This window comes from Lactuca sativa, chromosome 7 (assembly GCF_002870075.4).
Source record: "Lactuca sativa cultivar Salinas chromosome 7, Lsat_Salinas_v11, whole genome shotgun sequence".
NCBI classification, from domain to species: domain Eukaryota; kingdom Viridiplantae; phylum Streptophyta; class Magnoliopsida; order Asterales; family Asteraceae; genus Lactuca; species Lactuca sativa.
In genome coordinates, this window is record NC_056629.2 from 2,303,018 (window position 1) to 2,375,106 (window position 72,089).

Below are 72,089 nucleotides of genomic sequence, written 5' to 3' on the forward strand. Positions count from 1 at the left end.
TATCATTATACACTCCTTACCTCCATGTTATGATTAGTTCCGCATGACCTATCATATGAACACGGAGGAGGTTACACATAACAAACTTCAAGGGCTTTTGAGGACTGCTGAAAGTGGTCTCAAAGGTAAATCGGTTGTTAGTACTCCTATCACCGCCTTTGTTCTGGCAATTGGACAAAGGAAAGGGTAGAAGAGGAAGACTCCCTCCAAGAGCCGCAAGGGAAAGTCTCTTGATGTATCCTCTTCAAGTGAGACCAAGGCTGGTTCTGCTGCTCCCTCTTCCATTCCTAAGGAAGCAGAGTGTTTCTACTATCACGAGAAAGAGCTCTGGAAGCGAAGCTGCCCCAAATACTTGCAGGATGTTAAAGATAGGAAGGTTAAGGCCACCCATGCATGTATTTATACTATTCTATCTAATAACTCATCACATTCTTGTTCTTGGGTCCTTGATACAGGTTGTGGAATTCACATTTGTTCTGATTTGCAGGGCCTAAAAAGAAGTAAGGATGTGGAGCACGGGAAGATAAACTTGATCATGGGGAATAGGAAGGTTTCACCTGTCACCAAGATTGGAGTTTACTCTTTATTGCTTAGTAGTGGGTTAGAGTTAGATTTGAATAATTGTTGCAACTCATATGAAATGGCAAGAAATGTCATTTCCTTTCATGGTTTGTACAAACAAGGTTTTAGTTTTTCATTTGATAATGAAATTGGTGCTAATAATGCTTATTATAATGGTGTTTTTTATTTTAAAGCATTACCTTGTAATGATGTATATGAAACTGTGAATGTTGTAGACAACTTAGGAAATAATGTGTTGCATATCGATTCTTCCAATGAATTGGATAAGGCATGCTTGTGGTAGTGTCGTCTTGGACATGTCAGCAAGAAGTGCATAGGCCAACTCCAAAAGGCTGGAGTTTTAGAATCATTCGACTTAAGGTCGAATGACACTTACGGATCTTGCTTACTTGGAAAGATGACCAAGTCACCCTTCACTGGTACTTATGAAAGGGGTGAAGGTTTGTTGGATCTCATACACACCGATGTGTGGGGGCCCTTCAGAACCACCACAAGGGATGCTAACTGCTTCTATGTGACTTTTACTGATGATTACAGTAGACATAGTTATGTCTACTTAATCAAACATAGGTTAGAAACTTTTGAGAAATTCAAAGAGTTTAAATAAGAAGTGGAGAATCAGTTGGACATGAAGATAAAGATGCTCTGATCCGATCGGGGTGGTGAGTATCTTAGTATCGATTTTCTTGACTATATTAAGGAATGTGGAATTGTTTCACAGTTGACGCCACCTAGGACACCACAACTTAATGGTGTGGCTGAGAGGCACAATCGAACCTTGTTGGACATGGTTCGTTCCATGATGAGTCGGACTTTGTTACCAATCTCATTTTGGGGGTATGCCTTGGAAACTGCCACCCATATCCTTAATCTAGTCCCTACCAAAAAGTTTGCCAAAACACCTCACGAGATGTGGACTGCGAAGGTTCCCACATTATACCACATCAAGGTTTGGGGTTGCAAGGATTTCGTGAGAGACGATACTCACGACAAGCTCGAACCTCAGAGTGAGCAGTGTATTTTCATCGGCTACTCACAGAAATCCTCTGGTTATCTATTATACAGACCGAGTGACAATGTTGTCTTCGTTGCGAGGAGGGGAGTCTTTCGCGAGAGAGAGATCATAGGACAAGGAGACAGTGGGAGGCAAATTGACCTTAAAGAACTTCGAGAGTCAAGCGGTGAACGAACCTCAAACACTAGCGACCAACCTAAGGAGGAAACTCCTGTTGAGCCGATTGACAAGTATGTACCTCTAAGGCATTCCGGTAGAGGTAGTGTTCCACCTGAGTTTTATGGTTTCCATATTATTGCAGAAGGTGATACATGTATCAGTGATAGCACACTGGTAAATTTGGATTAACCTAAAAACTACAAGGAAGCCATGGCAGGCCCCGAGTCTACTAAATGGAAACGGGCTATGGACAGCGAGATTCAGTCCATGTGTGACAATCAAGTTTGGAACTTGGTTGATGTAACGCCCGTAGATCCGGGCTAGTCAATTTAGAGACGATAAGCATCAAAAATGACTTCTTTATGGAAGATTATTTAGAAGGATTAATATTAACCAAGTTGTAGTATATGTCACAAGGTTTCCGTGTATATAAAGAACGCCAAAATCCGAGTTATAACGAAGAAGTTATGACCTGTCGAAGTTTCGCGACAGAAGCGGCACGACCCAGCGCGACCCAGCGTGACGTAAATAGTGAATTTAAGGTAGATAGATATATATCCTTAGTGATCTAAATGAAAATTGAAGATCTCATCGATAGTAGTGCAACGACGGAAAGACGGACGGAAACGGAGTTCAGATGAAGGAGTTATGAATTTCGAACGGAGTTTTCCTGTCCCGGCCTACTAAAGACAATATATAAGTAATATATTAAAAATATATTAAAAATAAATTCATAATTAGCCAATGGAGTCTAAACGAGAGTTGTAGAGCATAATCTCACCTTCGCGTCGATATAAAGAACGTCGAAAACGGAGTTCGTATGCGAAAGTTATGAATTTCTGAAGTTCGGGGCGCGAAACCCCAAAACTGTCAGAGACCATGACGTGGCAAGCAGTGCCACGACGTGGCAAGTCCTCTGATACCTCCGGGAGTCCCCCAGATGCAACTTGCGATGACGCATGCAGTGACGACCAAGCCCACGACGTGGAAAAAGGTTGCCACGACGTGGCAAGGGCCAATTTTGCCCTATAAATAGATTTGAAGGGCCAACCGTTTAGGGTTGTTATTTTCTCTTCTCTTCTCTCTCTCTCTCTCCCGTTTTACCTCGATTTGCGTGCAATAAATATCCCGAAGCCTCGGTATCAACCCTGAGACCCAAAGCAAGTCCCGAAGCACCGAAGATCCCGAGAAGAAAAGAGTTTCCGAGCTGAAGCTCTACACGCGAGAAGTCCGGTGTGTGAAGAGATCACAGTTTCACCGAAGGATACTACTTCTACAAGTCGTAGTGCTGCCCGATCATCTTCTGATCAGGTGAGTGTGTGGTCACTTTCTTCTAACACATAAATATTAAGTATTTGCTATGAAATACGTGCTATGTGTATAATATATTGTTGTTTATTTGAGATGATTGTGGAATGGATGAATTATATAAGTTTTAATGAGTTAAACTATATATGTATTTTGTATCTAAAAATATGTTGGGTAGAACATGAGTAGATGAGGTTGTTGGTAGGTGATAAAAGGTGGGTTGGACCATGAGATAAAAGGATAAAGAGATAAACTAGTTTTAGATCCGAGAGTATGGATCAGAGCAGAGGTTAGTTTTAGATCCAAGGGTATGGATCAGATCAAGAGGTTAGTTTTAGGTCCAGGAATATGGATTAGGTAATGAGGAAAATTTAAGATCCGGGAGTACGGATTATGTATTTTAGAACTACGTATTCATTCGATAAGGTATCATGTGTATAGTCCCTTTTAGGAATCGTGATTTTAAATACGAGTATTGATTATAATATGAAATATACATATGTATGTGAAGTATTTATCATTGCCCGGAATACATGTTAGATATATTTGATAATATACAACGTGCGAATCAGGTATGGTTCAATATGTGTTAAGATGTGTATATATGATACTATTACTTAAAAACCTTGTGTTAAGTATACACTAGTTAGCGTTTCCTAAACGAAGATAGTATCAAAAAAATTGATTATAAACATTATAGGTTTGCCTAGTGATGGGTTAAGACTTAAATGGGATGTTTAGTTCAATTAGGATTGGGATTTGGGTAGTATCTTATTAAGAGTACGTATGGGGTGAGATTGATGATCTGTGGAGTACGTCCTACGTACAGAAGTACATTTTATGTTCGAAGTATTTTTCAAAGCTCTGTGTCTTGGGTGCTGCTTGTGCCAAGGTAATATTATGTTCTCAGGTGCGATTGTTTCGCATACCAGAGTACTATAATGTGCAAGAAGTTCTATCTTGTACAAAGTCTTTTTGACAATTTTGTGTGTCGGTTACGGGAGCATACAAGAATACTCTATTCGTATTTCCCCGTACTTTTATTTTGAGAGAGCTTTGAAGTCAGCGTTTCTTTTATGAAGTGATCGACCGAGCTTCATATGTCAGCATATTCTTTCACGAAGTAATTAAGGGAACTTCGTAGGCTACCTAATAAAGTGCGTTGGTAATAGATCACTGCTAGGTATGTCTGGTGTTATATTGTTGGGATAGGTAGAGTCTGGGGGTATAATACCTCATGATAGTCGGACCACACTTAGGCATTGTTATCTAGATAACTACCCCTGACTTAAAATGTCTTGTGGTTCTTTCTTTTGCGAATGGGGGTTCATGGTGAAACTTATTCCATTCCCCTCATTTGATGTCTTTATTGATCCTCGTTTGCTACCAGGGAATTTCCGAAGCAGCTTCGTCAGTTGTTATTCATATCGAATCCTTAGGCTAGATCTTGTAAGATCATTGTATAGGGTCAGTATGTGGGGATCGACGGGATGGGATATGTTGTTTTAGAAATATAATATGTGTTCATGATATCAGTGGTTTTGCAGGATCGAGATATACTTTATTATCACGTTGTTTGAATTAAGAGCTTTCATACTCTATGTTCCTTAGATAATTATGTAACAATGTAAATTTTCAAACAAATTTTTCATTTCAAAATAAAGTATTTTCATTCAAAACAAGGCATAAACATTCCAAGTGTCATGTCAGAATACAAATCATATGAATCCCAAGATCACAAAACATCTATCAGTGTGTACAGATCACGCCGGCGCCTTCCCACAGTCCTCGCTAGTACCTGAAACACATACACAACAACTGTAAGCATAAATGCTTAGTGAGTTCCCCAAAATACAACTTACGCACATACGCCTTTCCAGGCCCTGACCTTCCGGTCCATGTGTCTCAGGGGACTTCCGTCCATGCTGGGTAAACCTTCCGGTCCTACCCACGCCAACCTTACGGTCCACATTACACGCCTTCCGGCCCATAACATAATGCCTTCCGGCCCACATAAACATACATAGCACGCATAACAATTAACTTATCACATATAGCACATATATCACATATCATATCCGACCTTCCGGTCACACAGTCAAACCCTTCCGGGTACGGTATAGTGAGAAGACTCACCTCGTGAATATCGAAAGCTAGCAAATCCCGAAGTCACTCGTGCTCGATCCGCCGAGCTACAATCTCCCTATAACATCATACATCTCTTATTAACACTTTTATCTTCTAAGTTTGACTATCCCTAAGAAGTCAAAAATAGGTCAACTCTGGTCAACGGTCAACTTGACCGGACTCGGCGAGTGCACAAGGGCAACTCGGCGAGTCTAGACGTATCCGCCGACTCCATAGGATTCCCTTCTTACTCGTCGAGTGCTTCCCCTGACTCGACGAGTTCCACCTGGGAGAGTCGTGGGGCCACCCCGACTCAACTCGCCAAGTCTCAAGAACAACTCGGCGAGTCCCAACTCGACTCAGACCACCTGTCGACTCTCTCTAACTCGTCCTGACCCACTGAGTCAACCCGTGACTCGACTGGATCACTCACTGTCCGATCCAAGGCAATCTTCAAGCTACTCGCCGAGTCTACTCATCGGACTCGGCGAGTCCATGCCATGAAATTACTCAAACTCGCTTCTAAGGTCAGATCTGTTCCATCAATTCATAGATCTAGCCTTTCAAGACTGATTCACCACGTAAAGTCCCTATCTTGGTGTCCATAACACACCCCAAGGCTTATAATGAACATTTTGATCTAAAGCATAAAGGTTCCAACCCAAAACTTCCATTGATTCCCAAAAGCTTGGGCAAAGGGACACTCTGGACCTTTAGGGGTCCAGATCTATAGTCTAAATCTCTTAGGGGTCCAAGGGAGCACAAGATCTAGCCACAAAAGGGTTCAATAAACCCTAAATCAATGAAAACACCAACATAGAAGAGAATAGCTCGAAATATTGCCCCAATAGAGATGCTCTGGACTCCAAATCCTTAGAAGATGGCTCCTCTTGCTTTCCCCTTGGCTGATTTCCTCTTTCCTTGCAAAATGACACCTCCAAGATCAATAATAGCCTCCTTCTATGCTCCAAACGCTCACACTCGATTAGGGTTTCACTCAAGGGACTGGTGAGCACAAATGACGGCCATAAGGCCCTTTAAATAGGTCCCAAACCCGAGAAATTAGGGTTTCATTAAACAGCGCAGACTCGCCGAGTCCATATCCTGGACTCGCCGAGTCCAAACGAATCCCGCGTCCAGAATCGCGACCCTACTCGGCGAGTCTGAGCTCCAACTCGCCGAGTCCCCTCTCAAAACACAAAATAAACAAATCAATAAAGATACTTGGAATTCCGGGCTGTTACAAATTAGGTTCATTGGGTAATATTGGAACTAAATGTTCTTTAGGTGTTCTTAAACTAGGTGTCCATTAATTATTGTGAATTGCGGGTTCACCAGAGGTGATCCAAGAACCATGTCAACACTAGACTTTGTGCCAATTCCTTAGGGCAATCCTTAGGAATGAATGGAAGAAGGCTAATCGGTTCTTAGGATAAATATTTAAGAAATAAATGGAGATAAAGTGGGTGGATAGTTGGATTGATTATTTGATAATTAAATATAATAATTATATTATTGTGGGTTGAAAACCCTATATGCTCACCAGGCTCCCAAGCCTGACCCACTCAGTTTAATTGTATCACAGGTATCGATACGAAGCTGCTTTGCACTGAGAGATTAAAGGAGATGTAAATCACTAGAGTAAATGAATGTATGTTCTGTTTATGCTTCTGTGTCTGTATCAGAACATGACATCCTGAGGTTTTATTATTTAATGAAAATACATTCTCTTTGAGAAATGTTTTGATAAGTTTTTATCATATCTTGTTTTGGGAACAAATTCCACAACTCTTTTAATCAAAGGATTACTCTGATTTTAAAATAAAGCATAAACAAACCGGTCTTTTCTGGCCGTGAAATTTGGGGATGTCACAGTTGACAATGTACTGGGTCATAAGACAGTCGGGTGCAAATGGATCTTCAAGAAGAAGACCGACATGGATGGGAAATTACACACATATAAGGCGCGACTGTTAGATAAGGGCATTACTCAAACTCCGAGAGTTGATTATGATGAGACCTTCTCTCCAGTAGCGAAGATTAAGTCTATTAGGGTTATGCTAGCCATTGCTGCATTTCATGACTACGAAATATGGCAAATGGATGTCAAAACCGCTTTCCTTAATGGAAAGTTAGTTGAGGATGTTTACATTAGTCGCCCAGAGGGTTTTATCAGTGTAGAGTACCCCGATAGAGTGTCTAAGCTTGAGAAATCCATTTATGGATTGAAATAAGCATCTCGCAGATGGAGTCTTTGTTTTGATTAGAAAGTCAAAGAGTTTGGCGTTTCGAGAAGTGAGGATGAGTCTTGTGTATATGTCAAAGTTAGTAGGAGTACAGTTAGCTTTCTATTATTGTGTGTGGATGACATACTACTCATATGAAATCACATTCCAGCCTTGCAGGAGGTTAAGTCCTGGCTTGGGAAGTGTTTCAGGACCTTGGAGAAGCTGCTTACATCCTAGGGATAAGGATATTGAGAGACAGGAGTAAGAGACTAATCGTACTTAGTCAAATTACCTACTTGGATAAGGTGCTGAAAAGATTAAGCAAGCAAGATTCCAAGAAAGGTGACTTACCGATCCATAGCAATGCCAAACTGAGTAAAGCTTAGAGTTCGAGTACAAAGCCTGAGATAGCTGAGATGAGTCGAATACCATATTCTTCCGATGTTGGCTCGATCATGTATGTTATGACTTGTACTTGCCCTGATGTGGCCTTTTCTTTGAGCATGGTCGGCATATATCAAGGGAATTCGGGCAAGGCTCACTGGACTGCGATAAAGAACATTCTCAAGTGCTTGCGGAGGACTAAGGACTGGGTCCTTACCCTGGGTGGGAGTGATGACTTGAGAGTGGTGAGGTATAGTGACGCTAGCTTTCAAATTGACAGGGATAATTTCCGCTCTCAGTTGGGTTGGGTCTTTGATGGGTTTTATACAAACAATCCTATATGTGCATGCAACCCTAGAGTTGGATCTATGTTTTCACTATTAGTTATACAACTTTATGAACACAAAAAGAAACCTGGCATGCTACTACTATTTTCTAAATCCACATAAAAGAATATAATACATACCTTTTGTTATTATATAGTAATAACAACTAGTTCCTTGAATTTCCTTAGCTCTTGAAAGCAAGTACCACAAGTATAGTACCTCTAATGGCACACAAACACACTTTGGGTGAGAGGATGAATATGAGAGAGATGAAGGAAGGCAAGAGGCTCTAAAATTCGACCTTAGTAGGGTTTCTCCAAGGGTTAGTCGAATTTAGTGCCTTAGGGTGCTATTTATACTTAAGGCTAACTAGGGTTTCAAGGTGGAAACCCTAATCCCTTAGCTTAAGGCCTAAGCAAGTCCATGAACTCCTTTCCTTAAGCCCTTGGACGAAAACTCCTAGATCCTTCTAGGATTTTCGTTCAAGCCTTAATAAAGGTGATCCAATAGCCCAAAGTCTCCACTATCAAATAATTACAAAACAGCCCCTATACTTTTAATTAATTCCTTTAATCCCGAAATTAATTCCTAATTAATTTCTGATTAAATACTAATTAATAATATGATTTCAAATTAATATATTATTCATATAATATATTAAAAAAATCATATTTATACCCCAATTTATTATTCTTAACAATAAACCAGCCTCTCTCCTCAACAATCATCCTGTCTGGTCACCAGTGTGAAGGTAACCCAAAATGACCATGCTCACAATCGGGTCAAGTACATACCAAAATAGTTATTGACTTAGACACTAATCTAACAGTCTTTACCCTGATTGGAGGAGCAATAACTTGGAAAAGTTCCAAGCAGGGGACAGTAGTTGATTCAACTTACGAATCAGAGTACATAGCAACAAGCAAGACGACAAAGGAGGCAATATGGTTAAAGAACTTCATTGGAGACCTTGGAGTTGTATCAGCTAAAAAGGAGCATATGGAGATTTTATGTGACCGTGAGAGTGTAGTTGCCTTAGCCAAGGAACTAATGGATCATGGCAGATCCAGGCACATTGACAGAAAATACCACTTCATTAGACATCGAATAGAAGAAGGACTCCTCGTGGCAAAGAGGGTATCATCAAATGAGAACCCAACAGATCCCCTCACGAAGGGACTGAGTAGGGTTAAGCATTTATAGCATGCAAGGCACATTAGGTTGAAGGATGATATTAGCTTTAATGATTAGACAGCTTTCGAAAAAGGTAATAGTTAAAATGCAATTGACATTTGATGCTTAAACAAAAGGTGTTTTTTAGTATGGTACTGTCTTGTGTCAATCATTTACTATTGTTTCACTTTGCATGTTTTAACTTTCAGAATAGTTACATTATTCAAACTATCCACAGTCGATCATACGTTGGAAGTAGGTATTGAAGCAAGACTGTCATGAATTTGGCTTGTAAATTTGTCAGAATTGTGTTAGACATAACAAAGTTTGCTGCAACATTCACGAGTGCTCATAAGGTCTGAGTTTTGGATTAAACCCGCACTCACTTATATCACTTCATGGAATTTATCTCGAGTGATCATGAGACGATAATATCATATAAGTCTTCAAACCAATAGATATGAGTTATTGACTATGAGCATTGATAGTATGAAACCGCTTCAGTAACTAAAAGCTAAAAAACGTGCTATTGTGTACAATTTGATGAGTAGTTAGTACAAACATATGAGTCGAAGTTTATCTGTTCCTTTTAGTCCTTGGAGTATTAAAAGCGATATCTTGGGCCTCTCGATGATTTTGTTTTGACTTATGTGTCGGGCCCGTTTAGAACTAAATTGATGTGTTCGATTAAGTTCTATGTCAAACAAATCGGAGATCGATAAACAAACTGCTGGACAATAAGTATGACGTTGTTCCATGTATTTCTCCGGCTGATATCTTGAGAACAAAGGATTATATGATCACTTATCTAAAATGGAGCGTCTTAGTTCGATAGAGGCTTTTAAGAGCTACGATTGCTATTCGTTGAGAGGTGCTTGACCTGTCGCAGGGTTAACGCCGAGCACCAGCATCCGCATGGCAAGTTGCAGCCACTTGAGATTCCACAGTGGAAGTGGGAACAAATTTCTATGGGTTTTATCACCAAATTTCTGAGGACCGCGAGGGGTGTCGACGCAATTTGGGTGATCGTCGACCGACTGACGAAGAGCGCTAACTTTCTTGCTATCAGTGAGAGCTCTTCCGTTGAGAGGCTGGCATAGTTGTATGTGAGGGAGGTGGTATCGCGGCATGGAGTGCCGATCTCGATTGTGTCTGATCGAGATGTGCGTTTCACTTCCAGGTTCTGGAAGAAGTTCCATGAAGAGTTGGGCACGAGGCTTCATTTCAGTACCGCTTACCACCCACAGACGGACAATCAGAGTGAGCGAACAATTCAGACGCTCGAGGACATGCTTTGAGCATGTGTGTTGGACTTCAGAGGGAGTTAGGACATGTATCTACCATTGGTTGAGTTTTCCTATAACAACAGCCACCATTCGAGTATTGGCATGCCTCCCTTTAAGTTGTTGTATGGGAGGAGGATTCGGACTCCCATCTACCGGGGAGAGGTAGGGCAGCGAGTGATGGGTAGCACCAAGATAGTGCTTCAGACGACAGAGCAAATATAGCAGGTCAGACAGAGATTGTTGCTAGCTCAGAGTGGCCAGAAGAGTTATGCGGATAGGCGACGATCTGAGCTCGAGTTCCAGGTGGGAGACTTCATTCTCCTGAAGGTATCTCCTTGGAAAGGAGTGATCCGATTCAGGAAAAGGGGCAAGCTGGGACCCCGGTACATTGGTCCATTTTGGGTGACCGCGAGGGTGGACATAGTAGCGCATTGTTTGGAGCTACCTGCGGAGTTGAGCCAGATACATGATACCTTCCACATGTCTCAGTTGAGGAAGTGTATAGCCGACGAGTCGGCGGTGGTGCCGCGGGAGGATATTCAGGTGGAAGCGAGCCTGAATTATGTTGAGAGACCGATCACGATCCGGGATCAAAAGGTCAAGGTTTTGAGGAACAAGGAGGTGCCCCTGGTTCAGGTATAATGGCAACATCGAAGAGGGTCCGACCTGTCTTGGGAGACGTAGTTGGAGATGTGGGAGCAGCATCCATAGTTGTTTGCAGAGCGAGACTTCGAGGGCGAAGTATAATTCTAGTGGGTGAGGGGGGGGGGGGGGAATTGTAACATCCGTATTCCCAGGTATTTTATTTTAACCTTTTATTTTGAGTTAAATAGAGGGAATCGACGAGTTGACGCCAAGACTTGTCGAGTAGGATCGCGATTCGCAGACTGGATTAATGAATGAACTCGACGAGTTGGCTAGGTGACTCGACGAGTCTGTGCTGGCCGCATAAACCCTAAATCTTGGGGCTTGTGCCCTATTTAAAGGCCTTTATGGCATTCATTTGCGGCCACTACACCCCTAAGAAACCCTAGAGAGCAGAGAGAAAGCTTGTAGAGCAAAAGAAGGGCTAATTCATTATTCTTTGGTGTGTTTTAGCAAAGGGAGGAAGGATTTCAAGCTAGGCTGACTTGTGGGACTCAAATCTTCCGTCATTTCGTTCAGAGTTGTTGTAGGAGGTAAGGATTCATGTCTATCTTCATTTGAGTAATAGATTTCATGGATCTAAGGTTTCTTCTCTTCACTTTTGGTAAGAGATCTAGTGTGTGTAATGTCCCCTTGTGACAATATTATCAGATTTGGACCTTGAGAGGTCCAGAGAGTTCCTATTCTTCAGCTTACTGCAATCCTTTATGAGTTTTGGGGCCTAGGTTATCATATTAAGGGTTATTTTGGCAGATAGAGATGATAGTGTGATGCATAGGCTTAAAGTTCGAACCTTTACGTGACTTTTGAGTGCTAGAAGGTTAGATCTACTAGTTGGTGAAGCAGATCTGACCTCAGAAGGTCGTTTGAGTGTTTCCATGGAAGGAACTCGCCGAGTCCATAAGGGGACCCGACGAGTCGAGTCGGGTTGCCCCGCGATTCATGATCAATGGTGACCCGTCGAGTGGAAGTTCGCTCGGCGAGTCGAGTGAGGTTTAGATAGACCCAGAGGACACGCTTGGACTCGCCGAGTCACCTATGTGCACTCGACGAGTCTGGTCAAAGTTGGCCGTTGACTTTCGTTGACTTTTAGGGTCTAGTCAATGCTTGGACTTTTTAGCCATTAGAGGGGTAAAATGGTCTTTTACCCTCCTAACAGAACTTAGAGAGGGAATAGGCTAGCCTTTGAGAGTTGTATCGATTAGAGTAATTATTTTATGTGATTAGGCGGAGGCTAGATCCGTATTTCTGAGTTCGAGATTTACTGAGTTACCCTAGGCGAGTCTTCTCACTATACTTTACCTAGAGTGGTAATTAGAGTATGTGACAGAGTAAGTTGTATGCTATTATATGATGTGATATCTATGTGATTCTGTGCTATGTGTGATTCAAAGTTTACAGAGTAAGGGCCGGAAGGTCCACGGAGTTAGGGCCAGAGGGTCCACAGAGTTATAGGACTGGAGGTTCCCACTGAGACACTTTGACCAGAGGGTCATACAGAGTTATAGCCTTGAGTGGCTAATATGTATTGTATGTGGTATTTTGGGGAACTCACTAAGCATTTATGCTTACAATGTTATGTGTTATGTGTTTTAGGTACTAGTGACGATCGCGGGAAGGCGCCGACATGATCCGTACACACAGACCAAAGATTTTATTTGTGATCTTGGGATATGTTTTATTTGATGAAAATTGTTGAACATGAGATTTGAGAATGTTTAAATGATAACTATGTTGTTTGAAAAAATGAAAAATTGTTTTAAAAATTTACGTCGTTACAGGGTTGATCAACCAAATTCCAAACTTGGTTATCATACATGGACTAAATCTCGTTGTCTATTGCCTCTTTCCAATTTGAAGACTCAAGGCCTGTCATTGTTTCCTTGTAGTTAGCTGGTTCTTCCAGGTTTACCAGTATATGATCACTGATAAGCGTATCACCATCTGTAATTATATGGAAACCATAAAATTGAGGTGGCATGCTAACTCGACTGGAACGACAAAAAGGTAATGAACTGTCAACCGGTTCAACTGGAATTTCTTCCTCTGCTTGAATGCTAGTGTCTTCAAAGGCTCCTTCATTGGTTGACTCTTGAATCTCTTCAAGGTCAATTGTGATCCCAATGTCCTCTTTTCATATGAGCTCTCTCTCTCTCTCTCTATCTCTCTCTCTCTCTCTCTCTCTCTCTCGCATGCGCACGAAAGACTCCTCTTCGTGCTACAAAGACCACCTTCTCACTAGATCTGTAGAACAAACATCCAAAAGACTTTTGTGGATAACCAATGAAAATACATCTCTCACTTCTAGGTTCTAGATTGGCGTGACTCTCTTGTGTAATGAAAGCTTAACAACCCCAAACCTTGATATGTGCTAACGAGGGAACTTTCCCTGTCCACATCTCGTGAGGTGTTTTGGCAACCTTCATGGTAGGGACAAGATTTAGGATATAGGAGGCTTTCTCTAAAGCATACCTACAAAAGAGAAGCTCAACTCATCATGGAACAAACCATGTCCAACAAGGCTCGTTTGCACATCTCAGCCACACCATTAAGCTGTGGTGTCCCAAGAGGATTCAATTGTGAAACAATTCTACATTCCTTGAGATAGTCGTGGAAATCGATACTAATATACTCTCTTTCTCTATCAGATCGGAGCATCTTTATCTTCATGTCTAATTGATTCTCGACTTCAAGTTTAAACTCATTGAACTTTTTAAAGGAGTCTAACTTATGCTTGGTTAAGTAGATATAACCAAATCTACTATAATTATAACACCACGACTCCTAGGTATAATATATAAAAGCTAAAAGTCATACTCTTGGACCTACTCGACGAGTTGGTTGCCCCCAACTCGTCGTCTAGAAGTGGATTGGGCCGCGTATTTCATGAGGTCTACTCGACGAGTCGGAGGACCCCGACTTGACGAGTAGGAGCTGGAAAATGAAACCCTAATTTTTAGGGTTTGCACCCTATTTAAAGGACATTAAGTCGTTTCCTCCAGCCCCTTACTATTGGATTATATATATCTAAGCCTATAACTATTATTGGTATGTACTTGACCCGAGAGTAGCATGGTCCATTTGGGTTGCATATCATCAGGACAATTTGTTAGGATGGACTTTTGAGAGAAGGTTATTTATGGTTTATTAATATATTATAAGTTATAATATATTAATATGAAATCATATGTTTTAATTAGTATCGATCAAGAATTAATTTGGAATTAATGTAGTGATCAAAAAAGACTAATTAAATCTATGGGGACTAATTATGATAATTAGTTATATTTATATGTGTTGGGCTTATGATCCATGTTGGACCAAGTTTATGTATGGATACATAAAGAGTTGGGCCACATGAACCATGGATCATAAAACCCATGGGTATGGATTATGGTTTATACCCATGACCCTTGGAATCCTACATATAAATAGGTTACTCCATAGCCAAAATCACCACTTCTTTTTCTTAGAGAAATATGGAGGTGTTTTGGTGCATGGAATTCTCTCTCAAGAGCCACCTTTGTCCTAGGTGTGTTGTGATTCCATTTGAGGCATTTCTTACTATTGGTGCTAAGCTCTTAAGGCCAAATACATCAAGACTTCAAGCCACATAAAACGTATGTTTCCCTAACTAGTATATTATATGGTTTATGTCAAATGCATGCTAGTTATAGGTTTAATGCCTTGGAAACCATTTGCATGTATAATTAGTGAAAACATAGATCCAAGGTATTTAGGGTTGTATGTGCACCATAGGATGTTGTATTATACCAAAACCCAATTGTGGTAACAGAGCCATGGGTTGTTTTCTACTATATTTGATGCAAATGTATTTTTTTCAAGTTGATGGAAAAAAAAGAAAAAAAAAACATGAAGTTTGTCAAATTTTATGATAATTACTTGATTTTATGAAAAACTAATTATTTGTAAAATTTGAGTCACTTTACTACAAGAGTTGAATTAGGTCAATTTATTAAAAGATAGAATGATATGATTATTTTATTTGTTTTAAAAGTTTGATCTAAGTGGTTTTAAGGAGTTACAAATTTTGTCATAAAATTTTGGAACTCAAAAGTTTTTTTAAAGTTATGATCTTAAGAGTTTTGAAACTTCCATAAGTTATGGATGTGAAATGTCTCATTTATTAACTCTTTAGGTTATGAAGTCCAAGAGTCTTCAAAGGATAATTGTCAAAGTTTCAAGATTTGTATTAGTTTATATGATTATCTAATTTCTTGAAATTTTTTGATGTGAATTATCTTTACTTATGAGTTTAATCTAGATCATAGAAAAATTATTTGATTATTGTGTTAATTGGAATATTTGATCTTAATGGTTTTTATGAACTCCATAACTTGTCCTCAAGTTATGGAAAGTGAAGAGTTTTTCTTTTTAAAGTGTCATTAAGTCTCATAGGTTATGAAAATAGAAGAGTCTCTATTTTTAATGTCATCATTAAATGATTTAATGTCTTCCATAATTTGTCCTCAAGTTATGGAACTTGAATTTTTTTTTTCATTAAACCTTAATTAAACTCATAAGTTATGAAAAAGCCAAGAGTTTTGAAAGGTTTCAAAACTTGTCCTCAAGTTTTGGAATTTGTAAAGTTACCCCCCATGTATACTTTAATTCCAAACTAGACCTTAGAATTTTAAAAGTTAAAATTCTACCCTTATACTTTATAATATTATAAGTTAATAATATTTATATATGTATAACAGTAAAGTCAGTCTTACCGTTAGTAGGCCTCATTCACGAAGCCGGTCTATAAGGGGGATATAAGGTTACTGCCTATAAAATGGTAGTTTAATGGATGTCCGCTCTCACCCACCGCTTCCTTGACCGGTGGAGGGTCGTTAGCCGAATGGGTAGGACAAGGACTATAATTCTCCCTTCATTAAAAGTATCAATGATAAATACTAAGTAACTAAATCTTTTATAAATACCCAATCTTAGTTACTTAGGAAAATGTGAATAAGGTGTTGATCCATGAAATTACACTTTGCACTTTGTTTAAGTCGGTTAGTGGAGCGTGTGTGGTTAACCGGCACGCTAACTCGTATTTAACAAGGTAGGAAAATGGTAACTTAATGTTTATCATAGTATCGACGGAGCGTGTGTCGTTAACCGGCACATCGATTGAGGGGTAAACACTTACGGGTACCAAGTAATTTGCATGGTTACTTCACACCTTGTTTTGTGATACTCGACATCCCAGTCACAAAACCTAAAGGGCACACACAAGATTGAAACATGCCATTGAAAAGTTCAATGAGTCTCAAAAGATCTAGGAGTTTCAAATCCAATTAAACCTAATAAATTATTTCGTTTTTCATGGTGGAAATTGGTGAATCGTCATTCACCTACCTTCAAATATTCTATAGCTTGGATTACAGCATCCCTCTTCCAAGTTATAAAATAGTTTGTTGGGTCCTAGCCTTAATATTTCATATTGGGTGTTATATTAAGGACTTTAAATTAACTATCTTGAATATCTCCCAAAAGATGTCTAGTTTAGACATCTATGATCTTCCCAAATATCTTGGAACTTCACTTCCTCCACCTCCTCTAATTATTCTCCCTAACCCACAAGTTCAAGGTCACTCAAGCCCTATTGGCAAGGCAAGGTCTAGGTGTGATCACATCTTGGAGATGAAGTCACATACTGACAAGCCGGGAGAGTTGGGTGTCAAAGTCTTAAGAAAGTTAGTGGTTCAATCACTTTCTAAGTCACATAGTGAGTTCCTTGGGACTCTTATGAAACAGACTATGACAAGACCCTAAATGATCTTATCTATTTGCTTTGTGCTGCTAAATCAGAAATGATTTAGTGTACTAGTAAAGCAAATTTGATTAGGAGATCAACTTCCCAAAACTTTATGGACAGGGACAATAATGACACAGGAAATCCAGAAAAGCATTCTCTTCCCAATGGAAAGGGATCGGCCATAGTCAACGCGGTTGACCAAATGGTAAAGAGAAAAGCTAATTCTGAGATAGTCCTATGTACTATTACCTAAGGGTCCATATGGTCCTATTGCCAAAAGGAAAGGGCATTGGTTGCGAAGCTGTCAATTTTACCTGAAAGATCATAAGGCTCGTAAAGTCAATAAGTTTGACTCTATTTCAGGTAAGGTCCACTATCTAACTCGGTTAAGTTTCTATTCTGAGATTCTTATTACAAGATGTGACTGGGTCACATGTTGATGTTTAAGAATCAAAGGAAAAGTGAAGGAAACTTATAGAAAGAGTATGTTGAATCTGATCGCGAAGATGGATTTCTATCGCTTGATTGAAGATTGGATTCTAGAGCTACTCTTAGGAGTTATGATAGATTGCTAGGAAACAAGTAATAACATAGTTTTCATTTCAAGTTAAATTGTAAGGAAAAAGTTTTTTCCGCATTTTAAAATAAATAAAAGTTTGTTTTTCTTTATTTTTATCTCCTTACAATGGCATTCATGAAAACTTGATGTTTGTATGTTTATAGCAATATTGGAAATATGAATTTGATTCGTTCATCTGTGGTAGTGTCTAAATTTACCAAATAATGAAAGATTCTCATCATCCAAGTTTCAATTGGACCGAAACTTGGAATCATGCAAGTTGTACAGTATGATGAATGAGAACTTTCGAGCATTGGAAAAATTAAGACTAACTACTTGGTCACATGGATGTGTGAATCAAGAGAAGGACTAAGGGATCAAGTACACTTTCTTGTGCACTTGTCAAAGTCAACCACAAAAGATGGATAAGACTATTCGTCATGATTTACTAAGGTTTAGTAAATATGATTACACTTGACATGAGCACTGCTTATCACCCACAAACAGATGGTCAAAGCGAACGAACCATTCAAACGCTTGAATACATGCTTCGTGCATGTGTGATAGACTTTGGGAAGTCCTGGGATACCCACTTACCCTTAGTTGAATTATCGTATAACAACAGTTACCATTCGAGCATCAAAGTCGCTCCATTCGAAGCGCTATATGGACGTAAGTGTAGATCACCGTTGTGTTGGGCTGAGGTGGGCGACACCCATCTAGCGAGGGAACTAGCATCAGACAAGATGTTAAAGGGACCGGAGATCATATGTGAAACTACCGAAAAGATAGTTCAAATCAGAGCTCGATTACAAGCATCGCGCGACCGACAAAAGAGCTACGCTGATAGACGACGAAAGCCCTTAGAGTTTCAGGTCGGGGATCGAGTGTTGTTAAAAGTTTCTCCCTGGAAAGGGGTCATTCGTTTTGGAAAACGGGGAAAACTGAACCCACGATACATTGGACCTTTCGAGATTCTTGCCCGAATTGGTCCAGTGGCGTACAGACTGCAGCTACCCGCGGAGCTCAGCAGTGTACACCCCGTGTTCCATGTTTCCAATCTAAAGAAGTGCCTATCCGATGAAACTCTCTTCATTCCCCTTGACGAAATTGAAATCAATGAGAATCTCCTGTTCGTTGAAGAACCAATTGAAATCATGGACAGGGAGGTGAAGCGTACTAAGCAACGTCGCATCCTAATCGTGAAAGTACGGTGGAACGCGAAGCGTGGGCCAGAATTCACGTGGGAACGCGAAGACCAAATGAAGCAAAAGTACCCTCATCTATTCTAGCATTCTCAAATCTAGCTTTCAAAAGAATTTCGGGACGAAATTCCCTCTAACGGGGGGATGATGTCACAACTATGAATTTGAAGCCTTGTAAACATTTAACAATGATAACAAATGCAAACCAACAATGGGGAAAACAAGTAAGATTCTTATTCATTAACAACAAAATTTCAATCAAACACTTCATACATGCACTGTAACTAGCCAACCAATAATTGGAAACCTTAGAAATCCTTATTTAAGTCCACTTTGGACTAGGATTTCCTTATTGGGCCCAATGGACCAATAAACTTCCAATTGGACTATCTTGGGCTTAGAACACTTGAATGAGCTCTAATTGGACCCACTTTCATTTATTTTAATATTTTGGGCCATATTGTGCATAGAATGAAACAAAATATTTAAATGAACCTCATTGGGCCATAACTAGCCTAATTTAGCCCTAATAGGTCATAAAAATCACACTTATATTTATTAGGACCAAAAATCACTCAACATAACCATGAAATTGGGCTTAAGCCTTTAAGGCCCAAAAAATCTCTCTTCCCTCTCCATTCTCGGCCCAAGCCTAAAGAAAAGGAAGAGTTGACCTTTGTGCCACCTCATCTTTATTTGTTGGGTCTCCATGCATGCAACCCATATTTTCAAGCAAGTATCTTATCAAGGTCTCTCTCTTCTTCTCCCTCTCTCCCTCTCGACCAAAACCCAAGCACACACACACACACACACACACACACTTCACTCAAAAATATCTCAAAGAAACTCTCTTCATTTCTCTCCAAAATTTTCGAGATCTAGGGAGTCTTCAAGGAAATTATCCCACAAATTCTTCATCTAAGGTAAGATCATGCATGGATCTATGATCTAGATTCTTTGTTTTATTAGAAATCTCTTCCTAACCCATGCAAAATCATGATCACTCTCTTAGAAACCCTCTAAGTTCGAGATCAACAAAGGAGGGCTTGCTAGGGCCAAAAGTAACATCAAACTTCTTCCAATCTTCTTCAAAACCGAAATCACAACTCAAGGCGAGTTTCATACCCCTTCCTTTTCGGTTTTTATGAGTTTTATGGGGGAGAATACAAGAAAATGTGTAGATCTATGTGTAAATGTATGCTATGTGTGATTTGATGCATGTATGTGGGTGATATCATGTGTTTTGTGTTGATTATGTTATCAAAAAGGGTGTAAAAACCGTGATCTAAGGCATGAGAAAGGAAATAAACATAACTTAAGCTATTATACACTAATCATGTCAAGAAAAATAGTTTATAAGGTTAAGATGAACATATCCTAACATAAAACACATTTTAGGACTTAAATTGTCAAAAATACAAAACTTAGGGTACAAACCGACAAATTATAGTTTCTGGAGGGTCAAAAGGGTCCAAAAAGTTTCTATAATAATTTTTCTGAACAACAATATTTTTGAGGGACTTAAAATGTAAATTTTGAACTTAATGGGCTAGATTTGGGCTTTTCGGCCCAATAAGCCTCAAAATGCGAAATTTACAAGTTTGAGGGGCTGGAAATGTAACTCTCTGTAAAACAGGGGATTTGAAGTGTATTAAAACTATTTCAAAGGTCAAAAATGTTTTTCAAATTCAAAAAGGATAAAAAATGAAAAAATTTCTATTTTGGGCCAAAACTATAAAAGTTGCGAAACTGGGGGTTTTAACCGAGAAAACATCATTCTAGAAGGGATAAATCTGTTTACAAAATAAATTTTGGGTAAAAATATCTTTTCAACAAGTTTATGATACAAAAGTGTCAAAAAAATATTTTAAGGACTAAAAATGAAATTCTTTTATATAAAGGACTAAAAGTGTTATTTTTATAAAAGAAAGGTTGTGAAAAGGTAAAAATCTTACTTTTAAACAAATTAATTCATTAAGACAAAATACAAGATCCACGACTACCGACAAAACAAAAAAACAAATACATTCTCAACAACAAATATCGTTATAAAACGAATTGATTCGGTCTCGAATCAATAACAAAACAAAAATCAATAACCCAAGTAATTCGTTAAACACGCGATAACTATGATGAGTCAACATACAAACTTTGGGCTTGAAAGTTTCAAATCGTGCTTATTGGGCCTTGCTAGCCCAATAACATGATCTTTGGGCCCGAAGGGAACGCGCTTACATGTTAATGGGCCTCCTATGACCCAATTCCATGTAAAAGGACTTTCAATAGCTCTATTGTGCTATTGGGCCCTAGTGGTCCATTAGTACTGCTAGCGAGGTCGAGAAGTCAAATGCGAGTTGGGCCAAGTGTCTTTTGCATTCCCGATAGCCCGGAATAACTCATGGAAGTAAGAGAGGGCTTCGTACCCTCCTTTCTCCTCGGTTGACCGGCTTATGAGAATTCAAGTAAACAGATTCGTGGCGTTAATCAAGAGAAGTCAGGGTGGTTGGATTATGTGAGTAGTACGGACGACGCCTTAAGGATCGTTGGTAACCTGTAGTTATAAACTAGTCATTTTCATTAATGCGTGATTGTAACAACTCACAAACCCTAATTAATCCAATGTCACCTAGGTAATCAAAAACATCTGTCGTATCGGTATAACAATAAACAAGTCATGTAATTTACGTATTGGGAAAACATCGGGTTTTCCCGGGAAGTTCAACGTTTTCACCTATGTGATGTATACAAAGTTCAACAATTATACATGTTTTCAAAATCAACAAGCATATTTACGAATCTTCACACTTTTTATAAACAAATACTCTTTTCAGAAAATATCGGATTTTCTGGGTTTTTTTCAAACTTCACAAAAATCATTTTTCCATAACATTACTTATGAACTCACCAACATTTCATATGTTGACGTTTTTCCAAAATAACTTGTATTCTCAGGTAACAGGTAAGCCGAATAATAAGTATAAGGAAATGTCATGGTGTTTTGCTTAAATTATCTATCAGACAGTTTATGTTATGGAATTGTAATGTCTAAGACAATGTACCGAATGTAAACAATATCAGTTGTAATATTCCAATGCATGGTGTTGAATTATGTTATGATTCATGTATATTCATTGTGATGGTATTCAATTCGAGTCACAAGAGACTTCGGACGTTTCCGTCGTCCGGTTCGGGGGTGTGACATTATAGGATGGTTGCTATATTAGTGATCTGTTAGATCGGTATCCTGGTTTTAGGATGGTTGTTATGTTAGTGATCGGTTAGATCGGTATCATGGTTATATGATGGTTGCTATGTTAGTGATCGGTTAGATCGGTATACTAGTTATATGATGGTTGCCATGTTAGTGATATGTTAGATTGGTGCTGTTATATATGCTAGCGTATGATATGTATGTGCACATGTTTGTTGGTTTGGAGGATTAGGTTGAGGCAGGTCCTGCTTTGTGTTGTAGGCCGAGATACCTAGGGCGGACCGGATAGACTGCAGACCCGGTTAGGGCATACTAGTCAGGCTGAAGGCCCGACGAGCGGTCCGGATATGCTGAAGGCCCTGAGAGGCGATCCAGACGTGCCGATGGCTTGGAGAGCGGTCCAGATAAACTGATGGCCTATGAGGCGGTCCAGTCAAACTGATGGCTCATTATGCATGATGTGTTTATTTATATGATATGGTTATATCTGTATGACGTTGGTATTTTGGGGGGGGGGGGGGGACTCACTAAGCTTCAGACTTATAGTTGTTTATTTTGTTTCAGGTACTTCTAATGACCGCGGGAAGGCGAAGGCGTGATCGTACACCCCCTTATGTTTATGATTTGATTATGGGATACGCTGACACTAAACCATTTTGAAAACAAGTTTTTTAATAATTATTTGTTTTGAAATGCTTTATAAAGTTTAAATTTGGCATGATTTTTATGGATGTTACAAGTTTGTATCAGAGCCAAGTTTGAGTGAATTGGAGGAAACACTTGTGTGTCTCCAGTCTCAAACCGAGGACAAGATTTTATAATGAAATTTTCTTAAAATGTTTTCAAAATAATAAAGAAGGATGCAAGTGTACGATCAGTCGGAGCTCGTGAATAGACCCCAAACTACCTTACGGATTATTTGATTTATGTGAAATGTTAGAACAACATGCTAGTACTAGGCTAGGGATCTTCAAGAATTGCATGATAGAATTGTCTGATTATATGATGCCTGATAGTCTAGGGTTTTTCCTTATATGAAATTGACATCATTACTGTAGTTGCTTGGTGTATGCGTTATAGTTGTACATAATTAAGATCTTATAACGTGAGAATGTTTGGTTTGGCCTTATTTCTTGTTATTGTGTGATGAATGGCTTAGGGTAGGATCAGGTATTCAAAAGTCTATAAGGTCCACCGTTATGTATGGTTAGCATACACTAGTGCTGCAAAGTTGGTGGAAGTTTCATGGATGGGTTGTTTGGGATTAGTCCGCCAATTATGAGATGTTTAGCCTTCCTCTAGGATTGAGGATTGAGCGCATGCCATGCCTACGCATAGTTTTAGGGCATTGTGATGATACGTGAGACAAACATGGGTAGGTGTAATATGAGCCCGTACTACTGAAAGCACAGGACCCATACGCGTATCAAGGAAGTCACAACCCATTGGGTTTTATTGAGGGTTGGTTCCCAGATTGTTATATGGAATATCTAATATCTTCCTGGTATATTTTTCAGCATGGTGGTTACTCGACAATTTGTGACTGGATCCGGGTCAGGATCAGGAGGTGGCGGACACGAGGCACCAACAGTGCCCGAAACTATTGGTCATATGGGGCCAGACGAGATGCACGCCAGGATCCGGGAGATCCTGCATGATGAGGTTGTTGTTATGTTCCGGGCTCAGTTACCAGAAATGTTTGGGTCTATCAAAACCGCCATGGTGGAGTATTTCGATGACCGTTATGCAGCCCTCACTGAGGCGGCTGCCGCAGTAGTTTCAACAGCTGTAACAACGGTAGGGGTAGGATCCAATCGGGCTTTTCAGTATCGGGATTTCGACAACACGAAGCCACCTACTTTTGATGGGACTCGGGACCCCACCAAATCCATGAGGTGGCTATCTGACGCAGAGGGGTGTTTCTTCACGTGTTCATGTCCTACTGACCAGAAGGCCAGATGTGCCCCGAACCTGATGAGGTCCAGAGCAAAGTACTGGTGAAGGTTGATGACTGGATCGTATTCTGATGATCAGAGAGTTACGGTTACTTGGGAGCAGTTTAGGGATATGTTCCGCGCTCGCTACATTCCTCATGTCGAGCGAGAGCGGATAGCTTAGGAGTTTCTGGATTTGAGACAGGATGATGAGAAAGTGACGAAGATCACCCGCATGTTCACGGAGAAGGCGATGTTCTGCCTGAAGTTTGCTTCTGAGCAGGCTTAGATGACATGTTATCTGAGCATGCTCAAGACTGACATTCGACAGTTTGTGGCGATCCAGCGTTGTGATATACTTCTGGATCTACAGGAGGCCGTTAGGCGGTGTGAGTTGGAGATTGAGCTGCAGTTGACTTTATCACTTCGAGCTACTTGTGAGGTGAGTTCTTCTCACTATATCGACAAGGTCTAAGGCACCAAGGCCGACCCTTTATGATTTGTCTCCTGGTTACAGGATGGTTTCTATGTTAGTGATCTATTAGATCGGTATCCTGGAATTAGGATGGTTGCTATGTTAGTGATCGGTTAGATCGGTATCATGGTTATATGATGCTTGCTATGTTAGTGATCGGTTAGATCGGTATCCTGGTTATAGGATGGTTGTCATGTTAGTGATCTGTTAGATCGGTTTGACTGTTATATATGCTAGCGTATGATATGTATATGTATGTGCACATGTTTGTTGGTTTGGGGGATTGGGTTGAGGCAGGTCCTGCTTTGTGCTGTAGGCCGAGATACCTAGGGCAGACCGGATAGACTGCAGACCCGACTAGGGCATACTAGTCAGGCTGAAGGCCCGGCGAGCGGTCCGGATAGGCTGAAGGCCCTGAGAGGCGGTCCAGACGTGCCGATGGCTTGGAGAGCGGTCTAGATAAACTGATGGCCTATGAGGCGGTCCAGTCACACTGATGGCTCATTATGCATGTTGTGTTTGTTTATATGATATGGTTATATCTGTATGGCGTTGGTATTTTGGGGGGGACTCACTAAGCTTCAGACTTGTAGTTGTTTATTTTGTTTCAAGTACTCCTGATGATCCCGGGAAGGCGAAGGCGTGATCGTACACCCCCTTATGTTTATGATTTGATTATGGGACACTCTGACACTAAACCATTTTGAAAACAAGTTTTGTAATAATTATTGGTTTTGAAATGTTTTAAAAAGTTTAAATTTGGCATGATTTTTATGGATGTTACAATAATCATCAATAAATGTCACATAAAATCGATTAACATCCTTTGTGGTGATCTGAAGGGTCCACACACATTTGTGTGTATGATATCCACAAACCCTCACCTCTTTCATAAGATTCAGTGAAATGTGATTTGTCATCTTCCCTAAAAGACAAGATTTGCATTTATCATCTGGCCTTATGTTAAATGATTCCAAAACTCTATGATTTTGGAGTTGGGTGATGCATTTATTGTTAATGTATTTCTTCCAATTAGATCAAAGTACATAACTATTTTTTCCATTTAAGAATATATTTTTCTGCATAGTACGGAATAGCTAATAATCATTAAATCAATCTTCAACTTAAAGTTATTTTTATAAGTACATATATTTTTTTATATATATTTTTTTATAGCATTGGTCTTTTAACTTTTAATTAATGGGATTCTAAACTTTGTATGATTTTCAACGCATCTTAAATGAAAAAAGGTTACTTATAGTTATGTTTCTAAGAAATACGAAATGAATGGAATTCTAATACTTTATTTAAGATCAAATATTCCACCTTTAATCATGAAATGTATAATTTAATTTTCATATTTACATAGTGAAAAAATTGCCCAGTTTGGGGGGAATTTATATAAAATGTAGTTTTGCTACCAAGTGTACAATATCAAATTTATGATTAAAAGACAATGGTCTTTTTGATAACTAAAAGGCATCCACATATGAAAGATAACTAGGTATAGTTTAATTTACAATAATAATAATTATTTATATACACTAATATATATCATCCTTTCTTTTCTTTGTTACATGATCCATCTTTCTTTAGTTTCTCTCAAATTGTCACATTATGAGATAATAATTGATGTACATATTATCATGTTAAATTTATTATTCCATCTTTATCTTTTTTTTTCCATCTTTATCTAAAAACTATATTAAAAACACCAATCTTTTTTTTAATTCCTAATAAATTTAACACATTCAACCATTTTAAACATCATGTACAACCAATGCATAATATAAGTAAAAAACGAGCTCCAATTTGGGCCATATCTCTCTTAATATCTTAAAATTGTTCTCTCACTCTATCTCTCTCTATGGGTGTGTTTGGCATATAGCTTTTGGAAGCGTTTGGGAGCTTCTAGCTTTTAGCTTTTGACAAAACGCTATAGTTTAAACAAAAAGCTTCGTTTGGTAGTACGAACGTTTAACTTTTAGTTTAAACAAAATGCTTCAAATCTAAAAGCTACTTCATATAACGTTTAGCAAAACGCTACTGAGCTTTTGAAATCAATTTCCATAATTACCCTTAAAAATATATTTATATACTTATTTATTTTTAATCAATTGTCCTTTTATGTAATTTTTATATATTTCAAAAGCTCCCAGCTACTTTTACCAAACACTCATATAACAAATAAAAGTTATAGCTTCCCGCTACCAGCTACCTGCTACCCGCTACCAGCTACCTGCTTCCAACTAACAGCTACTTTTGTCAAACACGCCCCATGTCAATCTCTCACCTTTAGGCCATACGGAATGGTCACGCGTGTTTGGGATGCCACATAGATATTTCACCATTCCACACCTAACCCACCAGGGTATGGAAATGGTGTTCACCGGTGGGCTGGTGGTGAAGGGGGCAAAAAGAAAGAGAGAGAAAGAGGTAAATTGTGAGGGACCAGGTTCACCACCAATCAGATGCAGCGTCTTCTTCCGTTTTCCCATTCACGTCACACGTAGCCCACCAGCTTTGGGGGCGGTGTTCACGCGTAGGAGAGGCTGCCACCTCAGCCCAAGACACGTGAAATGCCTCCCATACCGGGTAGCCTTACGGTTGATTTCATTTTTCATTTGTTTCCACATTGTAAATCAACAACTTTGTATAAAAAGAATAAATCACATGACATTCCAATGCAATATTACATATTTGAACTTTACATGAAATGTTTTTCACCAACGTCAACATCTTAGACTAACTTTCAAATTAACTAAAAGGTAAAAATATTCCACTGTGTATATCAATTATTGTAGATTAATGAATGTTATAATCCCTTAACACTTTACGTACTAAAAAATTGAGTCACCATCTTAACCTACTTTTTACAATAAAAACTTGTGTCCCGCTACTTTGCGCGGATACACAACTAGTATATATATATATATATATATATATATATATATATATATATATATATATATATATATATATATATATATATATATATATATATATATATGGCCGATCCAATACATGGGCGGGTTGGGACTTAGCCCAGGGAAGCAAAGAAAAGTGGGCATAAATTTGATTCGGCAATTAATTATGTATATACGGTTTGGCCCAAAATTTAGTCATGTTTCAATTCAAAGGCGTTTGGGGGCGTCATCTTAAGCGTGCAAGCATCTTCTTGAGAAGCCAATCGTTATCTAGAAAAACACATTGTTCAGGAGCACAATCTTTAATCGACGGAAGAACTGGTCCTTCTCGTTATAATTTCTCTACTTCTCTCTTAAGCCTAGTGGCTACTGTATAAAATTTATTTATTTCTCATTCAAATTTAAGATTTATCTATTCCGATTCTTTACTTTATCATTCTTTACTTCGCATAACCACAATCCTGTTAATATGATTTCTGAAGCGTAGCGTCACCGAAAATATGAAGAACTATGAGGTTTTTTATTTCTAAATTGGGTTTGGGTGAGTTCGATTTCTGAATTCTCATCTCTCTGGTTATGTTTTCTTTTCTCATTCCAACTCCTGAAACCTACTACACCCAATTTCTCTACTTCTTCTAATTTATGACTCAATTTCTCTAATACTCATTCTAATTTCTGACTGGTTTCTGAGTTTGATTTTTTTTTCTGATTTCTGAAGCACAGACCATAAAAATATGAAGAAGCTTGAGGTTTTCGATTCTAAATCAGGGTTGGGTGAGTTAGATTTTGAATTCTGGTATATCATATTCAGTTATTTTTCTCATTCCAATATCTGATGTGTTTTAAATGTTTTTGTTTGTTTGTTTCAGGAGTTGGACTGTTTGCTGGTTGTTGGAGGATGATTACAATAGAAAAAGTGAAAATTGATTACATTTTTGTTGCTTTAGGTTTGATTTTGACTTTTTGTGGTAGCTTCAGATTAAATTTCTAGTCTTGTAGAGTTTATTTCTAAACTTTTTTGTTCTGATTATCAGAAAAGGCATATAATTTTCTATTGAACTTATGTTTAGGACTTTCTGATGGGTTTGAGCCATAAGAACTTTCCTATGGGCACATGCAAACCCTAATGCTTGGATCTAGGTTTCTCTAATTGAACATGCATTGAATCCAAGACTTACAATACTAGATCTAATGTAAACAATTGAATCAAATCATATGAAATTGGATCTAGAACAATACCTTGGATTCCTTGCTTGATACTTCTTCTTTCTTGGAGCTTAGAGTCACAATTGTCACTCCTCTAATGGCTTACAAACACCAACTAGCAAGAGGATGATCTTGAGAGAGAGAGAGGGGAGAGGGTGAGAAATCGGCCCTAGGGTTTCTTGCCTTGCATGAGTCCCGATTTCCCTCACCCTAGGGATCTATTTATACTATGGGATACTAGGGTTCCACCTATAACCCTAATTGAATAACTTAGACCCTAAGCAATCCAAGATCCTTCTAGATTCTAGGCCTGGACGAATTTAAGGTTTCTAAACCCTAAATTTTGTCCACCCCATTATCTATAAGGATACATAACCCAAAACACAACTATCACACATTTGACAGTTTATGCCCCTTTATTCAATTAACCTCTTTAAGTCACCAAATTAATTCTTAATTAATATATGACTTATATTAATTAAATAACAATATTATTCCTTTAATATATTATTCTCATAATATATTAACAATAATATCTATTCTCTCTTAACAAATCATCCTGTCAAGTTGCTATGGTGAAGGCAACCCAAAAGGACCATGCATAACCGGGTCAAGTACTTACCAAATATAGTTACAATCTTAGACACTAATCCAACACTTTCTAGAGGCAACAAAATGTATAATTGTATAAAATGATTTCATTGTTCCTAGTAGAAAGTAGTTTTAAAAGTAGATGCTTACTTCTGATTCTATCATGAGGTTATAGTAAAAAAGAAGTTGTTCAAATAGAAGCTCTTAAAATTGTATCTACAAAGTAGCATGATATAAGAAAGATCGAATGGATCAACAATTTTTAGCATCAAAATTTTATAAAATATTGATTATTATAAAATAAAAGATGTTTTTGTTTCAAAAAATACATGAAGATATTGTTTTAAGTGATTTTTGTTGTTTTTTTCCGTATTATTTATTTGGTTATAAAATTTATTGTATTTATGATTTAATAATTTTTTTATATAAACATTTTCTTTATCGTACGACATATACAAAAGAGCATAAAATTCTATTTTCGTCCCGGGTAGTAAAAACCAATGGACCAGCCATATATATATATATATATATATATATATATATATATATATATATATATATATATATTCGTTTGTCGGTTCCTTCCTTTATCCACCATGGATTTTTATTAGGGATATTAAGTAATCTAGATATGTTTTAATGTAATGTACATTTAAAAAAATATCCATTTGGTTTGGAATGGTTATTTCGAACAAAGAAAAAACATTTTTCTGACAAAAAACGTATATTTTGGACTGATATTCCGGACTCTGGACTGAAATTTCGGATTTGAAAAGCTATATGTATAAAATCAAACATTTTATTGGAAAATAGTGACATGAAAGTGAAACATTTTGAAATAGTCATTTCAGAGATAAATAGAGAATTTTTTTGCAAAAAAAAATTGAAAAAAAAAACTTAGAATATGAACAATAATTCGAAACAAGGTATTTCGAAGAAAATAATTATGAAAAAAAATTGAAAAGAAAAGTCTCGAATATGAATAATAGTCCGGGAAAGGTATTTTGAAGAAAATAGTTATTTTTCAAAAAAAATAAAAACAATTATTATTTTCTTTAAAAAAAACTTATTTATAATTGTTTAGATTTATTAATTTTCTATTTAAAAAAATAATAATAATTATAGTAATGTAATTTTATACATTACAAGGGCTCCGATGTCATTCACCGCCTCTCACATTGACCGGGAAATATATAATCACATCTCTTGGAAAAAAAAACCGAAAGAAACGAAATCCAAGTAAAAGGCCAAAATTGAAAACCGGTGGTCCGGCAATGGAATGGGAGGTAGATGAAGGGAAAGTGGCGGCGGCGGTGGTGGTAGGGCTGATAGAGAAGGCTACCAACTCAACTGAACCGGACTTGGATCCGCGAATCCTAAAATCAATCAAATCGGTTGTCCGTCACTCTGATTTGGAGCTCCGTCTTGCGGTCGAAAACCTAATGAGCCTCATGAAACGAGACCACTCTCAGGTCTGTCCATTTGATTGTAGTTTTGATGAAACTAATTTGTACATAAGTTGTAGGGGTTTTCAGTTTTACATGTAACCCTTCTTAAATCACACAAGTCTGACTTTTGAGCTCTATGATGAATCGAGTTCCTATTGGAATTAGGAAGTGCTCAGGCTCAGCCAGTTTATATTTTGTGTGCATAGACGACGCGATATATGTCATGTTAATAATGTAAAACATGCGAAGAGAAGAATAGAAGATAGCAGATAAAATGATAAAATGGACAAGCCCTCCCTGATTGATAATTGAACTTTTTCTAACTGCCAGATCAATAAAATAACATACACATACACATAAGAGCCAGCTTACACTAAGATGAAAACATGAGCACCTGTATCATCAGTATGGACATAGAACAGTCCATAAGATTCAAAGTGTTGGGATTGGTTGACTCAATGAACAATTAATTGTGAAACAAAGAATAAAAACGAGACACCCATATTGTCATGTGCTTAAATGACAGAGTTGAGATGAAATTGTGATATATTGCAGGTACGGTACCTTGCACTAGCCATAATCCATGAACTGTTCATGCGGTCAAAGCTATTTAGAAGGCTTATTGTTGAGAATTTGGAGCAATTGTTGAGTTTAAGTGTTGGGTTTAGAAGAAACCAGCCACTCCCTGCACCTCCAGCCATTGCATCCAAGCTGCGTTTAAAAGCAATTGAATTCTTAGAGAGATGGAACACTACATTTGGAATCCATTACAGACAGCTCAGATTAGGGTATGATTACCTGAAAAACACCCTTAGATTTCAGTTCCCTAATCTTCAAGCAAATGCAGCCAGAGCTCAGCAGGAGAGAAGAGAAAGAGAGTTGCGGACAAAAGAGATTCTGTTAAAGAAATACGAGCTGTTGAAGTCAAACCTTCCTTCAATCAAGGAGGAAGTAAAGTCAATGGTTGATGAAATCAACGAGTGCTTAGATATCCTTCAAAGTTGTAAAGAACCCAACCTCCCGCTTTCTCCCATCGATGAAGAAGAAGAAGAATATTTTGAGGAGTTTCGTAACCTTGAATTGCGACAGATTCGCGACAATTCTCTAAAAGAAGCAGATAAGGTGCAGGAAAACAGCGAAAACAAAGTTGTTTTCGACGCGTTGAGAGAACTTTACAAGCTTTTAGTGACCAAACATATAGTTGCAGTACAAGAATCAATTTCTGTTCTTATAAGGGTAGAATTGTCGGATAACAGGGTTAGAGACTCCATGTTAAAAGAATTCATCGATACCCGAAATCATCTGAAAACAATAAAAAAGAAATGTGAAGAAGCAGGATGTGGTCTTTCAGTCACTACAGATGAAGGAGGAGGAGGAGGAGAAGAAGATATCTGGGAAGAGGGCACAAGTGAAAGATTTGATATTCCAAAACCCAATAAGCAAAGCGAGGAGGATCATGATGCAAACAAGAGTAAAGATGATGCTATAAAAATTATTAATAGTAAAGTAGTTTGTGATGCTGATTTGGACCCGTTAAAAAGCAAGCTCATGGGTGAAGCCCCGGTGATGAAATGGGGTTCCTTTTTGGACAACTGGGGTTCGGTTATGGCTAACCAGAGAGGGTTAGAGGTTGAAGGACATTGGGGACGGGTTGACTATGATGCAGTGATTCCAGCTAATAAAGTTGCTGAGCTAAACATGCAGGCAACTGTTTATGAAGAAGATGATAAAGAAATTCAACAGTGTGGTGCACCCCTAAAAAAGGAAAAGGGGGGGCTTTGTACGCGAAGGGATTTGAAAATTTGCCCTTTTCATGGGCGTATTGTCCCCCGAGACAACCAAGGGAAACCATTAATAAATGATAACTACTTGTCAGAGACAGAACCCAAGGAGAATCTTCTGTCAGTGTCAACAGAGGAATTAGCGAAACAGGCTGTGATTATAAAGAAAAGGGAATTTTATGATAATAAAAAGGAAATGAAACGGGCGAAGCTTGCAAAAGTTCGTGGCCACAACGACGCTGTTTTGAGAGATGCAGCGCTTGCTTCCACTTCAGCTACCTGTTCCATTGGTGAAGATGTCAAGACAAGAGAGAAGAATAATAGTCTTGCAAAGATGCTGAAAAAGAAAGTAAGTGTCAAGGATAGATTGGGTACAAGGCTTCTCAATAGGAAGGCAACTGCAAGAGCAACACAGATGATGATGATGAATCTTGGAGATGATCGTCATTCAAAGTACAGAGAAGCCTTCCCTAATCAATGGTAGTAATGTGACTCTCTGGTTTGTTTGATAACAAAGAGCTCTACATTTCCACTTTTAAGTATATACGTTTGTTTGTTGTTTTACACAATAAAATCATTTTCTTATGTGCTCTCATTTCCCTTTGCTTTAAACACATGTCATATTGCTCTAAATTCTGGAATGTTAAAGAATGATTAGTTCTGTATCAACTTTTTGCTTTCATTGTTTGCTCCCTTTCACTAAATGACTCATCCAATGTTGGATTAAGTTAATAATGACGTTTGCTTCGTATAATATTTCTAAGAAATTGAAATTTGTATTGTGAATTGTAATCCAATTTCATTGGTTGGTTGGTTGGCACTTGGCAGGAAATGAAATTGAAATAATGTAAACTGTTAGAATTGAAATAATGTAAACTTTTTTGCTTAATTTTATTTTGTGACGATGGTGGTGGAGATGATGGCAGTGGTGGTGGTGGAGGTGGAGGGCGGTGGCGGAGGTGTTAGTGGCGACAATAATTATGCTTCATATTTAACAAGTTAAAATTAATTTCATCATTGATATTTTAATTAAAATCAAGTTATAACGGGGCCCCACACTAACAAGACATTGCGATCAAATTTAAAGAATAGTTAATGTGGTAAGATCTTCCGATACCGATCACGATCTTACAAAATATAAAATGATCTTAGGTTGGATCTAAATCTTGATAGCCTCAAGTGTAAGACTATTGATGCTAATTATAATCCTTCAAACTCTTGATATCCGGTTATTATTCATGGATTTTTAAAAAAGACTTTATTTAAACTGAAAGTTTCCGAATTCAAACATCAATATGAATCCTTTAAACTAAATATGAATCATAGGTGACATGGTTACTTTGATGAACAATGGTCTTAACAAGTTGAAAACGAATCAAAAAACAACAAATATGGATGGTAATTCTCGATCCAACTCGTATGTTTGTGAGGATCCCACCAGAGTGCCTTCCACTTCTAATAGGCCACGAACTAGACCAGAATCATTCTCAACGAGTCTATAAGGAGTGATCCCATTTTTTTCATCGGGTCCGGGTAGAGACCAAAGATCTTGAGTGACCGATCCGGCAGAACAACTCAAAAGATAAAGAAGTATCGTTAATTTTTTTCATGCTCGTTCCAAGTTCGAAGTACCAATTGTACAAATAATAATCCACTTCGTTACATATTTTTTTTTTCATATAGATAGATATATGATCTATGGGGCAATTACTTAAAAGTACATTTTGTGCTACAGTTTTGGGTTGAGATTTTTGACCCGTCAACCCGTTTATTTCATGGGTTGGGTTGGGTTACATATTTAGGTTCGCGGGTCAACCTGCCAACCCGACTATATATATATATATATATATATATATATATATATATATATATATATATATATATATATATATATATTAAAAAATTAAAATTTTATTTGTGAATTAATGAAATATAATCAATATACGGTGTGTCTTAAGTCCTAACACGCTTAACCCAAACATTATAGCATGTGTGCCCTAGTCAATGTAAGATGTTAATTATTAATTAATTTATAGACGTGTATAATTCGTATAAATTTAACATGTGAACAGTTTATTTGAAAATGACCCGTCAACCTTTTGACTCGAAATCGATCCACTGATCCGCAAACACATATACTTAAATGGATTATGTTGATAGGATTGGGTTGATGTTTCAAACTCGCTAACCCGCCAACCCATATATTATATAAATTGAGTTGGATCAATGTATTCTGATCTCTCAACTTGCTAACCTAAACTCACGACCCAATTGCAAAGTCTAACAACAAACAATAACACAATTTTTTTTTGTAGAACGGAAGAGCTTTTATTTAATAATAATGATTTGGTGGTTGTTTTAAGTTCAATATTAAAACTGACTATAAAAAATGTATTTAGTATGTACAAAAATAATTTTTTAATGAGAAAACAGTAGATTAAAGTTAAATGATATTTTTTTTGTTGAAATAGAAATAAGAATAAAAATAGTGAGTTGGCTACTAATTTTGGCAATAATGTTGAAGTGTTGTGAACTGTAGCATTCAAACCACATCTCCTACCATTTCATTCATCAACAAAAATTATGCATTCAACCCTATCCACCGATCTCATTCTCCAAAGGCAAAAACAATTCATAGAAATAAAAATAAAAATCACGAAAAGCTATCAAGAAAGGAAAAGCACCTCCTGTTGTTCGTCCTCCCCCTCCCCCTGGTTATTGATTCGTCGTCTTTAACCTGATCGGGGAGGGGAAAGCTTTTCTTTTCTTGTAGCAAAACAAAATATTGATAAAGATTGAGTATTTTTCTGTTTGTGGGTGTTGTTTTTTTTTTCCAAAATGGAGATTGATAACATCGAATGCGTTTCAGTCTCGGATGGATTGAATGATAATGAAGTCCCTCGTCACCATAATCATCATCACCGGCACCATCATCAAAATCCTCACTTTTCATCTTCGAAAACTCATAACGTTAATGTTGTTTCCTCAACGATTTTTCCCACAACCAGTGTCCACGAGCTTCTGGAATGCCCTGTTTGTACGAATTCAATGTACCCTCCTATTCATCAGGTTTTGTTTCTTCTCTTTGTGTCTGTCAATAATGATATGAAAGGATCTTAATTTTCTTATGATTGATTCGTGTTTTATATTTTGAAATTGGAATGATTCGATTTGACATATGATTATATTTGTTTAGGTCTAGAGTCGGTGGGGGGTGGGGTTTAGGATTGCGATTATGTTTTTGAAATTAGTTGGTTTGTGAGATAAGTTAAAAAGTTGATTTGGATTTTGTGTTGCAGTGCCCCAACGGGCACACGCTTTGTTCGAGTTGTAAGGCAAAAGTTCACAACAGGTGTCCAACTTGCAGACAAGAGCTTGGCGACATAAGGTGTCTGGCATTAGAAAAAGTGGCTGAATCCCTTGAGTTTCCATGCAAATACAGCTTGAATGGATGCCCTGGGATCTTCCCATACTATAGCAAGCTGAAACATGAATCCATGTGCAATTATAGGCCCTACAGCTGTCCATATGCTGGATCAGAATGCTCCATGGTCGGGGAGATCCCTTTTCTTGTGTCCCATTTAAGAGACGATCACAAAGTAGACATGCACTCAGGATGCACTTTCAACCACCGATATGTCAAGTCCAATCCTCGTGAGGTTGAGAACGCCACCTGGATGTTAACCGTGAGTACCTCTGTTTCTGTTTCTCAAATCTAATCTATTATTTGAGTGTTGAGACAGAGTTGAGTTGGGGTGTTTTTGTGCACAGGTGTTCAACTGTTTTGGGCAGTATTTCTGTCTCCACTTTGAGGCGTTCCAGCTGAGCATGGCGCCTGTGTACATGGCGTTCCTTCGGTTCATGGGTGATGAGAATGATGCCAGGAATTATCGTTACAGTTTGGAGGTGGGAGGGAATGGGCGGAAGCTCATATGGGAGGGCACCCCTCGCAGCATAAGAGATGGTCACAGAAAGGTCAGGGACAGTCATGACGGCCTCATCATACAGAGGAATATGGCGCTCTTCTTCTCTGGTGGAGATCGACAGGAACTCAAGTTGAGGGTCACTGGTCGGATATGGAAAGAACCTCCTCCCCCTCCTCCTCCTAACTCCTCCGATAACAACCTCTGCTTTCCCACTCCCATTCCCAACCAACCTCTCTAGACTCTACTTATTTCTGTTCCTTCCTTCTCTTTTTTTTTTTTTTTAATTATTTATTTTCTGGGTGGGTCCCAGTTTCAATCCATGTCATGTTGTTAAAATGATGAATGGAGCCATTAGCCATATTCGGTTGTGTTTGTGTGGAGCTTTTTAGGGCAACATCCTCTTCATGTTATGTTATGTTATTAATGTAAAAGATAATAAGATGTCAACAAAACACTCCCATAGTCCCATACCAACCAAGGAAAGGAAATCTATAGCTTTTGTGACCCACGCCACGCATATGTTAATAGTTTCTCTAAAAACAATAAGCAAAACTTATTGTAAATTCAAAAGTAGTAAAATGGAAACATTGTATATATTTGTTTGTAGTAACGACATGTACAATCATATGTTTTATTCTCTTCACGTAGTAGTATAAAAGAAAGCTACAAAATAAAAGTAACGGGTTACAAGACAAAAGAAATCACCTCACCTCACCTCCTTTGTGTATGTACGTACGTAATCATAAGTCATAAGTCATAACAAACAAACTTGAACAAGGAAGATTCGAGTCTTCAAACTCACTAAACTTGTATTCCTTGCTACCTAGCATTTGGTAATATATTATTCTTCAAGAAACCGAAACCCCACTCTCCACTCAGATTGAAATCAAATACAAAATATAAAAGAATAATATATATATATATATATATATATATATATATATATATATATATATATATATATATTGGAACTTAACCCCCCCTCTCTCTCTCTCTCAAATCTCAATCTCACTCACCTCATATGTACCGAAAACATAAGTATGCACATAAGAAATTGAATAGTTTATTTACAAAGGCAGCGATCCATGACCTCAGAAATTGTCTGAATGAATGCAGCCTCACTTGAACCAGGAAGAAGAAGATCTTCTGCTTCTTGGACCATCTCTTCAATCACAGACTGCTTATTCATGTTTTCCCTACACATGAGCTTTCCAATTGCAAAAGGGGAGGGGGTTTTTAGTAACTCAACGCCTTTCTTCAGTAACATGGTGGATATTCGAAACACACGTGCACATTTTGAGGGTAAATTCCATCCATAAAACTTAAGCAGAGCTATATCTTCCTCAGCATCCAGTGACTTTATGTATTCCACTGTTTCACTACTAAATGCTTCCCGAGCTTGAGGCCAATACAGCCAATCAAATGTGCAGTCTTCAAACTGCACCAAAAAAAAAAAATCCATATGTTTACTTACTTACTTATGTTGCTATAAATGGGAGGAGAATAGGAGATGAGTCTTTCTTACACTGGCAGGCAGGCAGTAGCCATGATCAATAGGAATGAGTACAAATTTAGCATCTTCTCCTTTGGTTTTGGTCACCAATATATTTCCAGCATGCCTATCTGCATTTGCCATCCTGATATCCAAAACAGAGATCTTATGAACTTCCTCCACTGGAAAAGCATTAGGACCCATATCCTCACAGCTTCCACAGTTGTCCATGAACATCTGCAATGACCCCATCTTCTCCTTGTATTCTACACCCTCTGGATGCTTATGGTTAAACCCTGGGTGCAAGCATGTGGCCAACAGTGTGGGTGGGACCCCAGAAAACCCGTTGTGTCTACCAGAGAAAGACCTATTATTATTATTATTATTATTATTATGTTGGCCTTTTGGGTGATCTAAAATATATGCAGCAACTTCCCTCAGTGCACCTTCACCAACACTTGTCCCTTTCTTTAGCCCTTCACCATCCCCTGACAATGGTAATCCTCTGGGGTTATTTACAGCCATAGGCTCCTCATCAATCGGCTTAAACACTGAAACATATTTACTCCCTGATGCATCCATCATCATATACGCCCCACCTGTACCCTCAGAAGATCTTATTGGATAATTCCCCTTCTTCAAACCTTCATACGTGGAGTTTACCAGCTCCAAAACCACACCAGGGAGTGCAGCCTTTGGGTTAACAATCACAGCTTCCAACCACAGACTTCTGTTTACAGCTTCTTTAGGAACTGAACCATAATACTCAACTTGTCTCACACCAACATCATATTTTTTCACCTCAAAATCCTTCTTGATGGCTTTGGCTCGAATCTTTCCAGACTTCCTAACAAACAAATGGATGACTGCATCATTACTGTTATATTTGCAAATATCATTTATAAGCCTCTCGTCTTCCAGCTCCTCACCCTCGCACAGGATTTCTTGTTCATCCATGTTAATCAATCCTTTCTTTTCCCTACCAAGCTGCCTTTTTACATAACCAACATCACGATTCTTTTCCACATGGAAAGTGAATTCTTTACCACATGAACTCCTCACATTGATCATCTGAAGTTCAGAAAGCCTGACAACCAAATGAACCACATTCCCATCACTTACACCATAATCCCTAACCAAAGAATTACTCCTGGATAATACCCTACCTCCACAAACCAACTTCTGGTTCTTCACAACAAACCCCTTATAGCTTTGAATCCGAAGTTTCACCGACTCAATGGACTCCGACTCCAACACCCTCATTGGAACCATGGAACCCGACATAGCCAATTGAATCATAATCGGATCTTGGTTATGTACAGACAACGAAGGCAAAATGGAGTCGTCACAGAGTGGCCTAAGAGCAACAACACCAGCCGACGACATGTTCTTTCTGAAATTTCCAAACTTTTTACAAACCTAAGAAGTCTCAAGCAAATCAAACAAGCACTACACAAAGAGCTCAAATCCTCCGAATGAGCACCCAGATTTGAAACATGATCAGGCGGTAAAAACCCTAGAGATGTACAGGGAGGGTTCTAGAATCAAAATGAACAGGATGATGAAAGACTCATAACAACTACAGAGTTTCTATTGAAATTCACATGGAAGATGAGGGGATTCTTACCAGCTCAATTAAGCAAGAATCAACGAAGAACGTACTACGATGAAGAGACCATATAGCCGATCAATTTGGGACAAATTGAATTTTGACCGTAATGTTCGAGTATTTTACGGTTTCAAAATTCAACGATGAGCGTTTATCAATCGAGTTTTGTGCTACCAACGATGCTTATTGCTGCTTGAACGAAATCAATTGGAGAGAGAGAGAGAGAGAGAGAGAGAGAGTAGGGAATACGCGTCATGGCCGTTGAATTCTAACTTTTTGTCCAAGACTGACAAGATTCTCTAAGAACTTTGAAAACATAACAACTCTGCCCCCTATACTTTTATCTCTATTTCTTTACATGGGATGAATAATCTCACACATTGTTGTGCTATATATATATGATCTTTTAAATCTTTACTTTTTGGCATGGGATTATGACTGAAAGGTTAACAAACTATTTATTTTATACATATTTATTTATTCAACTTTTCACCCTCAAATTTGTATTTTTGTTTAAAACATGTCATTATTACTTGCAATAACAAGTAAACTAGACATGACAACTGTGTCATGTTGTGTCAAAACAGTAAACATGTTTAAGTTGTTCGACCATAACCCGATCCATTTAATTAATGTGTCATGTCATATCAACTCGTTTATTTTCGTGTCGAGTTTCGTGTTAGGGGTATACCTTGAAATATGTTGTGTTATGTGAGATTGAAACACTCAGCATGTTAAAAAAAATAGGAGTTTGGTAGTAGGAAAGGAAAAAAAGTAATAGTTAGGAGATAGAATAGATAAAGTCATAGCAAGTTCAAATGAAAAAATAGAAAGAGTAGGAATCGAAAATGTGGAAGACGAGATCATGAGGAGAGTGGTTAAAGGGATTGTATAGTGTGAAAGAGAATGAAAAAACTGAAAATAAATTATTGATCTAGACGGGAAAGTCATTTCCACATTACAAAAAAACTAAATCAAAATGTTTTCTTTTACTTATGGTTTTGATTTTGGATATTTCTAGTTTATATATATATATATATATATATATATATATATATATATATATATATATATATATATATATTTGCCATTGAAATGCAAATTTCTTTATCCTATCTATAAATAAAAAATTAAAACTAAAATTCCAAATAAAAATCTACATGCTAGATAAAAAAAATGAATTATTGAAATTTATATATTTAAGTTCACAAAATGTACTATCAGTCCGTAGACAAGATACTACAAACTAAGGTTCCATACTGCAGACTCATGCAAATTACGGAAAAGTCCAGATATTCTACTGTGAGTATGAGTTCGTAACAGACCCTCTGCATACTCGTTGGTATTTTTCAAAATCTCATTTTTTAATCGTTTATTGGCACTTAAGTGTGTCATTTGGTCACTTTTTACAAAAAAAAATATTTTCTAAAAGAGCAAAGTGGCATGAAATTCTACTTATAAACGTTTTAATAATCTAAAGACCGAAAACATATTATGTAAAGTAGAAGGCGGTAAAATGATGAAGTCTCAAGAAGCAAAAGCATATTCCTCACCGAAAGTCCAACTCAAATTATAATATTACTTTTGCTCCTCGGAAACTTCCTCTACTTTACGATCATTTAATATTGGAAGCTTCATGGACCTAATAAATAAATATAAAATTGTGATTTTTTTCCTAGAACACCTATCAAACACTTTTTAGATTCTATTTCTAAAATATATTGTTATTTATTATAAGACTTGAATCATCAACGTTTTAATGGAATAACATCTTTTGATAAAACTACTAGACCAATCAGAATGATATGGTTCATTTAGATGGATATCGATGGGACAAGTTAGAGGGATAGTGATGCAATGAGACTAGAGTTTTTGAACAAAATAGAGATATAGGAAAAAATATTTACCAATCTAGTATACTTTAAAAAATATTTACCAAACTAGTGGTTTTTCATTTTCTCTTGTATTTTTCAATTTTACTTGTTGTTTTTATTTATTTTAAATATCAGTTTTTTTCTTTATTTAAGTTTTTTATTGTTTTTTTTAATTTTTTAAATATCAGATTTTTATTCTTTATTTCAATTTTTTTTCCTTTTTTAAATATATGTTTAACATAGTATACAAAATACATAATTTCATGCATTTTCGTCAATTAAAAATAAGATGATTTAATGAATAACACTATTATAATTGATTATTGTCACCCGTCACAAAAGAAATACCATGAAAAAATAGAGTTTTTCGATTCCACTGAACATCTTATTAACGATAATACATTTTATGAATAAATTTATATAGAGGTCGTTACCTCCTCCGTTAGGCTTTTACATATTAAAAATATATGCGAATGTACGTCTTCTAAATAAAATTTTATGTGCAAATTAAAGATCCACAATATTTTATTTGAATAAATTCATTAATGCATTATTTTAGTTTCAATTTTTCTAATTTGAAATATATATATATATATATATATATATATATATATATATATATATATATATATATATATATATATATATATATTAAGTGTTAATGTGTTGTTACATTATTTTATAATTTTCAATTATTTGATAGTTCATAGAAATATGGATAACTTTATGGGCAAATTTTCTTATAATACCACAAAAAAATGAGCAATTGCAATGATATTTACCATTGCCGATAGTGTATAATATTACAATATTTTTTAATAAGCCATTTTATAATAGTTTATAACATAAGTAATTGCAGTCACTAGTATATTTTATTAAAATGTTATCTTAACATTTTTAATATACGTTGAACACAGATGTTTTGACGTCAATTAAAAATGAAATATTACATAATTATTAGAAAATATTTTTTGCGGAACTAGAAAACTTTACTTTTTATGGTGTTTATTTTTGTGATGGCTGGCAATAATCAATTATAATAGTGCAATTCATTAAAACATTTTATTTTTAATTGACGAGAAGGCGTGTAACTATATACATTTTTTGTTTTTTATACTATTTTAAACATATATTACAAAAAGAAAAAAAAACTGAAAAAAAAAATAAAAAACTGATATTTAAGAAAAAATAAAAGAAAACAATAAAAAGTTGGAGAAAAAAACTGATATTTAAAATCAAATAAAAAAAAGTAAAAAAACTGAAAAATACAAGAAAAATAAGAAAACCACTAGTTTGGTAAATATTTTTGAAACTATACTAAATTGGTAAATATTTTTTTTCCAACCACCTTGTTTTGGTTAAAAACTCAATGAGACTACGGATGGGTATTGATGATCCTAATCTTGTACCTAATTATGAAATTATATCATCAATCTAGTTTCATCCACTCAAGTTTGTAAATAACTATTGGGTTCGTGTTTTACCCAATGTATCGTGTATTTCAGTTTAGGGAAATTGTCACTTTAGCTTAACTATCTTTCGTATTTTGGTTTAAATGGTCCCTCGTGACTATTTTTTGCATTTAAAGGGTTTGTACTTTAACCCACATTTACAGGTCATTTTGGTACTTTAACCCACATTTGAAGGTAATACTACTGTGTGGAGTGTCAAGTCAGCGGGCGAGTTAGCATCGAGTCATAGACGAGTCGACTCGTCTTCCACCTAAGCCGATTTAATACATGCATTAAAATGTACCAACCCAGTGACCTACCAGCCTTAAAGGACAAGGAAGTGTCGGTGGTGGGGGTATAAAGCTCCGTCACAAACCCATGTGGGGCTTAACACAACACATTTTTGAGATTTTTTTACCTTATTTGGGCAAACACGATTTTGACCAAAACCCTCAATACTTGCAATGTCGGCTCCTCATGAGACTTTCTCAACCTCAACGACCTGCATTCCATTGTTTGCGACCGTGAAGACAATATTGTTGCCAACCAGATCGAGATCCAGAGGCTCAAAGATCAATTTGGTCAAGATTTCATTGTATGCTGTGTTGATCACATCAGTATCCAACACAAGTTGGAAGATCATGACAGGAAGTTTAAAGTTATTCCTATGGTGATGGACGCCGTTATGGTGGCCATGCTTGGGATGATGGTGGTTGCGCTCAAAGTCGTTATGAAGCTTGGGTAGATTACGACGCATATATATTATAGATATAATAGTTGTAGGTTTTATGTTCTTGTTTTTTTCTTTTTTTGTGTGCTATGTATAGATGATGTGAAAAGTCCTATCTTGATGATATGCATTTTGTACGTGGTGCTCAACTTCTTAATGGAAAAAGACCTGAGTTGATCTCTGGCGTTTTGTATCTAATTTCTGAGTTTATGAACTGTTTGATTTTGGTTAACATATCATGCAAGAATGAAGAACAGAACGTATGTTGGGTTATTGAACCCCACATGCCTTGCACGGTGAGGGTAGTTTTGTCCTTTCTGATAGATCGCCACCAACCTGTACTGCTTGCTCCGTGTGAACTGGGTGTATGGTGTGGTTTTCCGTTGGATGGTCCTCTTGTATTTTTTGGTAGTTCGAACCAACTCTAGGGTTGTGAGGATTTGGTGACAGATTTTCCGACATGGCGTGCTAGCGACGATTGTGGTTGAGCCCATGTGTGTGCTGAATTTGACTGTTCTATGGATGGTTGACGCCTTGACAACATGACTTGTAGTTGTAACAATGTTGGTCATCCCAGCATGATGTTTTGTTCTGTCTGGTAGCATATTACATAGAACTCGATTGCTCGTGTTACACTTTCTCTCCCGTCATGGCTAATTAGCGTAAAAGGGAGTTGTATGGTGCTTAGTGGCCATAGGTTGTGCCCTGGGAAGCCCAACAATGGCCCCCCACTTGGTGGTTTTAGGTCTTCTTTTCCAGGAGGTTGGTAGTTGCCTGAAGTAGTGTTTGTACAAGATTTCGGTGTTGCTGCCATTGTCTATGTAGAGGTGGTGGAACTACTTTTGGCGTATGCATGCTGTAATGAGGAGTAAGCCCATGGGGTCCTAGTTGTGGGGATGCGGGTCTGCTGACGAGAAGTTGATGTTTCCGATGCTCCATGATAGCTCGTCTATGGCGTTCCTTTGACGGCGTGTGTGCTCGTTCCGTGACCTTTTGATTGTTAAGGTTTCCCGCTTTTGTTGGTCTTTGCCATGGTTTTTCCGTGGTTTGACGTTCGCCATGCTGGTGTTGGGTTTGGTCGACCAGGCGACACTGTTGACTATTATGGTTGAGGAGATCGTTGTAGTAGATGACCAAGGTCACAAGTCAGATGTATGGCTCGATGCCACTTATGTGCTAAGAGAAGATTGTGTTTTTGGCATGGGTGAACCTAGAGCCGTCAGTGGGTTGCTTCGACTTGTGTATACTAGGTTTGCCAGCAATTTGGTAGCGTGACGCCTTTATCCGCCATTGTCGAAGTCTAGTGTCATTTCACAGGTTGTGTAGCTCTGAGTACACGTCCAAATGACGCCATTGACGAAGTCTAGCGTGACGCCTTTATCCGCCATTTTCGAAGTCTAATGTCGCCTCTTGTTGTCCCAATAGAGTTAAGCCTGGGAATTACAACATAGAGAAAAAGGTCGTCAATCGTCGTCCAGGATGGGCTCCTGGAACAAAGCTCCGACGGTCAAGTTAGTGTCTAGTTGAGAGAGTATGGGTTTAGCAGAAGAGTGAGTGAGAGGCCCCCCTTATCCTGAAGGAGAAGGCCCCTTTCTCCTTCAGGAGAAGGGTTCTATTTATACCTGTCATGGCGGGGACAAGATCCTAACAATACCTTTTGGTCCCTGCTGGGTCGACAGGACGTGCATGCGTCTCATTGGTGGATCGTGCTATACTAGTGGTTAGTTGTCGTGGTGTAGAACTCTCAGTAGGCCTGCCTCTAAGTATCACACCTTTCGCTCTGGGAGACGACTGATACTATTTTGTCTTTAAGTGAGTTTCAGTGGTTGGGCGCCAAGGAATAATCATGGGATCGCGAGGGCGATGGCGCGGTCTCGATGCTAGGCGTACGTCGATCCTTGACTACCACGTTTATTAGATGTGGGCCCCGTTACGTTTGATGTATTCTTAGTGGGATACGTTAACAGAACCTAATTTGAAGTTTCTTGCACAGTTATGCTCATTTATGAGACTCTTGATTTGGAAAAAAATTTCCTCACTTATCCAAGAAGCCCACATTCTAAACTTGCACTGACTAGAACAACATTTCACTAATAGTCTCTTACTATCATTTTCTTGTAGCATAACTGATAACCATTTAAAACTGCATAGTTACACATCATGTGTTTCAGTTGTTTAGAACAAATAAATCTCATACCTAATACAAGCTTCTGCTTTTTCCAATAAACATTCTCATTGTAAATAGCTTGGTCATTAGATATTACCTCATCCTCATGTAAATGATCATATGGCTCTTCACGAGGTGGATTGTGAGGGGTAACTTGCTCCTATGGGTACAACTTGCTCAAAAACTTATCATCTTTTGTCTTGTTCATAGGAATCCACTCATCAGGTTCATTGTCAACTTCCATGTCAATGCCATCATCTTGCTCACCTTGCAAATCCTCCCTAGCACCTTGCAAATCCTCTGTATCACCTTTCAATTTATGATCTTGCAAATCCTCCATGTGAATTCCATCATCCATATCCATACCACCTTGCACTTATTCATGAACTTCATTTCCATCCAATACTTCGTCTAAAGAATTGCATACTTCGGCTTACTCGTCAAGTCCATTGATGTACATTAACACCAAGATGGTCAATGTATACAAGATTACACAATTAGAAGCATACCATATTCGATGAACTCCTGGTAGTCTACATCATTAGCTATTATCCTCAATCCATCAGGGAACTCAATATCAGACATGTAAAAATAAACATTCACGCATAACTCATTCGCGAATCTTTGAAGGAACACCACAAATTCGTTCTTGTCCATTCTAGAAAAATCGACATCATCAAACCTTTGCTTCACTCTATCTGAGTAAATAATAGTTGGGTACCTCGTAAAAACTCCGACAAAATGGAGATCTATCTTCATGTAAACAACCATAGGAACGATTATGTTGGCCGATTTAAGCGAGGAGGAGTTTAAGAAACGAATTTGTGCCAAGAACGGTTTGAGAAAAGGATATGGATGAAAAGGTAGCAGAAGAAAAAGGATGAAAGAGACGGTTGAGGGGGTTTAAACGTATATTAGGTTTCATTTACTCACACACGCACACACGTTGCAATGACATGGCATCTTTAATCTACATGGCAATTATGTGGCATTGCCAAAGATCCTAGTAAGATGGGTGTCACCGAGTGACCCCTTCAAATGTTAAAATATGACCTTTTAAACCATAAATTTACAAGTACAAGCCCTTTAAATGCAAAAAATAGTCACGATGGACCATTTAAACCAAAATACGAAAGATAGTTGAGCTACAATGACAATTTCCCTTCAGTTTATAATCTTAATAACTTAAAATTAACCTAGTGAAATTTCCATTACCTAAAGCCAATCACAATCTTATCCAAAAAATGACTTGATTTTTTTTTTTTATTATTATTATTATTTTTTTTTATAATTCAAATTTCCAAGAAGATCAACAAGTTTAAATGCTAGTGAGAGATGATCGAGGCTCGAGAAGTGATGAGATGATAGAGGATCGAGACTCGGAAGTTAGCTTCTTCTTGGTTCTTGAATGACGGTGTCGCCGACTAGACGTTCTATCGACTTGGAGATTGGAGAACAAAACGTTAAAATCTTTTTACCAATCAAATCCAACATAATCCCTTTATTCTTTAATTTTTCTCAGCCCGTGCTCTAGTTCCTTGCCAGGCTCGATGCTCTGTTATTTACTTATTTTTATATATTATATTTGCATTTTCCAAAAAAAAAAAAAAATCCAACATAATCTTTTTTCCCATCCAATACAAGATTTAGTTTGACACCTCTAGCTCAATACTAGGTTCGAGTGAATATCATCTGTTACAACCACCAATTCCATCAACCAATAACAATAATATACAATATGGATTTTTCATGGATGGAGTTCACTTGTATATGTAAGTGATTAAAGTATTGTTATTAAATAATATAAACATATGTGTATATCATATATAAGCCCAACAATCATCAATTTAAACATTCTCCAACAACGCCACAAAACCCTAGTTCATTCCCAAATTAAAGAATCGTGAATACATGATTACTTACCTTTGATTGAAGTTAAGAAATGATCATGACTTGATACAAGGGATTAGAAGCTCTGAAGATTTGATTGAAGTTTATCGGATGATCAAGAGTTACTACAAGGGATTAGAAACTCTCAAATTTGGTGCATTTACCTAAAATCACATATTAAACCCTCCTTTCACCTCTAAAATGAAAAGTGTATAGAAAAAGAAAGAGTATGCCATTGTTAGCAACTTGATATCAATTCTCATTTTGAGTCAACAAAGGCCTATACAGGTCGCACGAAGCAGCCCCTTGTGGCTGTTTGGACAACGCATACCGAGCCTAAATGACTCTATTTGTTGTTCTGGTCGTGCCTGGTGTTTCCTCGCAGAGATGCTTGGGTCGCACAAGAGGCTAGAAAATAACATTTTTCCAATTGTTTCATCAACCTTTACCCAAGCCTAATGGTCCTACAAGCAAGCATCAATCCAAGACATAATAATAGCATATGAAGGGCCAAATGTCTAGAAGTGAAATACATACATGGAAAAAGTCTTCAACAAAACACTCATATTTAGTTCTGTATGACAATTAGCATGGTGCACTTACTAGAGGATTAACATATCTTTATGACATATATAAGGAGGTCTAAGGTTAGGATGCTACATTACTGAGAAAGATAATTTGGGATGATTTTGCAATATAGCTTGAAGATCATCGAGTTTTAATGAAGCACATTGTGTGTGTGTGTGTATATATATATATATATATATATATATATATATATATATATATATATATATATATATATATATATATATATATATATATATATATATAAGGATTGAAAGACATTTTGGTGGAAGATATCCGAGGGAGGGATGGTTGGTTGTATATATTGGGCTTCATTGAAGATTGATTTAGGTTCTTAAGGTATTTCGTTTGTTTGGTCCGACGATTTTGGCGCATAGTGCAAATGTTACCCAATGTCGAAGCTCAAGGTAACATTTATGCTATTGTGTTGGGAATGCGTTTATTCCATTAGGAGTGTTTTTTTTTGGTGGGGGGGGGGGGGGGGGGGGGGGGGGGTTGTAGATGCATTACTATGAAGGTGGATTGTTGTAATATGTGATGTGAAATGTTACCATTTCATGACCCTTGTAATCTTTGGAGACGATCGACCTCCATTACATGTTTGATGTTGTGTTGTCGGCACCGACTGTTTGGCACTCGTCTAAGGCAGACGGACTTTTGGAATTACAAATGTTTTGTTGAGCTTCCCTATTCAACATTGAATGTGTTGAATAAGACAATGATGGGTATTTTTAGCCCTGCCAAACTTCTAGATTGCTGGTTCTTCATTTTGTTCATTTATAAATGATGTTGTAACCTCCGTTTAATTATTGATCAATAAAAAAATAATAATAATACACAATCACCCCGATTGTAAATGACTGTTTATTGTGTGTTGGGTTATGAGCCCAAATATTTGATATCTCTTGGGGTTTGCTTTGTGCATTAATTTTGGATATATTTGGTTTCTTTGGATAAATAAGTCTTTTACCCATTGGTTCATTGGTAAGAAACAAACTTCACTACATATATGGGTAAAGCAATATAAATAAGTCTTTTACCCATCATCGTTCCACAATCATCATTTTTTCCAGCATTATAAATCTCATTTGTTTTTTTATGTAAACCGGAAGCAATAAAAGGAGGCCTCATGTGCTAAACCAAATCTTGAAAAAAGATAACTCTTTCATTCTTATATATAGTACAATTACAATTTTTACCTCATCATCTTATCTTAGTCTGTTGTGTGGGACTCCTCTACCTGGCTGGTCATCACAAAGCTTGGAAACCTCAAGGTTATGTCCCTGAATTTTAAAAAAGAAAATGATGAAATGAAGACCAAAGATCAAAGTTGTATGTATGTATGTATGGCTTACATTAAATGAGGAAGAGTCATGTTCTTCAACAATGAAGGGTTCTTGTCTACATATTCTTTCCATTCCTCTTGGTCAATCCGACCATCACCTTTGGTATCTGCTTCTGTAAATGTCTGAATAACAAACAAACAAACAAACAAACAGCCATCACAATTCACAACCCAAGTGTGTTGACTGTTGACTTCTGACTCTGTTGAGTTGAGGTTTCCAAACAACCAATTATTTATTACCTTATCTACCATTGATTCGATTATATCATCTGATAAATCAAGATCAGATTCATTAAGAAGAGCCGAAACCATCTCTTTCAACTGTTTTCCATTCAAAAAAAAAAAAAAAAACATTTTCAACCGGTAAAACTAAAACACACAGCAAACAGATACCAAGTTAAAGTTACCTCCTCTCGTTCAATGAAACCAGTGCGTCTTAGATCATATAATCTGAATGCATCTGCAAAAAGATTGATATCACTTTCTAATCATTCTTATTCGAGCTATTGGGTCTTCCAAGAAAGCAGAGGAAAACTTGTTACAAATGATTAAAAACGCAAAAAAAAAAAAAAAAATTCTCACACAAAATTTTGTCTGCTTGAGGAGCTTTTGGATGAAATACACCCAACGAACGGACAAACTCGCTGAAGTCAATATGCCCACTCCTATTCACGTCAAAAAGATCAAATATCTACAAAACCAACACAAAAATTTTTATATTGACCATTGATTGATGTTTGTTGATGATATCTAATACTAGCTATAAGATCAACAATATTGTTTGTCTTGTCGTTGGAAATAAAAATACACTTAATTACAGTACTACTTACCCGATCTGCAAACAGGTTTCGTTTATCATAATCCCTGAATAATGCCAGGTGGAATTCATCCTGTCCAAATACAAACAAAATTAATTATTTGCATTGAGAATATTATCTTTAGCTTCCAAGTTATGTGTGTATATATATATATATATATATATATATATATATATATATATATATATATATATATATATATTATACCTTCCCTATAAGCCCATCATCATCAACAGAACTGCTTAGTTTCGAGAATAGCTCGTACAGAGCCTCCACCTCATTCTCAGTAACTGCAACACTTGAACTTTGCATTGAGTTATTACAACGCAATTCATGCAATGCCCATCAATACAGCAACTAAAAATGAAAAATTAAAATATTTTGCAAAACTTACATGGGGTTTCGGCAGCAAGTGCAACAGGATCAAAAGAAGGTAACTTTCTGTAGCTCTTTGGAGGAGTTGAACAAAAACAACCCATGATAATTGATATTGATAACAACAACGCTCGACTTCTTCTATATTATATCACCAAATACTTTTCTCAATACAAGATTCAAAAAGAAAGACAGCTGCATAATCTCAAACAACCCTCCAAACCGACAACAGCTTTTGATAATAGTTACTACCACACATCCGATCTGATGAGCTATATTCCTGTAAATAACTAGAAAAAAAAAAAAAAAGACCCTAATTGAAACGGGTAATGAATGAACACCAATTACAAAAAGGAAACATCATCTTTTAATTAACAAAAAAGCCACACAATTATATGAACACTGATTCAGTGGAGCTGGTAACGAATGACCTAATTTCAGAGTATAAAAATCATTCATTCAAATGATAATCATACATTAACCAATTCACCATTAAAAAGCGACTCCAATAATGAAATATCAAATATTCATCTACGCATGACCATAAAGATTAGCATTATTAAATCCAATACACTTAAAATCCGACAAAAAGAACACACAAAATCAATCAAAATAATAGATTAATGTTTAAAAAAAAAGTAGGCTAAAAAAGGTATATTATCAGATAATCCTAGCATCGATCAATTTAGATTAATCCCCTGCGTGTGTTTCTCAATAAACATCATCATAAGAGAAACTTACATTTATTCGTTTCGATTGGAAAGCGTCGTAAACTATAGACGACGACATTGATTTGGCTGCAAAATTACCGTTTTCCTGTGCGAAGATCGAAGATTTGAGGGTTTTGCTTGGTCTTTCTGAAAATGATGTTACCGTTAAGTCAACGGAAGACCCTTTTTCAGTGGGTTTCCACCGCAAACAAACAAATAAAGAGTAAATTACATGAATAATCCCTTTAATGGGGAAATATGCTTTTTTTTAATTCCTAACGCTATTTTTTTTCCCAATCGGACAGTAGTTAAATCCCTTATTTTTTTTCGTCATTCACACAAGTAAAATGACTATTTTACTTTTATCAAATATATTATGCTAAAAGACACCCCATATTACAATATAAACACCTTAATTAATAAATAACCACCTTAATTAATAAATAACCGATAGTGTGGTTTTTTAATTTGTAAAAAACAAATATTTACATTGCGGTGTGGTTATGCATTACATACCACATCACTCTATGATATTTTAAATAAATAATGTATATTTATCAATTTAATATCTATAAAATATATTACTATTTTTAAGTTTTTTTTTTCTTTTCAATTGCAATATACTAAAAAAAAAAAAAGCCAAAAATGAGATTTTATTTTCAAGATTTAGTTTCAAGAATTACGAATTGTATATTTAGCCAAAAAATATTATTTATTGGCCATAATTTCGATATTTTCTATGTTAGTCGTTAACTCGCTACAAAGTCGTTTTATATTTGTACGGCTTATTAGAAACCCAAGGAAATATTACTATAATCCATCAATTTTATGGTTTTTAAAACCATCCAAATGTAAAACCGCACCATATTTGTTGCGGTTTATAAACCGAACCGAACCATATAGAAATCGAATCACACTTAAAACCGCAAACTACACCAAAAACAAAAACCGAACGGTGCGGTTTAACAAACTAAAAATATTCTATGCGGTTTTTGGTGCGGTTATAGCAAAAAAACACACAAAACCACACCACGCTCACCTCTACTTATTTCTTCCTCTTTTGTTGAAAGTTCGCGACTCTTTATTCCTTTCAACTTCAGCCACATCCACTGCTCAAATCAGGTGACTCTTTAAAATACCAAATAAAAAAAATACTATTGAGCTTACTATTCTATAAAAGGATATAATATTTATAAATGTACATGTTATTGTCATTATCTTTGTTTTGTCTTGGACATTATCTTCATCTTTGATATTGTCCATTAATTATCGATCTCGATTTTAATAGGCTCTAAGTTCAAAAGATAATGAGTTCCGCTATGCACCTCTATCCCTTTAGTGCCAATGGTAAAATAGGCAGAGTAGGTAATAATTTGGGTTTGATCAAATTATGTAAATGTTAATTACAAGTCATAAAGGGTAAAGTTGTATTTGTGTCAGTTTAATACTATAAATAACTAATATTTTAAAATGATTAATAATAAATCAGTTAATATACATTTATTAAATTAATTGCAATTTTGGGATATTTTTACTCATATAACATCGTAACATTTGTTTTATTTCAATTTTTAGTACATTTGTTTCTTAGAACACCAAGATATCTAATGTAATGCCCGAGTTGTCAGGTATAAAGTTTAGCTATTATTTCAATTAAAATCAAGGACTGTACCATGAGTATGTTGGGCGTACACTAGGTACGCACGGTGTACTCCTTTGCATGTGTGTATCGGGGTGACCCCTACGTACGATGAGCGTACCCATGCGTACGCAGAGCGTACTCAGGCCAGAGGCAAACCCTAATTTATAGGGTTTACACCCAATTCAAACTCATTAAGTGCCTTAAGACCATCACCTTATCAACCTCCATTGCCTTTTAAGTCATATCTCAAAACCCTAATTCATTTTCCCTAAAGTTTGACATTGTGTGTGTGTTTTTGGTGTGTGTGGTGCTTAGAGAAGAAGAAGAAGAAGAATAGTTATAAAGAAGCATTTGATCAAAAAGAGCTTGTAGATCCAGAGGTTTCTCATCATTTCTAGCTTCTTGAAGGTAAAAAGCTTCTACCTTGATGGCTTCATGTGTTAGTTTGTAGTTTAGGGCTTATTTCTTCATAAAATGGTCATTTAAGGTGTTCTTGAAAGTATGAGCTACTCCAGAATGTTATAATGTTTGATCCTAGTGTTTCTTTCTAACGTCCCTTGAGCATAAAAATGGAGTCTTGATGGATTAAGTTCAATCATGCAAGGATTGAAGGTGGTTTCATGAAGATAATGTGGTTTAATGCATTATTTGCCCCATTAAGACATGCAAAAGCATAAAGTTGACAACTTTATGGCTTAATGCACTTTAACAAGCCTAGATCTAAGATTGTACGTTGGATCTTAACTGATCAAGACCTTGGGTTGAAGTTTTGGCCAACTGCATCGTACGTTAGGCGTACCTTGGGGTACGTTGCATGTACGCTTCTTGGTGGGTTTTATGCAAAACAAGCAAAACTTAAACTCTTAAGTGTGCATGAAACCCTAATAAAGATATATGTTTTCTCTATTGAATCTATAACTATGAACTTAGGGGTTTTTATGACAGTAACCCTATTATGTTTAATATATGTTATGAAGCGTAAAAGACATTCTCGGAAGTAATATGGAAGCTGGAAGCAGGAATGAAGAGCTTAGGCAAGAAGAAGACACAAAAAGAATGTTGCTGGACAGCTTGACTCCTCGTCAGTATTTTGACCATATCTCATGACTTGTAACTCCGATTGACGAGATTCAAAATGATTTGAATACTAGACACAATTTTGGACAACTTTCCTGTTTTGAGAAAATGTTGATTTCTTGATAAGCACGGCGTGGTGATCCCACCACGGCATGGTGAATGGAATCTTCGCGATTCTTGACAGTGGCTTGGGGAATACGGGATAAACACGAGCACCATGACGCGGTGTCTTTACCACGTCGTGGTGGCCAGATTTTAGGCAAGTATATATATCCGAACATTATGACGAATTGGGGGACTTGGAGGTGATTTTATGGAGAAGTATTGCGACAAAAACCCTTCTAAGAACCCTTTGGGGTCGATTTTGAAGCTAGGAATTCGATTGGAGCAATGATTCGCATCTACACATTGGGTTTGCTTAGTTTAATGATGTTTAACTTGGTTTACCTTATGTTTATGTGTTCATCAGCTGTGATTATGGGCTAAAAACCCTTGCTTTCGTTTAGTTAGATGAAATCTAAAACTATAAGTTACTTTCTTACTTTGTGGATTATATGAATTTGGTTTATGCATGTGTTGCTTATCATTACATAACATATTAAATTTTGTAACTTTGTTCCTTAATTTCAAGTGTAGTGTAGCTTAGTGACAATTAAATTACATTAACTTGATTACCTAGTGATTTAGTGACCATTAAATTGTTAGAGCTAGGATCGAGCAAATTTTAGATAAGTAATAAAAGTAACAAATTAGCTATGCTGGAGAACATAATTGTGACCATAATTGTATTTGCTTAGATAAATCTTACATAGTCCATCTATAATGAATAAATAATTTGTATTTTGCTTGTGTATGACCATACAAGGTAGTTCATGAATTGGTGAAAATATTAGTAAATTTGGATTTGAATTGCTAATTATATATAACTTGGTAACCAACTTCATTAATCCATAAATAAGAACAAACAATAGGAAAAGGTGGATTCGAAACTAAATGAAAGTGTTTTTAATATATTGATTACAATCGTTTTTAGTTGAGTGCTTAATTTTTTCTGAACTTGTAAAATCAGATACCCCCCCCCCATTTACTTGTTTTTCTTAGTTTAGCGTTTACTAGTTATTTTTAGTAATTAAATATCGTTCCCTGTGATCGACACCCGACTTACCTAAACTATTCTATAATTCGATTAGGTACATTGCCTAGCTGCATTCTGGCTAGTTAAGTTCGTCAGGTTATAAATTTAAAACTAGATAGGTATCTTTTGAAATTTTCAAGAACTAATCAAGAGTAAACCGTTTAGTTATCACTAGCACACGATCTTAGGCTAACAACCTATCGTGTTGAAAGTACATTGATCAGTGTAGGTGAATTTCTCAATAACCTGGAAGCACTGGTAGGCCCTTATGTTGTCGGATGGCAAAAAATTAAGAATAAGCAGGTTCAGTCCATATGTGTTTGGATTTGTCATAAACCTTGTCTTATGATAGTGGTTGGAAATGACAATTCCACATGGACAGGAACACATACACCATAAAAATCTAAGTGACAAGAGGTTTCTCTCTAGTTCATGAAAATGATTGTGAGGAAACGCTTTCACTAGTAGATTTTGAAGGATTAGAGTTAGCAGCTATGGTAATTTCGTTCTTAAATTCGAGTATGATTACGAAATCCCTTTTCATAGTTCGAATTGTGAGAAATGGCAAATAGTTTGAACATTCGGGACTAATTGTTATGATTTCTGAAAAGGTTTAGACACACACATAGACTGTCTAATGAAAGGTGTATGAGCTTAAGAAGTCTAGATAGAGACTTATCAAAGCACCACGTACCAGAAATCTGAACTTTGGTAAGAAAATCAATGGGTATTGATTTCTAGAAGTCCAACTGATTTATGAGTACATGTCAAAGCTAGTGGAAGCATAATTGTTACGCTGGTAAGAACATAATTGTTATGCTAGTGGGAGCATAATTATTATGTTAAGTGTTGCAAGTTAACAATGCTATTTATAGGAAACAAAGTTCTAAATTTGCGAAGTTGCATAATTTGGAAATTGTTTCGCTATAGTAAGTCTTAATGGAGAAGGCATTTATACTTCATTTCGAATCTAAAAGTTTAGATTGAAATTTTAATAGAACTTAGTCATGAACATATATGAATGTCATGTTGAAATGTTTCAATATAGGAAATTTTATATATATATATATATATATATATATATATATATATATATATATATATATATATATATATATATATATATATATATAGGGAAATGATCAAACGAGAACACCTAAAAGGTTGAGAACGCGAGAACATATATATTCATTTGTAATTCCATGTATTCATTTGTGGAGAAATGATTAATTTTTACGCACAGTCAACATGAATATACTTTTTCTCTTCAATTGAAATTAAAGGCTTAAAAATTTATCATTTATCCACAAATGAATACATGGAATCACAAATGAATATACTTTGTTCTCGCGTTCTCCACCTTTTTGGTGTTCTCATTTGATCTTACTCCTATATATATATATATATATATATATATATATATATATATATATATATATATATATATATATATAATAGCAAGATACTAGTCTAGTATCATGTCTTAATTATGAATCGTATCTCATATGCTTTGGGTATTGGATCGATTACATATGCTATAATATTCACATGTTATTTTTTTTTTCAAATGCCTAGCGCATTAAGAGGGAAAGGGGACAAGAACCGGATATGACTAAAGTTGTTAAACAACTGTCAAGGACAATCTAAGGTTTACTGTAGCACCCGGTTCCTGGTACGTAAATCTTATTTGAGTATTTCCCTTCTTTTAGCCTTGGACTCGGCGAGTCATAGGTCTAACTCGCCGAGTGGATGCGGGACCCGGGACACGTTTAAGTTGGCGACTCGGCGAGTCCATATCCTGGACTCGGCGAGTCACAGCTGTTGGATGAAACCCTAAGTTTCAGGGGTTTGCACCCTATTTAAACGACTTATCCGCCCCAACCTCGCCCCCATTCACCCTCAGAGCCCTGTATCTCTCTCTAGCCTTGCTTCCTTGTGAGTTTGAAGTGTTTTGTGGTGTTCTTGAAGTTTCTTTGAAGGAAAAGAAGAGGGAATCAAGAAGAGGAGAAGGAGGCCAAGCATCTCTGTGTCATTCCAACGTTTCCCCTAAGGTATAGCTCGTTTCCCCTCTATTTTTAAGCTTATTGTCCCTTATAGCTCCATTAAAGTCATTTTTGAGCCATTTCCAAGATTGTGTATGCTTGAGGGTTTGTAATAAGTCGATTGGCCTCTAGATCTAGGCAAGATTGAGCTCCAGGAGCTCAGATCTGTTAGCTTTATGGCCCCATGTTGCTTGTCCACCCTAGATCTACCCTTTTGAGGCATTTTGAGCCCTAAAATCCTTATTGGTGAATATCTACACGTAAAGTTGGAAACTTTACGTGTGATTCGTGTCCTAGAAGTCCAGATCTGTGAATGGCATGGACTGGAATCGAGCAAATCCGTGTATTCAGTGGGTGCATGGCAACGACTCGACGAGTCGTTCATGTGACTCGGCGAGTCTGCTCGCGAGTCTTTGAGTTTGTCCCCTTTTCGTAGTGTCGAGTGAGCAGTGAGTCACGGGGTGTGACTCAGTGAGTCGGAAGCTGAACTCATCTATGGAGGTACTCGGCGAGTCAATGCCCTGACTCGGTGAGTTCAAGGCAATCTCCTTAGATCAAGAACAGACTCGGCGAGTTGTTCATACAACTCGGCGAGTCGCAACATAAGTGTTCTTCGGATGAAGATGGACTCGGCGAGTTGTTCATACAACTCGGCGAGTCTTAGCATAAGTGTTCATCGGATGAAGATGAACTCGACGAGTTGTTCATACAACTCGGCGAGTAGGATGAAGGGATTGAATATCAGTTTAGAAGGTGAACTCGTCGAGTCATCGCTTAACTCGACGAGTAGGAACGGGATTCAGGGCAATCGTTTGAGTAAGGACTCGGCGAGTCGGGTCAACTGAAAGTTGACTCTGACTTTGACTTAGGGCATGATCAGGGGTAAAATGGTCATTTTACCCAAAGGACAGTTAGCAGTGTTTGATTGAGTATGTTGTGGGGATTGCAGCCGGAGGATTTCCGGAGCAGCAGCAGCAGCAGCAGTAGACAGTTAGTTCCCGATCAGATCAGCAGCTACTTCGAGGTGAGTTACCTTCCAGTAGCGGTGGGTCTATGGCCACAATGCCGGCCCACCAGGAGGAGTTGTATGTTAGATGATTGTCTTTGTGATATCATCTAGGTTTGCTACTACCTGATATGTTATATGCTGGCATGATATGTATATGTGTTAGTTGTAGAGTTCGGTTGTTAGGACCGAAGGGTAGGTCAGACACCCCAGATATGTATGACAATACGTGATGATATGTTTGCATGCTGGATTGTTATGTTATATGCGATAAAGGTAGTAAGAGGGGACTAGTCCCCGAGGATCGGTTGTTAGGACCGATGGGTAGTCAGCACCCCAGAATGGCTTGACACGGGTAGTCAGCACCCCAGAATGGCTTGACCGGGTAGTCAGGCACCCTAGAATGGCCTGGCAGTATGTATGTTATGTGTTTGTATGGTATGTGGTACGATGGGGGAACTCACTAAGATTTGTGCTTACGGTTTTCAGTTTTGGTTTCAGGTACCTCCTCAGCTAGGGGAAAGGAGCCGGCGCGGTAGCAGCATGTCACACACACACTCTCTGGTTTCCGCATTTACAAGCTTCACTGGGATTTGTACTCTGATATTTTGATTGGTTGTATGATTTGGCTTTTAGACATGGTTCACGTTGTGTTATGGTTTGATCAAACAATGTTTTTAGTTATTAATATTTTCTAAAGTAATGTTTTAAAACAAAATTTTTGGTCGTGAAAATTGGGTCGTTACAAGTTGGTATCAGAGCCCTGGTTTGAGGGATTCGGAAACACCTTCGGGAGTGTCTGAACTCAAATCGAGGGATTAAAAGATTTTCTAAAAGAAAATGTTTTCTAAAAATTGAGAAAAGAGTTTCGAGAAAGAACGAAGTGTGTGATGTGCGCGACCGGCCGAGCTTAAGTAAGTATTCCCCAAAGTACCCATACAAGTTTATGTTATGTTTATCAGCTTTTGTAGAACAACATGCTAGAATAGGACTAAGGGTCTAGGAGTGATGCCTTATGTGCCTGCTTTATGTGTTTCAGTTGTATAAGAATTGCATGCTAGATATTGAGTGGACAGTAAGTAGGATAGCCTGATTAGGTTATGCCTGATAGTATGAGTTTAGCACTTTATGCTAGCTCAGTTCCTGTAAGCAGAAAGAGTTGATTGAGATTGTTACCTTTGTCTGAATGCTGCTTGCTTCGTGCTATACGGAACTCTGGTTAGTGGGAGTTAGCCATTAGGCGAATGCATCACGTCACATGTGTGCAGGGTTGAATAATCTTAGAGTGACGGGTTTGATCCTACTGCGTAGCTCTTGTTTGAGTCCAACCGTTGTAGGGACGAGTCGGGTACTCGAAAGATTATCTGATCCTCGTCACATGTGATGGTATTCGGGTAATGGCTAATTGGCATTACAAGGAGGCCTGCAGCAGCTGAGGACTGGATAGAGTAGAATCAGAGATTTTCCTAGGGCAAGCCTAGGATGAGTATAGTAGTGATCAACAGTAGTGAAAGGGATCTGGTGGAGTCGAGGCATTCCTTGAAGAAGGTACGGATAGATGTGGAAGGTAGTATGGGCCCGTACTATTGAAAGCAGAGGATCCGTACCCGAACCAAGGAAGGCCAAGATAAGACCAGGGAACTTGTAAGTAGCAGTGATCCCTCAGGAAGTATCAATATCAGTAATGATTGTATTATGTACTGCAGAATGGTGGTACTTCGATCGAGGCCGGTAGATGGCGGTTCAGGAGAGGGGTCAGGTTCGGGATCAGGTTCCAAGCCGGTTGATGAGGGACTACGCGAGTTCATCGCGTCAGAGATCACCAGAGGCATCCTTGAGTCGACCCCCATTCTCTTTGGGTCGATCAAGGAAGGGATCATGGAGTTGATGGAGGATCGCCTTCGGGCATTCCAGAGTGATATGGCATCTAGCCAGTCGGGATCTCGCACACTGTCCTTCAAGGACTTCAGGGGCAGTGGTGCGCCGAACTTCCATGGGGTGAAGGACCCCATTGCTGCCAGGCGATGGATTGCAGACATCGAGTCTGCACAGTTGACTAGCTTCTGCCCCGAGGGGTCGAATGTGAGGTATGCAGCAGGGTGTTTACGGGACCGAGCCTAGGATTGGTGGGAGTCAGTGGGTGACTCGTTGGGAGCCTCAGCTATCGAGGCTATGACCTGGTCGGACTTTGTGACCAGGTTCAGGGCAGAGTTTGCGCCGGCTGTCGAGCTTCAGCAGCTGGCCAGGGAGTTTCTAGACATGAGACAGACGACGGAGACTGTGGCGGAGATCATCACCAAGTTCCGGTAGAGGGCTTTGTTGGTGCCCCAGTATGCTGGTGACGAGGACATGAGGAGGACTCGTTATCATGATATGCTACGAGCTGACATCCGGGAGCATGTTAGCTTTTCGGCTTGCCCTACCTTGGACTCTATGATTGCCATGGCAAGGGAGAGGGAGATAGATTTGGAGCACATCCGGAAACGGAAATCAGAGGAGGGTCAGACAGGAGGGGCTTCGGGGAAGAAGCCCAAGGGATCAAATAGTAGGCCGAAAGGCCAGTCAGGACCGAGCCGCTGCAGAAAATGCGGCAGGCCGCACGAGGGGGCGTGCAGTTATTCATACAAGTGCGGCAAGACTGGGCACATCAGCAGGGATTGCACTGCTCCGGCAGCAGTTATTCAGACATCAGAGTTGCTGTGTTTCCACTGCAACCAGAGGGGCCACAAGAAGGCCAATTGCCCCCAGTTGACAGTTTCAGCGCCAGTGAAGGCGCCAGCTCCAACGACCCTGCGGATCACGGATGGCCGACAGGGCAAGGCAGAGGCTCTAGTGGTGAGGAGCCGAGCATTTCAGCTGACTACCGAGGAGGCACGCGCCGCACCCGATGTGGTGACGGGTATGATTCTTTCCCTCTATCTTATTTTTATGATGTTATGTTATTGATATGTGCTCCGTATGTATATGTATGCATTAGGATCGTTCCATGTGAACGATCTTCCAGTTCAGGTGTTGTTCGACTCGGGTGCGTCCCGATCATTCGTTTCCCTTGCACTTAGCAAGAAGTTTCATGAGTCATCAGGCGAGTTAGATTGCCCTTTGGAGGTGGAGATTGCTGATGATCGATCGGTGCGAGCATCGATGGTATTTCAAGATTGCGTGCTGTGTTTGTTTGAGGAGCGCTACTTGGTAGATTTGGTTCCCATTCCGTTGCGTGGGAGCAAGGTGATTATAGGCATGGATTGGCTAAGCTCTAATGGGGCGGTTATAGATTGCGCGCAACAGCTAGTGCGGGTCAGGACCCCAGGTGGGGGAGAGTTAGTAATTCATGGCGAGAGGCTGCAGTATGGACCCGCAATATGTTCAGCATCGAGGGCGAGGCGTTACCTTCAGCAGGGATGCGCAGGATATGTCGCGTATGTGATGGATACTCGGGAGGCGGGTAAGGCGACAGTGAGCGAGGTTCCGGTGGTTCGAGATTTTGCAGATGTTTTCCCGGAGGAGCTTCCTGGGATACCTCCGGAGCGACAGGTGGAGTTCAGGATTGACCTTGTTCCTGGTGCGGCCCCGATAGCCAAGGCACCGTATCGGTTGGCTCCTCCTGAGATGCAGGAGTTGTCTACACAGCTGCAGGAGCTGTTAGACAAGGGATTCATTCGACCGAGTAGTTCACCCTGGGGAGCCCCGATTTTGTTCGTGAAGAAAAAGGACGGGTCGCATCGGATGTATATAGATTATCGGGAGCTGAACAAGGTAACGGTGAAGAACCGTTACCCGCTCCCGAGGATTGATGACCTCTTTGACCAACTTCGGGGAGCATCTTGGTTCTCCAAGATTGATTTGCGTTCGGGTTATCATCAGATGAGGGTCAGGGAGGAGGATATGCAGAAGACCGCGTTTCAGACGCGTTATGGCCATTAGGAGTTTGTGGTGATGCCGTTTGGGCTCACCAATGCTCCTGCCGCGTTCATGGACCTCATGAACCGCGTATGCAGACTGATGTTGGATCGGTCTGTGATAGTCTTTATCGATGACATCTTGGTTTATTCCAAGACTCGGGAGGAACATGAGGAGCATCTGAGAGAGGTGTTGGAGACCCTGAGGAGGGAGAGCTTGTATGCCAAGTTCTCCAAGTGTGAGTTTTGGTTGCGCGAGGTGCAATTTCTCGGACACCTTGTCAACCAGAACGGAATCCTGGTCGATCCGGCCAAGGTCGAGGCCGTGATGAGATGGGAGGTTCCGAAGTCTCCATCTGAGATTCGGAGTTTCCTGGGATTAGCAGGCTACTATCGGAGATTTATTCAGGATTTCTCCAAGATAGCCGTACCCCTGACGCGGCTGACGAAGAAAGTCGTGGTCTTTCGGTGGGGACCCGAACAGCAGGCTGCGTTTGAGACGCTGAGACAGAGACTGTGCGAGGCGCCGATCTTAGCCCTGCCAGAGGGCGTGGAGGATTTTGTGGTATACTGCGACGTGTCCATTTCTGGGTTGGGCGCGGTACTGATGCAGAGGGGGCATGTCATTGCCTACGCTTCGAGGCAGCTCAAGCCTCACGAGGTGAACTACTCGACGCATGATTTGGAGTTGGGGGCGGTGGTTTTTGCCCTCAAGATTTGGCGGCATTACCTCTACGGGGTTCGGTGTACCATCTACACGGACCACAAAAGTTTGAGGTACCTCATGGATCAGCCGAATCTGAATATGAGGCAGCGTCGGTGGTTGGACGTGGTAAAGGATTATGATTGCGAGATCCTCTACCACCCGGGGAAGGCCAATGTGGTCGCCGATGCGCTTAGCCGCAAGGCGGCGCCGATCAGGGACGTTTGCATGAGGATGACCGTGGTGACTCCCCTGTTGGAGCAGATTTGAGGGGCCCAACAGGAGGCTATCAAGGAGGAGCATCGGAAGAGTGAGCGTGTTGTGGGTCAGGTTTCCTCCTTTGATTATGATAGCTGAGGACTTTTGACATTACACCGTAGGGTGTGGGTACCGTATCACGGAGGCGTGCGCCAGATTTTGATGGAGGAGGCGCACAGGTCCCGATTCTCTATTCATCCCGGAGCGACGAAGATGTATAGGGATCTTCGTCTAGATTATTGGTGGCCCTGCATGAAGCGGGATGTGGCATGGTACGTTGAGCGCTGCTTGACCTGGAGGAAGGTCAAGGCCGAACATCTTGTAACAATCTCCAGTGGAACGCTTTGTAATATCGTTGGTTAAGTCTCTATGACTTTGGAGCCTCGACATTACAAAAGGATCATTGCAAGAAAGGTTAGACTCTGACACATTCTATTAGTGGAAAGAATTTGTATTCTTTCACTTATAAGGATTAGGGAATTGTGAAATGAGCATCATTGGAAATGTGTTCATTTGATCTAGTTCACAAGGAAAGGACCATAAATAAACATAGTGTGCATGCTTGGAGTGTGGGATGACTATTGTTATAATTCAAGTATTGAGTTGATTAGTCGAAACAGAAAACAATGAATAAGGTCTAATTAATATGGTGATTAAATAATAAGTGTTTATTTATATTTAAAAGTTTTGAGACCATATTGGATTAGATTATTCTTGTGTTTCACTTCGCATCTTTTACTTCCAGAATAACTAGGTTATTCAAACATCCACAGTCGTTCATACTTTGGAAGTAAGTAGTGAATTAAGATTGTCATGAATTCGTCTGTAGATTGTCTAAGTGCTTAGACATAGCACAAGTTTGCTACAGTGTTCATAAGTACTCCTGAAATAGGATTTGAGTATTGGATTAAACCCACGCTCATGTGAATCACTTCATGGATTTTATCACGAGTTATTGTGAGATGATAATGTCTTATATTCTTGAAATGGAGAAATATAGTTGTTGTTTACAAGTCGGTTGCGCATTGATAATACGTAAACACATCAGTAACTTGATGTTATAAAACATATTGTTGTGTGCGATTTGATGAGTAAATAGTACAAGCATATGAGTCAAAGTTTATCCATTCCTTTTACCCTAAATGGGATAAAAGCGATATATGTTGGCCCTCGATGATTTAGTGATGACACCCTAAGTGCTTGGCCAAGCCTGGACTAAGTTGGTGTGTTCAATTGTAGTCTGAGTCAATCGTCATAAATTGAAAAGTTTGGAAACAAACCTTGGACAGAGAGAATGATTATAATCCATGTCTCATGTACATACGGTATCTTGTAGAACGGAGGAATATTTGATCATTTATCTAAAGGACGCGTTACTGATAAGATCAGAGTTCGACATCGGCTTTTGAAAGCTACGATTGTTGATCAGATTCTGAAGTCATACTTGCCATAATAATTATTAGACTTATCCAAGTGGGAGACCGTTGGATTAGGTGTCTAAGCTCATAACTATATTTGGTATGTACTTGATTTGATTATGAGCATAGTCTTTTTGGGTTGCCTTCAGTCATGCAACTTGATAGGATGACTAGTGGAGAGAGAGAGAGAGAGAGAGTAGGATTTATTATATGAATAGTAAATTGGTACTCAAAATGATTTTATTAATATATTACAAGATTAATATATTATTTGGAAATCATATTATTAATTAGTATTTAATCATAAATTAATTTGATATTAATTTTGGGATTAAAGGAACTGATTAATAATAGAGGGACTGTTTTGCAAATCATTGATAGTTGCAAAACTGGGTTGATGGACTTCATAGAGTGGAGTGGACGAAATTTATGGGTAAGCCCATAAGATTTCATCCAAGGGCTCTAAAGAGGAGGTCCATGGGCTGCTTAAGCCTTAAGCAGGAATCAGGGTTTTCTCTAGAAACCCTAGCAGCCCACCCAACTATATAAGGAACCCCTCTACATGAGAATTTCAGCCCTATGCTTAAGAAACCCTAAGGATAGTCAATTTTCACCTCTCTCCAAGTGCACCATAGGAATGTTGTAATGCACAAAACCCATCAGCTATGTCTATGGCCATCAAGGTGGAAAGGGAACTCCGACCTCGCTCCACTCGAAAATCAAATCCCACTCTCGCGACTTCCCAAAAATCATCGCCACCCATTAAAACCACCATTTACCCTTCAAATTCCAGACCGAGAAGTAGCTCTAGTTACCTTCCCAACAACCGACCTACTAAGATTCGAAGACTAACTGATCGAGAACTTCAAAGTAAGAAGGCAAAGGGCCTCTGCTACCGATGTGATGAAAAATGGAATCCGGGACATCGTTGCAAGAAGAAGGAACTTAGTGTGCTGTTTATCCACGAAGATGAGGCTCGAGAGGAAGAATCGCCACCGAAATTGGAGCTGGAACCCACGCTAGAGACCCCCGAAAACACAATTTTATCTGGAATTTGTTTGAATTCAGTTTTGGGGACAACCAACCCAAAAACTCTCAAATGAAAAGGGGAAATGGCAGGAGAAGAAGTTGTGGTTCTCATTGATCTTGGAGCAACACATAATTTTTTGTCTGACCTTGGGAACTTCTGATGTAATACTTGGGGTATAATGGCTAGAAACCTTGGGACCAGTAACAACCAATTGGAAAACACAACACATGAGATTCCAGATAGGAGGGCAATGGGTAACTTTGAGAGGCGATCCATCCTTGGAACGAGCCAAGATTTCGTTAAAAAACATGGTTAGAACCCTCGCGTCCATGAGAGGAGGATATTTGGTTCACTATAGCCTCATGTAATTGCAGTCATCGATCCCTACTTTCCATCTGGTCCCGCTTATTTGGAACCACTGTTACAACAATATGCTTCTGTATTCTCATGGCATGGGGGAGAAATGGGTTGTTGTGGTATAAAGGAAGGTTAGTTATTCCTTAAAATTCGAATTTTATCAATACGCTACTCAAGGAGTTCCATGACTCTGTTATTGGATGACACGTGGGTGAATTCAGAACCTACTAAAGACTGGCTGGGGAGTGGTTTTGGGTTGGTATGAGGAAAACAATTCAGAAGTATGTTCAAGGCTGCCACGTTTGCCAAACACAAAAATCCTTGAACACTCATCCAGCGGGCCTGCTACAATTGTTACTAATCCCGGAACAAGTGTGGGAGGAAGTCTCGATGGATTTTATAGAAGGGTTGCCCAAATCAGAAGGGTACAATTCAATATTGGTGGTAGTTGATAGACTCACTAAGTATTCACATTTTATAGCCCTTAAACACCCCTATATTGCACTCACCCTACCTGCCACATTCATCAAGGAGGTAGTAAGGTTACACGGGTTTCCAACCACAATTGTGTCAGATAGGGACAAGATTTTCATGAGTCTTTTATGGAATGAGCTTTTCAAGTTGCAGGGTACGCAATTACTAGAAGCACCGCCTACCACCCGCAAACGGATGGACAGACGGAGATAATTAACAAGGTGTAACGCCCGGGTTTCAGAGCTAAGCATTTTTGTCAATGTAATAGTCTAGGTCAACTCTTGTAACTCTTTTTGAAGTAATAAAGATGAAATATTTGAGTATTATGTGAATTATATGTGTTTATTATTTAATTATAAATGTATAATTAATAAAGAATAAAAATGAGCGTCAAAATTAAAGTGTGAGATAATCCCGATATCTCTACATAAAGTTGTAGAATATGTCTCAAGGTTTCCGTGCATATAAGGAACGCCGAAATCCGAGTTATAACGAAGAAGTTATGACCCGTCGAAGTTTCACGACAGAATCGACACGATACCGGGAAACGTGAATAGTGAATTTACGATAGAGCGAGATTTAGCCTTAGTGATCTAAACGAAAGTCGTAGAATATGTTAAACTAAGAACATCGATAAAAAGAACGCCCAAATCTGACTTCGTATGAAGAAGTTATGAGATTTTAAACAGACCAATCCTGTCCCGGCTTGTTAAAAAATATAACTTTAAAAATAAAGTCAAAATTAGCCGACGGAGTCTAAACAAAAGTTGTAGAGTACGTCTTCACCTACGCGTGGATATAAAGAATGTCAAAAACGGAGTTCGTACGAACGAGTTACAAATTATAATAGCATATTTACGTATTAAAATAAAGTATAAATCATGTATACGTACACATATATATACATATGTATATATCATTAGAAAGGTATCGACGATGCGGTCATTATAAGACTAATGTTGAGTTCTTTCCACATTAGTTTAGTACAAATATCATTAAATCCATTTATAATAGTATTATAGAGGGGTGTTTAGTTGTTTATATAACTAAAAGGTCATTAAGTAATTATGGAGGGTAGTTTTTGAAAATTCAATTAGTATAAATAAGAGCCTTGGGCTCTCATATTTCTTGCACCATTCTCTTGATTCAAGAGTCTTTCTCTCCTTATCCCACGAGCATTTCGGTCCCTCGTGATTCGACTTCTCTTTCTGTAGCTTAGTATAGTAAGATGAACGCTGAAGCGCTGCACGAATCTTTCTTAGAAAGATTCAGCGACGAAGTTCTGCCCCTGCAAAGCCCGAGTCCTAGCTAAAACCCCCTTGTAAGTAAATTATGCTTACCTTATTTTAATATAGCTTATATCTAAAATTAGTATTGTTATTATGAGCTTATAATAAATATTTGAGCTATTATTATAACTTATATAAGTGTCGTTATAATATTTTTTTTTAACTACTCGCGGTACGGGGAATCTGGTTTAAAGGGCCGCATAGGGTTGTTGGATTTCAGAAGTGCTATATGCCAAAATGGTCCTGCCCTCCGGTGTTTTATGTCTGGCCCCCGTCTGTACATAGTGGTTGGAAAATATTGTTTAACGCTTATATAATAATAATAATACTAAGACTAATAGTTGGTCACGGTAAATATTAGACTAAAATTTAGCAATAATAATGCTAGGTTTCGTCGAAGGAAAATAGAATCGTTAGAAGCAAGCGCTGCCCGATTTTGGAATCATCACCTTAACAAGTGAGTGCATAGTTACTTTCAACTTACACATAGATATGAAGTATTTTATATAAATTACGTGCTATGTGTGCATATTATCTGAATACTTGCTATCTATGCCAGATGAACGTTGTTATACATGTTTTCAATGATTTAAACTGTATATGTATTTTATATCTACGAAAATGTTGGGGTAAAACATGGGTAGATGCAATAGGTGATGTGTGATAAAATGATGAGAGGCCTCGATGTTGATGTTGTTGATTCTGTCATCTAGCGGAGTATGGATGACGACCACGGACTCTTCTAGACAGTCCAGTGGAACACTAGCAGGCTCGCAACCTGTAGGTGTTTGTGAACGATATGTTCACCGGTGTACTCCATCCCCCACATGGTTGCCTTTAGGGCATTTATTGCTGAGGAATCCCCTTAGCAGTAGTGTCCGTCCCAATGATGATCCTTAGGCTAGGTCCCTTATGATAGGTGTTTAGGGACGTAAAGTGAGGATAACGGGAACGGGTAATCGGGTTATTGTTGATCGATGAAATTAATAAACTTATTTATTGTGGGTTGAAAACCCTATGTGCTCACCAGGCTCCCAAGCCTGACCCACTCAGTTTTATGTATTACAGGTAGTGGCGCATGAGCATAGGTGTGATGTTTTGGACGAGGGATTACGGATATAGGCCTGTAGATATGAAATAATGTAGTAAGGCTTATATTGTACTGTTTATGCTTTTGATCTGTACGAACATGACATCCCGAGTCTTTTAATGAAATACATTTCTATGGAAATGCTTTTGATAAATCTTTATCATATTTTTGTTTTGGGACAAATTCCGCAACACTTTCATTTAAAATGTAACTCTGATTTTTAAACAAAGCATAAACAAACCGGTCTTTTCTGGCCGTGATTTTGGGGATGTCACAGTTGGTATCAGAGCATTAGTTTAAGCGAACTAGGAATTTGTAGGATTTCTAGACTTAAACTTAGAATGCTAAGCGATGATTGTGAGGTGTGAGCACTAGCTTATTTTAGGAATTGTGCCTAAAATGCTTTTATGTGCTAAATGCTTTGTGCATAATATGCTGTTAATTGTTCGGATCTATGGTCTGTTGCCGACCGGATCTGGAAACCTTATGTGTTTAGGATTCTAAACATACGACTACGATATTAGAACTAGCATGTAAACGTTTCGGAGTGATAAGGACGATTTAAAACGTCTATCCTAAATAAAGATCTAAATTCACCTTATTTGGTGTATAGATCAAGATGGCAAGGACCCGTAGCGGAAACGTGAACGCAAATGGAGGTAGGAACCAACCCCCAGTGGTTCAGCAAATACCTGTTGTTGAAGAAGTTGCACCTGAGCCAGTCACCATGGCTGGAGTTCAAGCCATGATTCAGGCTATGCTAGCTGAACTGTGACATCCCCATTTTCACGGCCCAAAAAGACCGATGTTGTTTATGCTTTATAAAAATCAGAGTACTTCATTTTATAAAAATGTTGCGGAATTTGTTCCCAGAAAAACATGGTAAATACGTTATTAAAACATTTTTGAAGAAACGTATTTATTTCATTTTAAAACGTTTGGGATGTCATCGTTAATACAGAAACATAAGCATAAACAGAACTTACAATTATTTACACTAGTGATCTACATCTCTTTAAATCTCTCAGTGTAATGTCACTTCATATCAACACCTGTGATATAAATAAACTGAGTGGGTCAGGTTGGGAAACCTGGTGAGTACATAGGGTTTTCAACCCACAATAATATAATTATTATGTTTAAACAATCAAACAATCAACCCAATTACCCATCCCCATTATCTTCTTTATTCTTAAGGATCTACCCTAAGAATCAGCTATTTCTCATTCATTCATTCCTAAGGATCATCCTAAGGAAACAACATGAAGTCCATTGTTGCCAATGACACATTGGTCAAGCGCAGATGCTAATATTGTCACTTAGGCTCAGCTGCCAGAATTAGGACATTTTCTATGAGGCGCTTCTGCCGGTATTGACCTTTAAACACTACTGTCATGGTCATAAGGCTCCCTATTAGGCGCAACTGCCGATACTATCCTTAGAGCGCAGCTGCTAGGACGTTTACCGTAGATCTAAATCATCTACGGGTTGTGGCGCAACTGCCAGTGCTCATCTATAGGGTACTAGGTCCACTGCTGCCAATGTATACCTATAGGGCACTAGGTCCGTACTACTAATGTTCCTCTATTTCAGCTTTTATCCATCATCATTCATCTACCCATGTTTTACCCAACATATTTTGTAGATATAAAATACTTTATACAGTTTACATCATTTAAAACATGTATAAAAATCTTTCACCAGCATAGACAACAAGTATTCAGACAATATGCACACATAACACGTAATTTATATTAAAATACTTCATATCTATGTGTAAGATGAAAGAGACCATGCACTCACCTGATTAGGTGGTGATTCCGAACTCAGACAGCACTTCGTTATCTCAAAACAATTTTCCTCGACAAAACCTAGTATCAATACCACTAGGGTTTAGTTTTTAACGTTAACCACGACTAATTAATAGTCTAGCTATTATTACTATTATATAAGCGTTAAATAACACTCAATATAACTCATAATAATAGCCCAAATAATTATTTTAAGGTCCTAATAATGTTACTATAATTAAATAAAATCTATATTAAATATAGTATAGGCGTAGCTCACTTACAGTGAGTTTTTTATTAAAAACCGGGCTTCGCTGGAGCAGCGTTTCCAAGCCGAAAGCTTTTCTTCTCGGAGCCGTCGAGCGCTCCGGGGATTTCTTCTCGTGCTAGGGAGGTTCCGTAGACTTGGGAGGGGTTTAGGGAGGCTAGAGAGAAGTTAGAGAGAGAAAGAGAGGCTTATGGTGTGAAGAAAATATGAGGAGTTCACTCTTGTATTTATAGGAGTTTTATAGTAAAGTAGTCTCTAAGCTTCGTCCGTAACTTTTGTATACGAGCTCCGTTTTTGTCTGTCTTTTTACCGTTGAGTTCCTATTAATGAGATCTTCAACTTTCATTTAGACCTCGTTGGCTAATTCTCATTCTATCTCGGATTTACAAAACTGTATCGAATTCGCCGCGCTCGAAAAGTAGAGACTAAGCTTCGTCCATAACTTTCGCATACGAGTTCCATTTTTGTCTGTCTTTTTACCGTTGAGTTCCTATTAATGAGATCTTCAACTCTCATTTAGACCTCGTTGGCTAATTCTCATTCTATCTCGTATTTACAAAACTGTATCGAATTCGCCGCGCTCGAAAAGTAGGTACTAAGCTTCATCCATAACTTTTGCATACGAGCTCTATTATCGACGTTCTTTATATCCACGCGTTGGTATTTATGAGTACTACAACTTTCATTCAGATCCCGTCGGCTAAAAATCGACCGATCTAAAATTCAGATTTCGGGCTGTGCACTGTTATGCTAAATCTTAGAAAAATCATAACTTCCTCATACGAAGTCAGATTTGGGCGTTCTTTTTATTGATGTTCTTAGTTTAACATATTCTACGACTTTCGTTTAGATCGCTAAGGCTAAATCTCGCTCTATCATAAATTCACTATTTACGTTTCCCGGTATCGTGCCGGTTCCGTCGCGAAACTTCAACGGGTCATAACTTCTTCGTTATAACTCGGTTTTCGGCGTTCTTTATATGTACGAAAACCTTGTAACATACTCTACAACTTGGTTAAGATTATTTATTCTAAATAATCTTTTGTCGAAAAGTCATTTTCGACCCCTATTGCCTCTAATTTGACTAGCCCATATTTGCGGGCGTTACATGAACAAAGGGAAGAAATGAGACGGATGCTCCACGAAAATAGGGACGAACCTACCATACATGTTGAACCGACGGAGCCAGTTCCCGAGCCATCTGAGGAAGGGAACTATAGCCGCCAAGTGAGTCAAGTAGGGACTCAAGGTGAGCAAAAGGATGGCCCAGAAGGGAGAAACAACAAGGATGGGCGGATG

General features: G+C 38.2%; 4 protein-coding genes across 4 annotated transcripts; 2 read left to right on the top strand and 2 right to left on the bottom strand.

Annotated features, from left to right (window-relative positions):
* Positions 1-30,313: 30,313 nt before the first annotated feature.
* LOC111894635 (UV-stimulated scaffold protein A homolog) lies at positions 30,314-33,009 on the top strand. The gene is made up of 2 exons (XM_023890726.3): positions 30,314-30,583; positions 31,115-33,009. Exons 1-2 carry the CDS (start codon positions 30,386-30,388, stop codon positions 32,822-32,824), a joined length of 1,908 nt encoding a protein of 635 aa, XP_023746494.2. The 5' UTR covers positions 30,314-30,385; the 3' UTR covers positions 32,825-33,009.
* Positions 33,010-34,891: 1,882 nt separating this feature from the next.
* Positions 34,892-36,640, top strand: LOC111894629 (E3 ubiquitin-protein ligase SINAT5). Its single transcript, XM_023890718.3, has 3 exons — positions 34,892-35,409; positions 35,640-36,026; positions 36,112-36,640. Exons 1-3 carry the CDS (start codon positions 35,179-35,181, stop codon positions 36,502-36,504), a joined length of 1,011 nt encoding a protein of 336 aa, XP_023746486.1. The 5' UTR covers positions 34,892-35,178; the 3' UTR covers positions 36,505-36,640.
* A 197-nt stretch (positions 36,641-36,837) lies between these two features.
* LOC111894628 (phosphatidylinositol 4-kinase gamma 4) lies at positions 36,838-39,639 on the bottom strand. Its single transcript, XM_023890717.3, has 2 exons — positions 37,792-39,639; positions 36,838-37,704 (listed from the first exon to the last, which is right to left on the bottom strand). Exons 1-2 carry the CDS (start codon positions 39,142-39,144, stop codon positions 37,330-37,332), a joined length of 1,728 nt encoding a protein of 575 aa, XP_023746485.1. The 5' UTR covers positions 39,145-39,639; the 3' UTR covers positions 36,838-37,329.
* Positions 39,640-48,547: 8,908 nt separating this feature from the next.
* Positions 48,548-51,518, bottom strand: LOC111894623 (calcineurin B-like protein 7). Its single transcript, XM_023890713.3, has 9 exons — positions 51,347-51,518; positions 50,625-50,895; positions 50,438-50,520; positions 50,243-50,302; positions 49,995-50,103; positions 49,820-49,872; positions 49,653-49,733; positions 49,423-49,535; positions 48,548-49,350 (listed from the first exon to the last, which is right to left on the bottom strand). The coding sequence occupies exons 2-9, from the start codon at positions 50,707-50,709 to the stop codon at positions 49,281-49,283; spliced, it is 654 nt and encodes a 217-aa protein (XP_023746481.1). The 5' UTR covers positions 50,710-50,895; positions 51,347-51,518; the 3' UTR covers positions 48,548-49,280.
* Positions 51,519-72,089: the final 20,571 nt, after the last annotated feature.

Bases quoted from the DNA above. Each gene is read 5' to 3' on its own strand.
- LOC111894635 (XM_023890726.3), top strand. From the start codon at position 30,386: ATGGAATGGGAGGTAGATGAAGGGAAAGTGGCGGCGGCGGTGGTGGTA. The intron at 30,584-31,114 runs GTCTGTCCATTT...GATATATTGCAG, and splicing joins TGAAACGAGACCACTCTCAG to GTACGGTACCTTGCACTAGC.
- LOC111894628 (XM_023890717.3), bottom strand. From the start codon at position 39,144: ATGTCGTCGGCTGGTGTTGTTGCTCTTAGGCCACTCTGTGACGACTCC. The intron at 37,705-37,791 runs GTAAGAAAGACT...TTTTTGGTGCAG, and splicing joins GCTACTGCCTGCCTGCCAGT to TTTGAAGACTGCACATTTGA.
- LOC111894629 (XM_023890718.3), top strand. From the start codon at position 35,179: ATGGAGATTGATAACATCGAATGCGTTTCAGTCTCGGATGGATTGAAT. The intron at 35,410-35,639 runs GTTTTGTTTCTT...TTTGTGTTGCAG, and splicing joins TGTACCCTCCTATTCATCAG to TGCCCCAACGGGCACACGCT. The intron at 36,027-36,111 runs GTGAGTACCTCT...TTTTGTGCACAG, and splicing joins ACGCCACCTGGATGTTAACC to GTGTTCAACTGTTTTGGGCA.
- LOC111894623 (XM_023890713.3), bottom strand. From the start codon at position 50,709: ATGGGTTGTTTTTGTTCAACTCCTCCAAAGAGCTACAGAAAGTTACCT. The intron at 49,536-49,652 runs GTAATAAATAAT...TTTGTTATTCAG, and splicing joins TCGAATCAATGGTAGATAAG to ACATTTACAGAAGCAGATAC. The intron at 49,351-49,422 runs GTAAGCCATACA...TTTAAAATTCAG, and splicing joins ATGACTCTTCCTCATTTAAT to GGACATAACCTTGAGGTTTC.